Genomic DNA, 71,113 nt, shown 5'->3' with positions numbered 1-71,113 from the left:
CTGGAGAGAGTCAGCTCATATCAGAGAAATATTTGTCTTGAATCTGTTTCCTATTTTGAAATATTTGCTGATACAGTTGGATTAAAGGGGGATTTTATATCTGTCAAACTCGTTCATTGAAGAGAAATATTTAAAAACATGGAAAAGAAGTTAATAGGGAGGTAAAAACAAAATATCAGTTTCCATATACGTCACTAGACAACACTGAAAAATGAGAAACTGCAGCAAAATAAGAAAGAAATAATTGAAACAATGCAAAATTTATTGAAGCAATTAAATTTCTATTGTGTGATGTTCAGTGTTCTTCGCTTAGACATCAGATCACCTCCAGGACGAGACAAAGGAGCAGGAACTGAGAGGCAAGCATGTACTCTGAGCTGAGAGTTGTCCTGTCACCTGGGGGCCCCGGTGCAGGAATATCACCTTCCAATGAGGACCCTGCTGCCCACGTGGGCAAAGCCAACGGAGGAGGTGCCAGCCTGCCTGGCCAGGACCCTGCGCTCTCACGGACAGACCCACAGCGCCCCCTGCTGGACTCAGGCCTCCTCCTCCCCCACTTCACACCACAGCCTCCTGGAAGGGCTTTCTCACACTTGCAGCTGGGTCTCTCTGATGTCACTGCCCAGGGCAGAAGAACGAGTCCCCTCCGTGTAGTTTGTGGCTGGTCAGTGATCTCTCCAGGTCACTAATGACCTGCAGACTCAGGGAATGCTGATGTACTTTCGGATTCTCTGTTGTCTCAGTTTGCACTGCCTGGCTCCTGGGGCCACTACCAGAGCACAACCACCGTGAAACAAGTTCAAGGCTTCAAAGTCCCAGAGTGTCCATGGGTTATAGCTGATCGTGACCCTGTCATGTTCTCCCAGGATGAAACGTGGTTGATGTTGTGTCTGCAGGGTCTCCAGGAGTTGTTCCAGCCCTAATTGCACATCTCTCTTCTTATTTCTGTCTTTGCAGAGAGAATATGACATTCTGGGGGAAAACATGTCTTTTTCTTGATTACTTCCAAGATCCTGACAGTGTTTACTTTTTACTTCTGACTGCAATATATATAAGGTGTTTTCAGTTTGGTTTCATAACTTTTCAAGGCTTGATGTAAGAGACTATGGCTATCAATAGGAATCTCATCCTTTTTAGGGTTTCCTCCTCCATTGCTGGACTTAGAAACCCTTATGACCTGTTACCTGACCCTCAGTGGATACAGTGCAAGTTCACGTGTTAGACTCCGTAGATTTAATAGTAGTGGTTTTACATTTCTATGTTGAAAAGAGTGCTATTTATCCAATATCATCTCAAATAAAGAACCAGGGAGGGAAAGCGGGAGAGGCCATGAGGGAAAAGAGGAGAAAATGAGCAAGTGATGAATCTGAGAGCCACATCCTAATGGGGAGGGTCTTCCAGTACCTGGAGATGAGGGGCTTCTCAGGGAACAGTCCACAGAGAAAGGGAGGCACCCAGCTTCCCTAAGTGTCTTGGTTTAGGGCAGAGTACAAAGCCTGGAACAGGAGCGGGATGTGCACAGGGTGGAAGAGGGCCCCCCCCCCCCTCTCCCGCTCAGGTCTCCAGGCACAGATGTTGGGCTTCTGCTTCTTCATCATCCTCCCAAGTACCTGTGAGGGGCCCTGTATATCTGGGTGCAGTAGGATTCTGTTTGTATTTGGAGGCCAGAGAGAAAAGGAGTTATTATCAATGACCCCATAAAGATGGACCAGGATGAGGCTTAAGTTAGGTTCTGGTTGATCACACACGGATGATCATGGAGCATTTTAGCAGTATCAGGAAGTATTTTTGTTTAGTTTTGCTTTCCCTGAGACTTCATATAAACTGAATGGATAGTTGGGAGTAGATTCATCATGAAACAGAAGGTTTTCAAGTGTAGTAGGTACCTATGCAAGGTGTGTTGCCGGGGTCCAGCCCCAGCAGGATCCAAGGGTTCCCTCAGGATGACGGCATTGGCAAATAGGGAAAGTAAAGAGGGGAGAGACAGAGGCTTGATCTTCCTTGGTTTACACAGAAAGCCAATAAAGTTCCTGACACGGAACTTGCTCTGTTCACGGATGCGGCAGGTGCCCTCTCGGTGGGGTGAGGATGCGGGATGCCCTCTCCCCGACAAAGACGCAGGGCACCTTCCCAATGGGGTCTTAGAAACCCAGGCAAAAAAGAGAACAGAGAGCCCCTGTGCTTCAAGTAGTCATCCTGAAAGAGAACAGAGAGAGAAAAGGAGAGAAAATGAAAAAAAAGAATGACATGGGGAGACCAAGCTCTGATGAAGCCGGGTCTGCAGCTTTATTTTCAAAAGGAGCTTTTACACCCTGGGTTACACATTTCCAGAAGTGAAAGATACAGAGTCATGCAGAGTCAGCTCAACAATACATCGGTTTGACCTTCATTGGGACCAGGATGTTTTTTTGCATAGCTTTTCATTTACAAGGGTCTTTGTGTTATGCACATTATCTTCTGGCCTGGAGGCCTATTGACATTTTATGACCTTTTTCTGATCAAGGTTGGTCAACCAGAAAACTTGCTTTCCCTTAAACTGTTTCTTCTTTAGTTTTCCAATCTGTGTCTCCCTCAGAAAGTATTAAAGTTACATTCTTATGGAGCAAAGGTGCAGGGGGTTACAACAAAGAAGGAACTTACTAACTCAAGGGTCCTGTGTTGCCAAGGCCAAGGCTGCTGCTTGTTTTTCTTCTGTACCAACTGTTTTTGCTGATGCACTCCCAGGTGCACTTTGAGTAAAGGACAAGGAAACTCGGTAGCAAACATCGGCTCAACAATGCAGTATTATTCTCATACAGCTTTTTTATCGCTCGAAGGTTATGCTTGGGGTGTTGTGAACAATCATGTGCGTTAGTTGCAAGAGTGTGGATAAACCTGCCAAGCAAGCTAAAATAGTAACAGGGGGGTTAAAGTAAAAATGCTCCTTTCAAGCCCAGGAGGCTTATTAACTAGAGCCCTAAGTTGATTTTCTTCAGAGAAAGGTGGTCGGGGATAGCCCGCTGCAAATGTCAGAAGAGTTGGTGAAAGGCATAATGTAATAAACAGTAGACACACAGATTTTAGTTTCGGGGTAGATGCTCGAGCAGGTCCAGGGAATCCCTCGAGTCCTGTTCTGCCTTTGCCTGTCAGGTCCTCTCCGCCTGACCTTTGTCACGGGTGGGATCTCCCGTGGTGGCTCCTGGCAGTGTGTGAAACTTGAAAATTCTCCAAGAAGAAGACGGACAGGCTAAGTTTCTTGTCCCACTTTCCCAGTTGCCTGTTCCCTGACCTCCCTTCAGGACCGGGAAGGACGGAGCCCAGCACCACGGGTGCAGGTCTGCAGGCCCAGGAGCCCCAGAGTATGGGGTCCACAGCCCCATCTTCCTGCGTCCCCACCACAGTGAGGCCATGGGCCCTGATGGTCCAGGCCTCTGCAACAGGAGGACCATGAGTGACTGTCCCATTTGATTTCAGAAAAGATAAAGAAATGAGACGAGGGACGTGAAAAAAGTATTTCTGCCATTGATGTACCATCAGATAATTCATAGACAGAACCTGCGGCAGAAGAAAGCATGGCCTGTCTTGAGAGGCAGCCACGTCCTCCTCTGCTGACCCCTCAGGACTCACCTTGTGTGAGGGCTCAGTTCATTCTGAAGGAAGGAAAATTCCCATATCTTCTCCATCCAGTTACTAAGAGCCTGGAGGGCCATGAGTTTTAGAAAATGCCGACCTGTTAGCAGCACTGTGGAAATGAGGAGGGAGCAGGGAGCAGGAGGCAGGGCTCCTGTCAGCGTCTGAGCTGTGGACGGGCCCCTGCAGCCCAGGACCCACACTCTGTGGGGCGAGAGGATGGAGATGGGAGGAGCAGGGCTGCACTGGGGTGTTTCTGCTGAAGATGCAGCACCTGCTCTGGGGGATTTACTCCAGATGTTGAGGGAGGGGCAGGTGGGCTCTGTAGTCAGATATGTGGCTTCCTGGGATGCCTGTGCTGTCTTGTGTCTCAGCACGATCCTGTGTGTCTCCTCCCTCCCTTCACAGAGATCTCTGTGCAGAGAGGCCTTCCTTGGAAATCCCTCTATGGAAACTTCTCACTGAAACCAGGCTCAGAGCCAAAGTCCGAGGCCCAGGGGTTTTGTCTCACTTCCTTGTCATCTGAGCCACTGTGGGAACCTACAGCCTCGTCCTCCGTCTGCAGCCCAGAGATGAGCAGGAGCCCCGCGTTGGACGAGGTGGCTTTAGATCCAGAGAAGTGTCTGGGGACCCTGGAGCCCTGGAGCTTTTGGGAATCTGAGTTGTAGGACAGGAGGTACCGGGGAGGACTCCCTGGCTTCTGCTGGTACCAGGTTATAGACAAGCTGCCAATGTTATAGCCATTGCTCAGGGTGCAGGAGAGTCTGGCTGATGCTCCCAGAGATGCAGACAGGGAGTCTGACTGAGTCAGCACAGGCTGGGAGAGGGAACCTGCAGACACAGACACAGGGGAGATGGGGCAGGAGCTGAAGGAAAGAGTCCCAGAGTCTGCGCCCCAGGGGATGATGAGGCTGGGACTGAGCCCTGGTGCCGGGGCCCATCGCTACCTGTGCAGTGAGAGAGGAACACCAGCAGGAGAGGAGTCCAGGCCATGGTGCTCACAGAACCCTGGTCCCCCAGAGGGGTTGGGCTGCTCCAGGCCTCCTGTTCTCCCCCAGACTCTGCTAGAGGAGGGACTGCCATGAAAATGGGGGTCCACCCAGGGCCCGCCCAGCCCCTCCCTGAACCTTGATGCTGGAGCTCTGCTCACAGCCCAGACTGTAGGGGAGGGAGGGGCTTCCCACTTGGGAGCCCCTGGAGGAAGCCCCTGCCAAGACTACACTGGTCCCTGCTCAGGGGACTCTGCAGCCAGAGAGGACACACTGCTGAATGTCCCCAGGAGCACAGACCCCAACCCCAGCCCAGCTCCTACAGTGAGTTGTGCTCCTTGAGCAGCTGTGCAAGGACCCCAAGGCAGTCCCACAGCGCTCCCTGCTGGTAACATATGGAAAAGTTTTGCTGAAAAAAGGAATGAAATTCAAAGTTCTCTAAGAAGGTTCTAGTAGAGAAAATAAGTAAACAGATGAAGATGCTTAGAAGAAACAGAATATATTGTCGTGTAATTATTCCACAAAAGACATAATGTATCCTGATTTAGCGTAAATATCTAACAAACTTCAGGAGTTATATGCTTCCAATACATTGGATTTGTATTTTTTTAAGCATTGAAAAAGATGTAAAATTTGTGTTTCTCTGAGAAAGCAGTTAAAGTGTTTTACACACAACCCATAAATAAAGCACATACGAGGGGAATTTATAGGACTTCCCTTGTTTTCCTGTGTTTAAGGATCTGCCTGTCGATGGAGGGGACATGGTTGCAGTGCCAGATGCAGGAAGCTCCCACATTCTGCAGAGCAACTCAGCAGGAAAGCCGAGCTGCTGAAGCTCCATCCCCTGGAGCTGGTGCCCTGCAGCAAGAGAATCCACCCCAATGACAAGCCAGTGCACTGCAGTGAAGAGCTGCTGCGCCACCCACAACCAGAGCCCAGGAGCAGTGAATACCCCGCACAGCCATCCGTCAATCAACCAATAAAGTGTAAAAAACAACCTGACAACCAAGCCAGTAGAAGGGGACATTACAGACCACGGTCGTTAAACGTTGATCCAAGTCCTCTCGACAAAATGGAACATTAGAAAAGTAGAAAAATCCTAATATCAGGTTAAGACACTGACAGTGTTACCAAATGTTATCTTTTTGAATATATGTTATATTTTATATTAAGACTCTCAAACATAGATTTACAGAAAATCCAGTTCACATGTTCCCAGCCTCCCCCGACCCCTTCGGGCTCTTCTCGTGTCTCTGGGGCCTGGGCGTTTGCCAAGACCAACCTGGGGGCATCCTCCTCATCCAAGGTGACTGAGGCCGTCCCAGGGAGCAGCCTGGGGGGAACCTGGAGACCCTGGTGCTTGGCGGGCAGTGGGACCATGAAGCCAAGGGGAAGGTGCTGGGTCTGCTGGTGAGGACACCAGCACGCTGTGCCACCGCCAGGGAGGAAGTAATGCTGCCTGAACAGCTGCAGATTCTGTGGAGGGTGACTTTCGTCTTTTACCCAGTGGAATCATTACCCAGTGGAACAACTCAGGCTCCCAGTGGAGCCTGAATGTTACTGCATTCATTGGAATTGATGTGGTAATTCATCTAGCTGGATTGTGTGAGGAAGCAGAAAAATATGATCAAAAAGGGAAAGGTCTGGAAGGCTGGATAAGGCTTCTCATACCTGACAGACTGTGCTTGATTTTCATCAAACAGCTGATGGTATCCAGGAACAACAGAGAGGAGAACAAGCAGGAAAAAATTTGGGTACCACAAAAAGGGCATTTGCCCTGTTCATTCTTCCAAAGAGGACCACTGTGGACTTAGGATATGCCATCTTATTTCTGACTTTGATGGCTTTTCTGAGAGGTTCCAAGTTCTGGCTAACCACTACAAATCTATATACCCCACATCGGAAACAGACATTGAAGATGAATTCCAAAAACTCAAGGGTTAAATGGAAAGGGTGAAACCAACTGCTAGATATATGGAGTTTATATCCTATATCGAGCTTTCAAAGAAAGACCATCAAAGAAAATCTTGGTAGAAGCTGCAAATGCAGCACTGCTAGATACTGATTTTGAAAGTTATCCTTTCATAACCTCTTTGAACCGTACAGTTGGACGTGTTTGTACTGGCTTGGGTATGCTGCCTTAATATGTGGAGAAGTGTATGGAGTTATGAAAGCTTATACAACTAGAGTTGGGATTGGTCCTTTTCCTACAGAGCAAGACAATGCAATTGGAGAATTATTACAAACAAGGGATAGAGAGTTTGGTGTAACTACAGGAAGGGAAAGATGATGTGTCTGGTTGGACTTTGTTTTGATTAAATATGCTCATATGATTAATGGATTTACTGCATGGGTAGTCAAAAATTTTGATATTTTGGACATATTTATGGAAATCAGAGTTGGAGTTGCATACAAGTTAGATGGTGAGATTATAACTCATTTCCCAGTAAACCAAGAACTCTTAAATAAATGGATTTAAATGTAAGACAAGGATATTTAAGGAACATTTAAGGACTTTTAAGGAACTACCTATTAATGCCCAGAATTGTTTGATTTATTGAAGATGAAGTTCAAATTCCAGTTAAATAGATTTGCTTAGATAAATCCAGAGTCTATGATTCAACTCTTTTAAGGATTTCCAGTGATACAAGAAGCATTCCTGGAGCGGTGGGGAAAGGACTTTCTTAAATATTTCATTTATGATCTACGAATTCTGAGAATAAAGACACTGAAATGAGGTTTAGGCCTAACAGTCGCTTCCAGTCTTTCCAGAGGGATGGCTGGTGTGGAGATACATTTTGGCAATTTACAGTGTCAGCTGCCTTAGCTGGCATGATTGCCAAATCATTTGTTGTTCCTCCTGCTTATGGTGTCATATTTTCTTTTCATTTTAGTAATAATATAATCAATGTTGTTTGAAATCAGATAGAATGATCTCTGTTCATTTCCAAGGCACCATTCAATATCACAGTAATCCAAGTCTACGCCCTGACCAGTTATGCTGAAGAAGCTGAAGTTGAACGGTTCTATGAAGACCTAGAAGACATTCTAGAGCTAACACCCAGAAAACGTGTCCTTTTCAATATAGGGAACTGGAATGCAAAAGTAGGAAGTCAAGAAATACCTGAAGTAACAGGCAAATTTGGCCTTGGAGTACAGAATGAAGCAGGGCAAAGCCTAATAGAATTTTGCCAAGAGAATACACTGGTCATAGCAAACACCCTCTTTCAACAACACAAGAGAAACCTTTACAGATGGCCATCACCAGATGGTCAACACCAATATTCTTTGCAGCTAAAGATGGAGAAGCTCTATACAGTCAGCAAAAACAAGACCGGAAGCTGACTGTGGCTCAAATCATGAACTCCTTATTGCCAAATTCAGACTTAAATGGAGGAAAGTAGGGAAAACCACCAGACCATTCCGTTATGACCTAAATCAAATCCCTTATGATTATACAGTGGAAGTGAGAAATAGATTCAAGGGATTAGATCTGATAGAGGGCCTGAAGAGCTATGGATGGACATTTGTGACATTGTACAGGAGGCAGGGCTCAAGATCATCCCCAAGAAAAAGTAATGCAAAAAGGCAAATGGTTGTCTGAGGAGGCCTTACAAATAGCTGTGAAAAGAAAGAAGCAAGAGGCAAATCAGAAAAGGAAAGATATACCCATTTGAATGCAGAGTTCCAAAGAATAGCAAGGAGAGATAAGAAAGCCTTCTTTGGTGATCAATGTAAAGAAATAGAGGAAAACAATAGAATGGGAAAGACTAGAGATCTCTTCAAGAAAATGAGATGCCAAGGGAACATTTCATCCAAACACGGGCACAATAAAGGACAGAAATGGTATGGACCTAACAGAAGCAGAAGATATTAAGAAAGAACTAGCAAGAATACACATAACTGTACAAAAAAGATCTTCATGATCCAGATAATCACAATGGTATGATGATTCACCTTGAGCCAGATCCTGGAATGTGAAGTCAAGTGGGCCTTAGGAAACTAGGGATTACTGAGGTGAAATGTGACAAAAACTAGGGTGTTCAGAGGTAAAATCTGACAGAAACTAATGGGTTCTGAATTAAAATCTGACAGAAACTAGGGGGTTGTGTGGTAAAAATCTGACAGAAAAAAAGGGTGCTGTGGTAAAATGTGACAGAATCTAGGCAGTTCTGAGGTGAAATGTGACAGAAACTAAGGGACACTGAGGTAAAATTTAAAAGAAACTATAGTCTTCTGAGGGAAAATATGGTAGAAACTAGGGGATTCTGTGGTAAAATCTGACAGGAATTAGGTGATTCTGGCATAAAATCTGACATAAACTCGGGGCTTCTGGGGTAAAATCTGACAGAAACAAGGGGGTTCTGAGGGAAAATCTCACAGAAACTAGGGGGTTCTGAGGTAAAAACTTGACAGAAACTAGGGGGTTCTGAGAGAAAATTTGACAGAAATGAAGGGGCTCTGAGGTAACATCTAACAGAAACTTGGGATTTTGAGGTGAAATGTGGCAGAAAATAGGGGCTTCTGAGGTGAAATGTGGCAAAAAATAGGGGCTTCCAGAGGTAAAATCTGACAGAATTACATGCTCCAGAGGTAAAATCTGAAAGAAACTAGATGATACTGAGGTATAGTGTGAGAGAAACTAGGGACTGTTTTGGTAAAATGTGACAGAAACTAGGGGGTTCTTGGGTAAAATCTGACAGAAATCAGGGGGTATGAAGGTAACATGTTACAGAAATTGGAGGCTTCTGAGGTAAAAACTGACAGAAAGCAGGGGGTACTAAGGTAAAATCTAACAGAAATTAGAGGCTTCTGGTGGAAAATCTGACAGAAGCTAGGGGCTTCTAGGGTAAAATCTGACAGAAACTAGGTTGGTTCTGTGGTAAAATCTGACAGAAACTAGGGGCTCCTGAGGTAAAATCTGTGAGAAACTAGGGGGATTCTGGGGATAAACACTGACAGAAACTAAGGGGGTTCTGTGGTAAAATGTGAAAGAAACTAGGTTTTCCTTAGGTAAATCTGACATAGTATGGGGCTTCTGAGGAGGAGAAGGGGACGACAGAGGATCAGATGGTTGGATGGTATCATCAACTCAATAGGCATGAGTTTGAGCAAGCTTCAGGAGTTGGTGATGGACAGGGAAGCCTGGCATGATGCAGTCCATGGGATCACAAAATGTCAGACAGGACTGAGCGACTGAACTGAACTGAGGTTAAAATCTGACAGAAACTAAAGGGTTGTGTGGTAAAATCTGACAGAAATTCGATGGCTCCGTGGTAAAATCAGACAGAAACTAGGGGATTCTGAGCTAAAATCTAACAGAAACTAGGTGGTTCTGAGGTAAAATCTGACAGAATTACAGGCTCCAGAGGTAAGATCAGATAGAAACTAAGCAATACAGAGCTATAATCTGAGAGAAACTAGAGACACCTTTGGTACAATCTGACAGAAACTAAAGGGTTCTGACATTAAATCTGAGAGAAACTAGGGAGTCTCTGACGTAAAATCCGGCAGAAACTAAGGGATTCTGTAGTAAAATCTGACAGAAACTAGGTGGTTCCATGGTAAAATCAGACACAAATTAGGGGGTTCTGAGGTAAAGCCTGACAGAAACTAGGTGGTTCTGAAGTAAAACTTGACAGAATTATACAGAGTTAATTCTGATCCACGCTGGAGCTGTTTCTATGAATTTAACCCTTGTTTCTGTCACGTTTGTTATCATCGTCATACATAGCGGCCTGCTTCAGAGAACCCTACTCCCTCTGCCTGAGCCTTAAACCAAGTACCTTTGGGTAGCTCACAAGGAGATGGTCTGACCCTGCCCACCTGTGAATGACTGTAAGAAAGATGGAAATAACATATCCCCCTGCCTGAGGTTGCCATTCTAGGGAATCACTGCAAGAGTTCAATGGTCTTTTTCACTTTGTGTCCTCACTTGCCCCATCTCTCATCCCTAAAAGCAGCTAGCATCCAGGCCCCAAGAGCATGGTCATTTGGAGACGTTAGACTGCCAACTTCTCTGTCAGCTGACTTTCCGAATAAAGTCGTATTCCTTTCCTCTCGGATTCATTGGCCTGTCGTGAGGTGAGCAGAGTGAGCTTAGACTTGGTAACAGCCACAAATATGTAGATCAATCTGGCAGGACTGAGGTCACCTTCACAGTATGAGGTTGTCCCACCCGTGATCTCAGGGCTCCTTTCACTTATTTACAACTGTGTGAATTTCTCAACAATGTTTTCTTGTTTTCAGTTTATAAGCCTCTCACCTACTGGGTTAATCATATTCCTAAGCATTTTATTTTTTTGATACTATCATGAATTGAATTTTTGAAAGTATCCTTCTTGCTTCTTTGCTTTTAGTAACTCTAGAAACTCCTGGGAATGGGCAGATGCCCAGATGGAGATTAAAGGCTCCCGAGTCAGAGTTCAGGTCTGAGATGACCTCAGCCAGACCCCAACCTCAGCCCCCGAGCTTCAGGGCAAAGAGACACTGTGTCCCTAGTGACGGGGACATGAACTTCCTGTTTCCTTTGAGACCTTCTCCTGGGAATGGGCTGCTGGAGAGACTTTAAGGACAGAGGGGACAGGAGGAGGCTCCATGCCCAGGCAGAGCCCCCAGATGACCTGGAGTCAGGGTGATAGCAGCAGCAGGTCCAGCAAGACGCCGAGCAGGAAGCCACTGGGCGGCCCCATCTCCCCAGAGAGGAGTCCATACCATAACTGGTCTAGTTCCGCAAGCCTGGAGCTCTGGGTGAGCCTGAAAGGCTGTCACAGGAAGGCGGGAGCAGCAGCCTGAGCATCAGCTCAGCCCAGTGATGGCCAAGGAGCCCGAACTCCAGATTTGAGACCTGGAAAACGAGCAGAGACCCCGAGATCTGAGATGGAGCAGGGATCCCCAAGGGCCCACTACTAGCATCAGAGAGAACGAGAGCTGTTGGGACCAGGACACACGCTGGATGCTCGATGAGTCCAGAATCAGACAGACTCTACTGTGCTTCTCTGGTTCTGACCTGACCCATCATGGACTCTGACTCCAGGGCACCTGCCCTTGGCACCGGGGATTTCTGCTAAAGTTGAGAAAATCAGACAATGTGTTGCTGCCAAGGAAAGCTGGAGAACGGGTGAATTAAGACAGATGTGAACAGATTTTTCCGGACCAAGTTCCCTGGTGTGATTCTGGACCCAGTCTTAGGCCAAACAGACAAATGAAGTGGCTGCCTTTGCAGAGGATGTTTCTGCCCCCAGAGCCCTGACTCTGAGAGGACAGCAGGTTTTTGTCTCACTTCCCCCCTGGCCTGGAGCACTGTGGCACCACTGATACTGCTGTCCTAAGATACACAGTAATAATCAGCCTCGTCCTCAGCCTGGTGCGAGCTGATGGTCAGGGTGGCTGTGTTCCCAGACCTGGAGACGGAGAATCAGTCGGGGACCCCCGAGAGTCGACTGGTAGCACGGTCAATGAGGGTTCTGGGGGCCGATCCTGGGATCATTTGGTACCAGCCAACATAATTGCCAGTTCCAACGTTGCTGCTGCTTCCAGAGCAGGTGATGGAGACCCTCTGGCCCAGGGACCCGGACATGGAGGGCGGTTGAGTCAGCACAGCTTGGGCCCAGGATCTTGGAAGGGGGAGAGACAGAGATGGTGACTCAGGAGTCCAGACATGAGAGCAGGGAGCAGGGCCTGTGTGTCTTCCCAGGGCCCTTCCCCTGTCCCCCCATCCAGTCACCTGTGCAGAGAGCGACCAGCGTGAGGAGCAGAGGGGACCAGGCCACAGTGGACATGTCAGGGTGTCCTGCCGTCTGTGGCCCCACAGCAGAACAGAGCGTCCCCACACCGCTCCTTCCCCTCTTCATATACTGAGAGGGGGAGGGTCCTTTCATGCAAATGACTGTCCTCCCCTCCAACCCCCACAATGCTCTGATCACCTCTGGGACCTGGGTCAGCTTCCTGTGCCTGAGGGAGACCAGTGTGTGATCTGGGGAAGGGATGCGTGGGGCTTGGGGGTGGGATGTCACAGCTGGGAACCCTGAGCAGAAAGCATCAGGAAGTACCAGAGGGCTGGTCTCTGCTCTCACCCCTCCAGACACTCAGGAAAGGCCTTGGAATGCCCCCTGGTGTCCTGGCCAAACACACATCCTGACCTGGTGATAGAGCTCTTAACAGCCAACTTTCCCAAAACTGGTTTTGTAATTATACCTTCAGGATGTGTTTGATTGGAAAACAACAGCCAACTGTAGCTTACCCTGTAGTGCATGTGAGTGTTACACAGTGGATGTGTGATTTTGAGATTTTCAATGAACCAAAATGTGATCATGGAGTAGTAAAAATCTAAGGGCCTCACTTAAAATAGATGCCTAAATTTAACTGAAGAAAATGTTGTTGTTAAGTCACTAAGCTGTGTCCAACTCTGGCTCTGGTTTAATTCTGCATTCCCATGGTAGTATTTCTAAAACATAATTTTCCTTGTAGCCTCTGTTCTTTAAGTAAGATAATTTTAAAGACTTTCTGACATGTATGGCATCTCCACTGGGGGATTTTATGTCGTAGCAGGACGTTCTCTCTGTGAAACAGGGCAGGCTGAGTTATCAGAGCCATCGCTCGGTCTCAGATCTGAGATGAGACACAGGACATGACAAGGCAGATCAGCTGTTCTCAGGAACCTCAGACGGGACCATAGACATGGTCAGACAGAGCAGCAGTCACCGCCCCAGGGGCAGAGCCCCAGGACAGGGTCTGCTTTCCCAGCCCAGGGCCCCAGCAGCTTCTCCCGGGCTCACTGTGCATAAAATCAGTCCCACAGCAGCTGAGCACAGACACTCCTCAGCCAGGAATCATTTCCCAGGTCTCAGGACAGGGTTTCTCTCCCCTCCTGATTCCTCACTCAATGGGCACACAGGACGGAGTGTGAGGTCTCAGGGAATAAATCGGCTAGTAGAGGGGTTCATGGATCCCCTGGGAAACCAGGGGAACCTGGGGAGGAACAGGGAGGGGACGAGTAGGGGTCACATCTGAGAACCAGAGACCTGAGGCTTCTTGGAAAGGAAGGGTTAGAGAGGTTCAAGGGGGGGCCGAGGAAGTGAGTGTAAATTTCAGAAAGATTTGGAAACATGTCCACGATCTTCTGACAGAGTGAGCTGGGTCATGACCATGGAGATCAACAGTGTAGGTCTGTAGAAAGAGAAGGGCCCAGAATTGGCAGGAAAGTCATGAATGAGGGGAGCGGGAGGGGTGCATGGAGTGGGCTCTGGGGGCTCCTCCCCTCCTCTGTTTCTGGGAAGAGGGTGGGGACTGATGACCACCTGACCCCTTCACCCTCCAATTCCAGGTGCTCGGCCCCGTGTGCAGCTTCTCTCCCAGGAGGAGGCCTGGGGGCCGCGGGTCTGAGTCTGTCCTTTGAGAGGAAGCACCTGCTGTCACGTCCAACTCAGTCTGCTGAGCCCGGGAGCAGGGCAAGCTCAGGGGACCATGTTGGTCTGTTGCTATTGCTGCTGCTGCCAGGTTGCTTCAGTCATGTCCGACTCTGTATGACCCAAAGACGGCAGCCCCCAGGCTCCTCCATCCCTGGGACTCTCCAGGCAAGAACGATGGAGTGGGTTGCCATTTCCTTCTCCAGTGCATGCACGCACGCATGCTAAGTCACTTCAGTCGTGCCCGACTCTGTGTGACCCCATGGACAGGCTCCTCTGTCTACGCGATTCTCTAGGCAAGAATACTGGGGTGGGTTGCCATTTCCTTGTCCTAAGTCTTCCTCTCTTGCCCCAGTAATCCAGCCTTTCCACACCTGAGCCCGTCTTTAGAATACTCTCTGTCTTCTCAGGGAGCCCTGAGTCCGTCTGTGCGGTGCTGTCCGTCCTCCAGCCCTGAGCCGAGCAGGAAATCCCAGAGCCTGTGTCTGCTGTGAAGGGTGAGGGGTGGCCCTTGAAGCACTCTTTTAAGCTGTCTCTAGTCCCAGCGCTGGGGAGACCAGGATGGGAGGTGGGGAGTGGCATGCGGAGCCGCACGGGCAGGCTTAGGGTGACAGCGTCCTGTGCTGTAAACAGCCATGACCACGTGGAGTACCTTCAATAGAACTGCGGGTTTCACGGGTAAAGGTCACCATCTCGTCATGCAATTATGACAGCTGGCAAGTTCATTTCCAACAAAGTTGGGACACATGTTTCATCATCAGAAATAGAAAAACATGGTGTGTGGACAGGTAGGTGTGGTGAGCATCATGGACCTTGTAAAACTCCCTTCCCTGTGGTTCTGGGTGGAGCCGATGGACCCGGGACGGAGGAGGGGTGTGGGGGCAACGAGGAGGAGAAGGAGCTCAGACACCTCACGTTAACGTGTGTGGAAGAGACGGGAAAGTCTTGTTCATTCTTGTTTCTTTGATGTAAAAATGTAAATGCTCTTCTTATTTGTATTCATATTGGAATTGCTGCTAAAGTAGCTTTTTAATAAAATTCACATGATTTTTGTCAGAGGTGTTTGAGAACCTCAGCTCATAGAGGTGAAAAATATATATTCCTACTGAATTCTTTTCTTATTATATGAACATATTGATGACAGTTTGGCTGAACTTCTGATTTCATATATTTCACGTTACAAGTGTTAACATAAAGTATTAATAAAATGGGAAGGAACGAGTAAGGGAGCCACAAAAACTGACACAACATCACTTTCCGTTGTTCAATTCAAAATGTTGAAATTGCCAAATAACACAACAGGGAACATATTTAAATGACACCGATGGTGACAGAGGGTCCTTGCCTGCATCCCTCATCCACGGGGAACACCCGGGCGTTCGGTGGGCAATGGGGCAGCCTCTGCAGGGGTCTCTCATCCCCTGTCCAGGTATCCCCGGAGGTCGAGGTTCCTGAAGGAAGTTCATTTTTGTTGTATGACCGTCCCTCTGTCCTTGGTTGGATGTCAGGTCTGGGCACTGACCCCACGACAGAGCAGCAGGAACTGAGAGGCAAGCCTGTGGCTCTGAGCTGAGAGCTGCTGTGTCCCCTGGGAGCCCAGGTTCAGGACGTCACCCTCCAGTGAGGACCCTGCTGCCCACGTGGGCAAGAGCCAACACAGGAGGTGCCAGCCTGCCTGGCCAGGACCCTGGGTTCTCAGGACCAGGCCCACAGCGCCCCCTGCTGGACTCAGACCTCCTCCTCCCCCACTTCACACCACAGCCTCCTGGAAGGGCTTTCTCACACTTGCAGCTGGGTCTTCCTGATGTCACCGCCCAGGGCAGTAGAATGAGTCGCCTTCATCTAGTTTGGGCTTGGTCATTGATTTTTCCAGTACCTAATGAGAGATCCAACCAGTCCATCCTAAAGGAGACCAGTCCTGGGTGTGCATTGGAATGAATGATGCTGAAGCTGAAACTCCAATACTTTGGCCACCTCAGGCGAAGCATTGATTCATTGGAAAAGACCCTGATGCTGGGAGGGATTGGGGGCAGGAAGAGAAGGGGACGACAGAGGATGAGATGGCTGGATGGCATCACCTACTAGATGCACATGTGTTTGGGTGGACTCTGGGAGTTGGTGATGGACAGGGAGGCCTGGCGTGATGCGATCATGGGGTCGCAAAGAGTCGGACATGACTAAGTGACTGAACTGAACTGAACTGAACTGAATGACCTCAGACCCCTGAATGGTATGCTGATACACTTAAGAATTTCATGATTCCCTGATGTCTGAGTTTGCTCCGCCGAGCTCGTGGGTTCACTGCCATAACACAACCACCCGAACCTGAATTTCCAGGGTTCAAAAACCCAGCATTCCCGGGGGGTTGTGCCTGGTCATGATTCTGTCTGAGTTTCCTTCCCAGGTTGATAGGTAGTCAAGGTTGAATTTGCAAGGCCTCCCGGAGCCTTCCCAGCTGACTACATGGCTCTGTTCTTATTTCTCTCTTTGCAAAGAGAATAGGGAGGCTCTCAGGTACAACAAATCTCTTCTTGGTCACTTCCAGGGGTTCTCATTTACCCTTCATCATGGTTCTCATAGTACTTCTTTTTGACTCAGATATTTAAAGATGTTTTTAGTCTAATTTTATAATCTTTCTATAATAAATGTTTGATATAAAAGATTATGCTTATAAATGGGAATCTCATCCTTGTCTGGGCTCTTGTTTCATCTCTGGTTGAGAAACCCTTATGACCGTTACCTGATCTTCATTGGACATGGTGAGAGGCGGTCACAGGAAAGGCAGGAGCAGCAGCCTGGGCCTCAGCTCAGCCCAGGGCCGGCCAAGGAGCTAAACGTCCTGAATCAGACCCAGCTGGACACTGTCTCTCTGGTTCTGACATGACCGTCATGGACTCTGTCCGCCAGGACCTGCCTCTGGCATTCAGGTCCTTCTGCTCAACTTCAGATATTCATATAAAATACGGTTGCCGAAAGCAAAGCCTTGGTGAGGGGTCAGAATGAAGAAGAACTGAAAGGGTTTCCCAGACCAATTTCCTGGTGTGGGGCTCAGACCCCCGTTTTAAATCAAACAAGCAACAGAAGTGTCTGCATTGGCAGAAGATGCTTCAGCCCAGGGAGGCCCGTGACTTCAGGGAGGGCAGGTTTTTGTCTCACTTCCCCCCTGGCCTGGAGCACTGTGGCATTACTGCTACTATCCTCAGCAGATGCACAGAAATAATCTGCCTCGTCCTCAGCCTGGAGCGAGCTGATGGTCAGGGTGGCTGTGTTCCCAGACCTGGAGCCGGAGAATCGGTCGGGGACCCCCGAGGCTCGACTGGTGTCACCATAGATGAGGGTTCTGGGGGCCGATCCTGGGATCAGTTGGTACCAGCTCACATATCCATTTCCAACATTGCTGCTGCTTCCAGAGCAGGTGATGGAGACCCTCTGGCCCAGGGACCCGGACACGGATGATGGCTGAGTCAGCACAGCCTGGGCCCAGGATCCTGGAAGGGCGAGAGACAGAGATGGTGACTCGGGGGTCAACACATGAGAGCAGGGAGCAGGGCCCTTGTGTCTTCCCCGGGCCCTTCCCCTGTCCCCCCCATCCAGTCACCTGTGTAGACAGCAACCAGCGTGAGGAACAGAGGGGACCAGGCCATGGTGGACATGTCAGGGCGTCCTGCTGTCTGTGGCCCCACAGCAGAACAGAGCGTCCCCACACCGCTCCTTCCCCTCTTCATACCCTGAGAGGGGGCGGGGCCTTTCATGCAAATGACTGTCCTCCCATCCAAACCCCACAATGCTCTGATCACCTCTGGGACCTGGGTCAGCTTCCTGTGCCTGAGGGAGACCAGTGTGTGATCTGGGGAAGGGATGCGTGGGGCTTGGGGGTGGCATGTCACAGCTGGGACCCTGAGCAGAAAGCATCAGGAAGTACCAGGGGGCTGGTCTCTGCTCTCACCCCTCCAGACACTCAGGAAAGGCCTTGGAATGCCCCCTGGTGTCCTGGCCAAACATACATCCTGACCTGGTGATAGAGCTCTTAGAGTCAACATTCCCAAAACTGGTCTTGAAATTATACCTTCAGGATGTGTTTGGTTGGAAAACAGCAGCCAACTGTAGCTTACCCTGTAGTGCATGTGAGTGTTACACAGTGGATGTGTGATTTTGAGATTTTCAATGAACCAAAATGTGATCGTGGAGTAGTGAAAATCTAAGGGCCTCACTTAAAATAGATGCCTAAATTTAACTGAAGCAAATGTTGTGGTTCAGTCCGACAAAGTTGTGTCCGTCTCTGGCTCTATTTTAATTTTTATTGCCATGGTACTATTTCTAAAACATAATTTTCCTTTTAGATTCTGTTCTTTAAATAAGATCATTTTAAAGACTCTGTGACATATATGGCATCTGTGAAACAGGGCAGGCTGAGTTATCAGAGCCATGGGTCAGTCTCAGATCTGAGATGAGGGACAGGACATGACAACACAGATCAGTTGTTCTCAGGAATCTCAGACGTGATCATGGGGATCAAACCTGACTTAGGTGTGGTCCAGACAGAGCAGCAGTCACGGCCCCGGGGGCAGAGCCCCAGGACAGGGTCTGCTTTCCCAGCCCAGGGCCCCAGCAGCTTCTCCCGGGCTCACTGTGCATAAAATCAGTCCCACAGCAGCTGAGCACAGACACTCCTCAGCCAGGAATCATTTCCCTGGTCTCAGGACAGGGTTTCTCTCCCCTCCTGATTCCTCACTCGATGGGCACATGGGACAGAGTGTGAACGTTCACCGGATAAATCAGCTGCTGGGTGGGCATCACTGGGTCCCCTGGGAAATGAGGGGGAACCAGGGGTGGAACAGGGAGGGGTCGAGCTGGGGTCAAACCTGAGAGCCAGAAACGTGAGGCTTCACGGGAGGAAGGGTTAGAGATGTTCAAGGAGGGGGATGAGGAAGTGAGTGTTTCAGAAAGATCTGGAAACTCGTTCATGACTCTCTAAGAGCATGAGCTTGGTCATCACTGTGGAGGCCAACAGTGTATGATGTAGAAAGAGCGAGGCCCAGAATTGGGAGGAAAGTCACGAATGAGGAGAGCGGGAGGGCAGGCTCTGAGCAAAGAGATGAGGGGGAGCGGGCGCAGGCTGAGGAGAGCTGGAGGGGTTCACTGGGTGGGCTCTAGGGGCTCCTTCCCTCCTCTCTTTCTGGGAAGAGGGTGGGCACTGATGACCACCTGACCCCTTCACCCTCCAACTCTGGGTGTTTGGCCCCGGGTGCAGCTTCAGTCCCAGGAGGAGGCCTGGGGGCCGCGGCTCTGAGTCTGTCCCCTGAGAGGAACCACCTGCTCTCACATCCAACTCAGTCCGCTGAGCCCGGGTGCAGACCCAGCTCAGGGGACCATGGGGGTGCGTTGAGGGGCTGCCAGTTCTGAGCAGGTGCACAGCGCCCCCTGGTGACGCACCCGGGGAACGTTCTCGGCGGTGAGAGTGGGAGCAAGGTGCCGCTCAGTTACTTGGTTCTCAATCCTGTCTGACTCCTTTGCGACCCCGTGGACTCTAGCCCACCAGGCTCATCTGTCCATGGGATTCTCCAGGCAAGAACACTGGAGAGGGTTGCCGTTTCTTGCTCCAGAGGATCTTCCCACCCCAGGGACAGAACCCACTTCTCTTATGTCCCTTGCATTGGCACCGGGTTCTTTACCTCGAGCGACACCTGGGCAGCCTTATGAGAGGAAGCAGGGGCGCTCTTTTTTCCTGTCACCAAACACTCTGTCAATAAACAAATGAATGAATTGAATAGCAATAAGTATTACATATCTTTGATAGTGTGCAGATACTTCTTTTTTATTTCTCCTATTGTATTTTCAGGTGATTCTGACTACTTTTTCTCTTTTTCCTACATTTATCTCCTTTTCCTTAGGACCCAAGAGTGTTTGTACTTGCTCATCAAGTAGATTTGATGATTTGTCCCTAAAAACATCTGTCACCTGATTTCATCATCTCAGGCATCTCACCAGTGATGTCTATGCCTTCTCACTTCCCTTCAATATTTAGTATTCTGGTTCTTGATAGAAGTGACAATTCTACTGGATACTGGATTCTGTGGAAATTGCTTGTAGAAACTCTGGGTTCCATTTCCTTTTCCTTTAACAGAAAATGCTTCTGTGATGGAAGCTCAGGGATGTGCATTCACTGCCCAGTGACCCAGCAAGGGCGCACTGACTCCCCTGCTCCGTGCTGCCGACTCCGACCTGGGAGCCGGGGGCAATTGCTGTGAGCAGCTCCTTCATCCAGGGGCGTGTGACCACCCCTTGTGTGCTGCTGGCCTAGGGAGGGGAGTCAAGCTGAGTGGTCAGCTGTGCTGCAGTCAGGGGACACTCATTTCTGCTGGGTTCCGTGGTCTCAGGGACTCCAGGAAAGGAGGGGCAAACACCTTGCCCTGGGAGCCCCATTGCTGTGGGGGAAGCAGGTTTTTGTCTCCTTCTCTCTGGCCTGAAGCACTGTGCAAACTTTCAAGCCATCAGCCCATGAGGAACAGTAATAATCAGTATCGTTCAGCATGAACTGAGGTGGTCAGAGAGGCTGAGTTGCCAGGCTTGGAGCCAGAGAATCAATCTGGGACCCCTGAGGGTCGTTTGCTATTTTCATATGTCAGGAGTCTAGGGGCCTTTCCTGGGAGCTGTTGGTACCAGCTCACATAAAGACCCCCAGGGTTGCTGCTGCTTCCAGTGAAGGAGAGGGTAACCCTCTGACCCAAAGTCCCGAACATGGAGGGCGGCTGAGTCAGCATAGCCTGGGCCCAGGATCCTGGAAGGGGGAGAGACAGACATGGTGACTCTGGGGTCCTGACAGGAGAGCAGGGAGCAGGGCCTGTGAGTCTTCCCAGGGCCCTTCCCCTGTCCCCACATCCAGTCACCTGTGAAGAGAGCGACCAGGGTGAGGAGCAGAGGGGACCAGGCCATGGTGGACACAGTCAGGGCGTCCTGCCTTCTGTAGCCTCACAGCTGAGCAGAGTGTCCCCACACCGCTCCTTCCCCTCTTCATACCCTGAGAGGGGGAGGGTCCTCTCATGCAAAGGATCCCGTGCATCACACTGACCCTCCCAGGCCCTGGGCCAGGTCTCTATGCCTGACGGTGGCCAGAGAGTTGTCAGGTGTAGGGCTCTGTGGGTCTCAGGAGTGGGAGTCACAGCTGGGAGCCCTGAGCAGAGGCCACCAGGCCTTGTCAGGGAGCTCTGTCGGGGGGCCCAGCTCTGCTTCCCACCACCCAGCTTCAGAAATGGACCCCGAGCGCCCCCCACCCCTTGTCCAGGCCCAGACACACATCCTGTGACCTGGAGAGCAAAGCCCTCAAGGACAGATCCTGCCTCCTGCTCTGTGCACTGTCCCCTCTTTAGCACCAGGCCAGGTGCCCCTTCTGTGTCCCCCTGAGCTCAGGGCCATCATGGGCTCCCCTCAAATCCTCAGGATGAATCTGTCCAGGGCTTCCATGACTGCTTAGGGGTCAGGACCGAGGGGCATCTGAGACACAAATTCCTCTCAGATCAAGATCAGGTCAGGGCAGTGCCGGCCCCGGAGCGGGAAGGTGGGTCTCTTTCTGTGCAGGACAGCAGGGTCCCTCCTCTGTGGGCCTCCTCCCTGGTGGGCAGAGCCCTCCTTCCTCTGTGTGTCCCCTCAGCCCTGAGGAAGAGGGGGCAGTTCTCTGAGGAGGGGGTGAAGGTGTGGAGAGAGGCCTGAGGTGGGACTCAGCATTCCTAAATGCCTGGATCTTTACTGTGTGTTTGAACAAAAGAGCCTCTTGATGAAAGCGAAAGAGGAGAGTGAAAAATTTGAATTAAAACCCAACATTTAGAAAACTAAGGTCATGGCATCTGGTCCCATCACTTCACGGCAAATAGATGGGGAAACAGTGGAAACTGACAGACTTCACTTTTGGGCTCCAAATCACTGCAGATGGGGACTGCAGCCATGAAATTAAAAGACGCTTGCTCCTTGGAAGAAAAGCTATGACCAACCTAGACAGCATATTAAAAAGCAGATACATGACTTTGCCAACAAAGGTCTGTCTAGTCAAAGCTATGGTTTTTCCAGTAGTCATGGAAAAGTTGAGAGTTGGACTATAAAGACAGCTGAGCACCAAAGAAACAATGCTTTTGAACTCTGGTGTTGGAGGAGACTTTTGAGAGTCCATTGGACTGCAAGGAGATCCAACCAGTCCATCCTAAAGGAAATCAGTCCTGAATATTCATTGGACGGACTGATACTGAAGCTGAAGCTCCAATACTTTGGCCACCTGATGCAAAGAACTGACTCATTTGAAAAGACCCTGATGCTGGGAAAGATTGAGGAAAGGAGGAAAAGCAGATGACAGAGGATGAGATGGTTGGATGGCATCTCCAACTCAATGGACACGAGTTTGAGTAAACTCCAGGAGTTGGTGATGGACAGGGAAGCCTGGCGTGCTGCAGTCCATGGGGTCGCAAAGAGTCGGACATGACTGAGCTACTGAACTGAACAGAACTTACTGTGTGTGAAGGCTTCCACACGCTGGACCCTGTCCCATGGCCTGTCTTATGAAGAGGCCCCTCCTGGGCATCTGTCCTGCAGGCACAGGGCACCGGCTGCAGGGAGCAGGCCTAGTGATGCTCCTGGCAGTTTTTATTGAGACTCTGAAGGGCTCTGAGCAGCGTGTGTCCCCAGGGATCCTGATACATAATAGCTGTTAGGACCAACCATCCCAAATAGCAGGTTAGAGAAGGTAGAGTTCGAAGTGATTGGTTGGAAAAGAACGGTTGACTGTAGCTTGCCCTGCACTGGTGAGGTGTTACACTCTGGGTGTGTGAGATTTTAAACGAACCAAATGTGGTAATGGATTAGTGAAAATCTACAGCCATTCCTTAAAATCTGTGCATGAATTAAACTGACGGAAAATTGACGTTCTCTCTTAATCTTTCACTTACAAGGGTACAGTTCTGGAAAACTAATTATCATCGTAAGTTCTTTTTTATTAAAAAGTTCTTTTTAAATGACTTCATAGGTATCCTAGGAAATTTTAAATACTATCCAGTAAAAATATTTCTACAAAGACATTTGTATTCCTAACTTGTTTGGACTTTGACTGAGGCAGGGCTAGAACCAGCTCTTTCTGCCACATATTGCCTCTCCACTGGGGAGTGCTTATCTCTGAGCAGCCTGTGAAAACAGGGCAGGCTGAGGTATGGGAGCCATAGGTCAGCTCAGAGCTGACTTGAGGGAACGTGCGTGACAGGTCAGGTCTGCTGACCTCGGACACTCAGAAGTGACCATAGGAAGATAGGCTGAGTTAAAGGAGGTCCAGGTAAGGCAGCAGTGACAGCTCTGGCCAGGAGGGGATGAGCTGGGGTCATACCTGAAGTCTGGAGACTGAGGCTTCTCTGGTAGGGGGGCTAGAGAGGTTGCAAGGGAGGACAAGGAAGTGAGCGTCTGGTCAAGGAAGCCTGGAAACCGACCCGTAACCTGATAGAGTGACGTTGGTCTGGAGGAGGAGGTCGCTGGTGAAGGGTTGTATAGAGGAGCCCAGGATTGAGGAGGAAAGTCATGCATTAGAGGGGTGCTCTTAGGAAAGAGCAAGAGAGGAGCAGAAGAGGCTGCAGGGAGTAGGAGCGGTGCAAGGGGTTATTATGTATTCCTACTGAATTCTTTTCTTATTATATGAACATATTGATGACAGTTTGGCTGAACTTCTGATTTCATATATTTCATGTTACAAGTGTTAACGTAAAGTATTAATAAAACGGGAAGGAACGAGTAAGGGAGCCACAAAAACTGACACAATATCAGTTTCCATGGTTCACGACAAAATGTTGAAATTGCCAAATAACCCAACAGGGAACGTTTTTAAATGACACAGATGGTGACAGAGGGTCCTTGCCTGCATCCCTCTTCCACTGGGAACACCCGGGCGTTCTGTGGGCAATGGGGCAGCCTCTGCAGGGGTCTCTCATCCCCTGTCCAGGTATCCCTGGAGGCCGAGTTTCCTGAAGGAAGTTCATTCTTGTTGTATGACCGTCCCTCTGTCCTCAGTTGGATTACAGGTCTGGGCACTGACCCCACAACAGAGCAGGAAGAACTGAGAGGCAAGCCTGTGGCTCTGAGCTGAGAGCTGCCGTCTCCCCTGGGGGCCCAGGTGCAGGACATCACCCTCTAGTGAGGACCCTGCTGCCCACATGGGCAAGAGCCAAGGGAGGAGGTGCCAGCCTGCCTGGCCAGGACCCTGGGCTCTCAGGACCAGGCCCACAGCGCCCCCTGCTGGACTCAGAACTCCTCCTCCCCTACTTCACACCACAGCCTCCTGGAAGGGCTTTCTCACACTTGCAGGTGGGTCTTCCTGATGTCACCGCCCAGGGCAGAAGAATGAGTCGCCTTCGTCTAGTTTGGGCCTGGTCATTGATTTTTCCAGGTACCTAATGAGAGATCCAACCAGTCCATCCTAAAGGAGACCAGTCCTGGGTGTTCACTGGAAGGACTAATGCTGAAGCTGAAACTCCAATACTTTGCCCACGTCATGTGAAGAGTTGACTCACTGGAAAAGACCCTGATGCTGGGAGGGATTGGGGGAGGAGGAGAAGGGGACGACAGAGGATGAGATGGCTGGATGGCATCACAGACTCAATGCATGAGTTTGGGTGAACTCCAGGAGTTGGTGACGGACAGGGAGCCCTGGCATGATGCGATTCATGGGGTCACAAAGAGTCGGACACGACTGAGCGACTGAACTGAACTGAACTGAATGACCTCAGACCCCTCAATGGTATGCTAATACACTAACGAATTTCAGGATTCCCTGATGTCTGTGTTTGCTCCGCCTAGCTCGTGGGTTCACTGCCAGAACACAACCACCCGACCTGAGTTTCCAGGGTTCAAACTCCCAGTGTGCCTGTGGGTGGTACCTGGTCAGGATTCTGTCTGAACTTCCTTCCCAGGTTGATAAGGAGTCAAGGTTGAATTTGCAGGGCCTCCCGGCACCTTCCCAGCCCAGACTGCATGGCTCTGCTCTTATTTCTCTCTTTGCAAAGAGAATAGGAGGCTCTCAAGAACAACAAAGCCCTTCTTGGTCACTTCCGGGGGTTCTCATTTACCCTTGATCATGGTCCTCACAGTACTTCTTTTTGACTCAGATATTTAAAGATGTTTTTAGTCTAATTTTATAATCTTTCAATATTAAACGTTTGATATAAAAGATTATGCCGGTAAATGGGAAACTCATTCTCAGCCCAGACAAAGGTTTCATCTCTGTTTGAGAAACCCTTATGACCGTTACCTGATCTTCATTGGACATGGTGAAGTCTAATGTTCTAACCTTCAATTGTAGAATCCATAGATTTAATGGAGGTGAGTTTATAAGGTCTGTGTCCAAAATAGTGACATTTATCCAATATCATCTCAAACAAGGAAGCACGGAGGGAAAAGGGGGAGAGATCATGAGGCAAAAGAGGAGGAAATGAGCAAGTGAGGAGTCTGAGAGCCGCAACCTAACAGAAAGGGTCTCCCAGTTCCTGGAGAGGAGGGCTCTTCAGGCAGCAATCCCCGGAGAAAGGGAGGATCCAGCTTCCTTAAGTGTCAGGGTTCGGGGCAGAGCACAAAGGCTTGAGCAGGAGAGGGACGTGCGGGGGGGTAAGAGAGGCCCCCTGGGGCTCCAGAGCACAGATCCTGGATTTCTGCTTCCTCAACATCCTGCCCACTACCTGTGAGGGACCCTGTGTATCTGGGCACATGGGCATTCTGCTTGTATTTGAAGACCAGACAGAAAAAGAGACAGTTTCATGGACCCCATAATGATGGACCAGGATGAGAGGTGAGACGGCCTGGATTTAATAGCACAAGCGACAGCAAAGACCTGAACCAGCACTGGTGAGGTCACAGGCAGGGTCAGGGCAGTGATGGGTCCACAAGGGAGTAGAGGGCAAGCTTTCATCAGACATCCCCATCACACGGGGATTCCCTGTGGCTGTGGTTAGTGATGAGCTGTGTGACACTGATGACCAGCCTCCTCACCAGGCTGGGGTCCAGAGTGATCAAGGATGGGGTGTGGACCCACCAGGAGGCAGAGATCAGGGCTGAAACCCTGAGTGTCCCTCACCTCTGTCATCGGGCACAAAGGCAGGGACTTTGCCTGGAATCCCTTGTCATCACTGCCATGGTGATCCCCGCTTCCCCGCTGACCCTTCTACAGGACATGGGGCCCTTGGATCTGGGCTCATCGGGGGCATCACAAGCAGAGGGACATGGGCACATCTTGGGGAGCCCCTGCTCCTGACAGTCCACAGACCACCCCAACCCTGAAGTAGGAAATGCTCCAATGGGGTTAAGAGGAGAGGAGGGGAGGGCAGGACAGAGCCAGTACCTGTGGGTCAGGAGAACCACTCCCGGGCTTTCCTGCCTCCTGTGATGTATCAGCGGTGCCCCTCACTCCTCACGCTCTCTGCTCTGCCCCTTCAGGAGCAGGGTTCACACCCTGGGGGACGATCTGCCTGCTGGGATGGTCCAAGGACTCTGCTGAAGGCGCATCTGGGAAAGCCTCCTGCTCCTGATCTCAAGTGAGGGAGCTCAGCTCCACGGCTCCCTTGATCACACGGATGACCAGGGTGTACTTCAGTGGTATCAGAAATTGTTTTCATTTTCTGAGACTTCAGCAAAACTGACTGTACAATTGGGGGTAGACTTATTATGAACCAGAACATACCTCAGGAATTAATGGATTCTGGGGAATTATTTAACATTTGACGGTGCTCTAAGAATAAGCCCCTGACAGGCTGAGGCTCTCGTCCCAGTTTCCCGTCTACCTGTGTCGCTGTGAGAAGACCTGTTGCACCAGCCTGCACGGTCAGAGTCAGCCTCGTCCTCAGGCTGCAGCCCAGAGACGAGCAGGAGTCCCGCGTTGGCCGAGGCATCTTTGGATCCAGAAAACCCGTGGGGACCCCGGAGACTGGTTCTTACTGGAGTCTGACTGGTAGGACTGGAGGACCGAGGAGGGCTTGCTGGCTTCTGCTGGTTCCAGTAACAGCAGAGCGGCCGACACGGATGTCACTGCTTAGGGTGCAGGGAGCCACAGTGTCAGCTGTGGTCTGTGAGGGGACAGGGGTCTCCCCACAGACAGGGCATGAAACCAATGCCAGTCACAAGAGTCCATGGTTCAGGGCTGCTGATCCAATGCTGACACCCACAGCAGCACCAGGGGATCAGCTGTTCTGTGGTGAGAGAGTCATCAATACATGGGGGTGGACTCAATAGACTTACAACTTAGGTTAACAGTACAACTATGAAATTAAGATTCTCCAAAATACCAAATGAAAATAACAGAAAGACTCAGACTCCTGAGCGAATCTGAAAATGAGCACGTGTCTGACAAGATGGTGTGATTGTCATGGAGTATTCTAAACTCCCTTTCCCTAAATGACCTCACGGGGAGTGGAAGGACTGAGAAGAGCAGCTGAGGAGGTTTGAGGTGAAAACCTCAGCAGTAAGTTGTGAAGTACGGCCACAACATTCTTATTCTCACCGTGTGAAATAAAATTCAACTTTATGTCCATTTCTGAGCTGCTGCTACAGTGTCCGCTTCCCACAACTTGTGGTAATTCTGTTCCTTTCTCAGTCGCTGTGTCTGAGGCCTGATTCCACCAGCCAAAGATCCGCACTGCTGGATTTGGAGCCTATTAGCAAGGTTCCTCTGATACAGTGGAAAATATGTCATTTGGTGTGTATGAAAATTGAGGATAAGGCAAATTTAAGGCTTAAGGGAAAAGGGAGAATTAGAAGGAATAATCCCACTTATCCCAAAATATATCTCTGTTAACTGTGGCCCCACAGCCCAGGCGGCCAATGTGCAGACCCCACACGTGAGTGTGAAAGGGCAGTGACAGAGAGCAGGACACAGGCGTGTGACCTGTGCTCAGTGACCCCACGTGCGGGTGAGGCCGGGAGCTCAGGGTTGGGGTCACTTCCCCCTGGGTGAGACCTCCTGTGAGCAGGAGGGCTGAGTCCCAGCTGAGCAGGAGCAATCAGCCTCGTCCTCTGGCCGGGCCCAGAGATGGTCAGGCAGCCCCTCCCAATGCGGAGCCCTCCAGCCTCGCTGAGACCCTGCGGGCCAGTTGTGACTCCTGTGCTCAGAGCTTGGGACTCAGCACGACTGAGACGGCAGCCAAGTTGCCCCCTTGGTGCCAACAATGTTGCTGTTCCCAGGCAGATGAGTGTGGCTGAGTGTCCATGGAGTCACCAACCCTGGCTGAGTCCACCCTGCCTGAGCCCCGGACACCACGAGGGGACAGAGGAGGCTCAGAGCAGGACCTGCTCCCTGTGCAGGAGAGAGGGCTGAGGACTTGGGGGCCTCCCAGGGCTGAGAGCGCTGACGGACCCCCACCTCGGACACTGAGATAGAGAACTAAAGACCCTGTGTCCCCAGTGATGGGAGACAGATTTTCTGTGTCCTTTGAGACCCTCTCCTGGGAATGGGCTGCTGGGAGGGGGGGCCTTTCAGGACAGAGGGGAGAGGAGGAGCCTTCATGCACGGGCAGATCCCCTGATGACCTGGACCCAGGGTAGGGCAGCAGCAGCAGAAGGTCCAGCAGAGCCTGAGCAGGAAACCCCTGGGCTGCCCCACCTCCCCCAGTGATACAGGAGTCTTGGTCTAATTCCCACAGGCCTGAAGCTCTGGGGGAGCCTGAGAGGTGGTTACAGGAAAGGCAGGAGCAGCAGCCTGGGCCTCAGCTCAGCCCAGGGATGGCGGAGGAGATGAAGTGTCCTGAAGCAGACACAGCTGGACGCTGTCTCTCTGGTTCTGACCTGACCGTCATGGACTCTGTCTGCCAGGACCTGCCTGTGGCATTCAGGGCCTTCTGCTCAATTTCAGATAATCATATAAAATGTGGTTGCGAAAAGCAAAGCCTTGGTGAGGGCAAAGAATGAAGAAGAACTGAAAGGATTTCCCAGACCAATTTCTTGGTGTGGGGCTCAGATCCCTGTTTTAAATCAAGCAAACAACAGAAGTGGCTGTTCTGGCAGAAGATGCTTCAGCCTGGGGAGGCCCATGACTTGGGGGAGAGCAGGTTTTTGTCTCACTTACCCCCCTGGCCTGGAGCATGGTGCCATTATTGCTACTGCTGTCATAAGCTGCACAGAAATAATCCGCCTCGTCCTCAGCCTGGAGTGAGCTGATGGTCAGGGTGGCTGTGTTGCCAGATCTGGAGCCGGAGAATCGGTCGGGGACCCCCGAGGCTCGACTGGTCCCAGCATATATGAGGATTCTGGGGGCCGATCCTGGCATCTGTTGGTACCAGTTGACATAATTGCCACGCCCAACGTTGCTGCTGCTTCCAGAGCAGGTGATGGAGACCCTCTGGCCCAGGGAGCCGGACACGGAGGACGGCTGAGTCAGCACAGCCTGGGCACAGGATCCTGGAAGGGAGGGAGACAGAGATGGTGACTCGGGGGTCCAGACACGAGAGGAGGGAGCAGGGCCTGTGAGTCTTCCCAGGGCCCTTCCCCTGTCCCCCCATCCAGTCACCTGTGCAGAGAGCGACCAGGGTGAGGAATAGAGGGGACCAGGCCATGGTGGACACAGTCAGGGCGTTCTGCTTTCTGTGGCCCCACAGCTGAGCAGAGCGTCCCCACATGGCTTTTTCCCCTCTTCATACCCTGAGAGGAGGCGTGGCCTTTCATGCAAATAACTGTCCTCCCTGCCCCGCCCCCCACAATGCTCTGATCACCTCTGGGACCTGGGTCAGCTTCCTGTGCCTGAGGGAGACTGGTGGCTTATCAGGGGTGGAGTTGTTTGGGTGTTTGCGTTGGGATGTCACAGCTGGAAATCCTTAGCAAAAGGCGCCAGGAAGTACCAGGGGGCTGGTCTCTGCTCTCACCCCTCAAGACACTCAGGAAAGGCCTGGAGCGCCGCCTGGAGTCCAGGTCCAGACACACACCCTGTGACCTGGTCATCAGGCTACTTTCCCAAAACTGGTTTTGAAATTGCACAGTTCAGGAAGTGTTTGGCTGGAAAAGAACAGCCAACTGGAGTTCACCCTATAGTGCATGTGCGTGTTACACTGTGGATGTGCGACTTTGAGATTTTAAATGAATAAATATATATGTGCATAGATTAGTGAATATCTAAGGCTGTTACTTAAAATAGGTGCATAAATTTAACTGAAGGAAATACTGTTCTTTAGTCGCTTAGTTGTGTCCGGGTGTGTTTTAATTTACATTGCCAAGGTACTGGTTCTCAAACATAATTTTCATGTAGACTCTGTTCTTTATGTAACAGAATTAACTAAATCACCTGAGCGGTATCTTATGAAATTTTATTATCAAGGAAAAGAACATTTTTACAAAGATATTGGCATTCTTAATTATATTGGACTCTGAGCGAGGCAGCACCGGACCAGGCTTTCTGACATGTATGGCATCTCCACTGAGGGCTTTTTATGTCTTAGCAAGAAGTTCTATCTGTGAAAACAGGGCGGACTGAGTCATCAGAGCCGTGGGTCAGTCTCAGATCTGAGATGATGGAGACGACATGACAAGGCAGATCAGCTGTTCTTAGGAAACTCAGATGTGACCATGAGGATCAAACCTGACTTAGGCGTGGTCCAGACAGAGCAGCAGTCACGGCCCCGGGGACAGAGCCCCAGGACAGGGTCTGCTTTCCCAGCCCAGGGCCCCAGCAGCTTCTCCCAGGCTCACTGTGCATATAATCAATCCCACAGCAGCTGAGCACAGACACTCCTCAGCCAGGAATCTGAGACCTCAGCCAGGTCTCAGGAGCAGGGTTTCTCTCCCTTCCTGACTCCTCACTCGATGGGCACACGGGACAGAGTGTGAGCATTCAGGGGATAAATCAGCTGCTGGAAGGCTTCACTAGATCTCCTGGGAAATGAGGGAGAACCAGGGGTGGAACAGGGAGTGGTCGAGCTGGGGTCACACCTGAGAGCCAAAAACATGAGTCTTCTGCGGAAGGAAAGGTTAGAGAGGTTTAAGGAGGGGGACGAAGTGAGTGTCCAGTTCAGGAAGTTCTGGAAACATGTCCATGACCTTCTGTCAGAGTGACCCTGGTCATGATGGAGGAGGTTGGGGTGGAATGTTGTAGAAACAGGGAGTCCAGGATAGGGAAGAAATCATGAATCAGAGGGGGCTTGACAAGGGGAGAGGCTCTTAGGAAAGAGCTGAGGAGGAGCAGAAGGTGGCTGAGGGAGTTGGAGGGGTGCAGGGCGTGGACTCTGGGGTCTTCTCCCCTCCTCTGCTCCGGGGAAGATGGTGGGGCCCTGGTGACTATGAACAGGACATCCTTGGCCCATTTGCAGCTTCACTCCCAGAAAGAACTTGAGGGCTCGGGCTCTATGTCTTCCTCCTGTGAGAAAGCTCCTGCTGAGACCTCCAACTCAGTCCAGGGAGCCCAGGGACAGGCCAGGTCAGGGGAACAATTGGGTGCTTTCAGGTTCTGCCGTCTGAGCAGGTGCACAGCGCCCCCTGGTGTCGTGTGTGGGGAATGTTCGTGGTGGAGAATATGAAGGAAGGGCTGCCCTGTATCTTCCACCTGAAAGTCCATCGGTCATCGTTCTGTGTTCACTGCCCACCGACCCCCCTGCTCTCTGTCTGACTCCGCCCAGGACCCCTGGGCAACTCCTGTCAGCTGCTCCTTCCATCCACGGGGTGAGACCAGCCCCTACTGAGCTGCTGCCCTCAGGGAGGGGAGCCGGGCTGAGGGACCTGCTATGCTACACAGATCATGGACGCTCAGCTCCCCGGGCTCCGACGTCTCGGGGACACCAGGAGGGAGGGGGTGACCACAGTGCCAGCCACCTGCACCCGCCTCACATTCAGCACTGATGGCCCAGCTGGGGTCAAGGCTCAGGTCTTTCTGGCCCCACAGTCAACAGCAGAGGGGACGGGGTGCACACGAGCCTGCTTTTCCCCTCACTCGGTCTCCCCTTGTTTCTGCTCCATCTCCCAGCCCATTGCTGTTTCCAGGGGCGGGACCCTGGGGGTGTTCCACAGGTTGAGGAGCCCAGCCACAACCTGGCATCCAGGCACCCGGGAGTCAGTGGGGAATGCGGGGATTTTTTGAGCCAGTTCTGAATAAGGTGTCTTTCAGGAGCATGAATCCATGAGCCTCTAGGTGTGTCCTTAGAGAGCATACTTTTCTGCAAATTCCTTCCAATTTCCATCTTATTTTGAAATCAAGAAAGAAATTCGCCCATGGTTTCAGATGAGAAATGTGTTTGTGGGGTTTTGAATTTTGATCATGAATTGGGAATGAATGTGTCCTGGGAAGTTAACATGACTAGGCTGAATTTTAAGGCAATTCTCAGCGGGTAATTTCACAGAAATAGATGTCAATATACTTCTGGAAATTTCATGTTTCTAAGTAATTTGGGGTGGGAGGTGCCTTGTGTTAACCACGTATTCCTGCCACCAACAAAAGCTTGTGATTCAGGAGCTCTATTTGGGAAACTGGGATTTCTAGAAAATCCCAGTACTGGGGTGCCCCTTCAGGCAAATGAAATATTAATTTGTCTGCAAGATCAAGTTCATGATAGTGTATATCTCTTGGTGTGATTTGAGTAACAAGGGTCTTACTGGTAGTTGTCGGGGGATCTGAGCCTCACTGTGGAGCCAAGCCTCATTCCCAAAAACATGGGCAGAGAGGGGTCCCCTTGGAGAGATGGACACACCCTGGGAGAGATGGGAGGAGACACGCTGCCATGAGCCACCAGACAGGAGACGGGCCCAGAGCCTCCCTCCCATGTGGGTGCTGACCACTCCCGCCCGGGCTCTGCCTCTCCTGCCACTAAGCGCTGAGCCCTCTGAGCACAAGGGCAGGTGTTTGTAGTTCCTCACCGTGCGGTTACATCACTGTGGGATTTTAACTACTAGCTCCCAGAGCAGAGTGATAGTTGGCTTTGTCCTCGGACTGGTCTCCTGTGATGGTGAGGGCAGATCTGCTCCCAGAGGAGGAGCCAGAGAAGTTACCAGGGACCCCAGAGGGACGGGTGTTGGTGTTGTAGTTGACAGTTCCGGGAGGCTGCACTGGGGTCTGCTGGAACCAGCTGGGTGGTTACCTGTAGTGACCGACCCAGAGCTCAGTCCACAGGTGAGGGTGACCGTGCCTCCTGGACACACTGACCGTGACGGCTTCTGGGCCACTGCTGCCCTCACCAGGCCTGCTTCTCTGGGTCTTTAACAAAGGACCTCAGACCGGGTGGTTTATACAGAACAGACGCAGGCTCACAGTTCTGGAGGCTGGAGCGTCCAAAGTCAATTGGTGGCAGCTTGGGGGTCTCATTTGAATTCTGTTCCTGGTCCACACAGGGCCATTATCTGACCATGTCCTCCCATGGCCGAGGGAGAAGGACCTCTTTGGGGTCCCTTGTTTAAGGACATGAAACCCATTCAGCAGGGTTCCTCCTTTTGAGCAAAGGACCTCCCCATCCTCATGGCCAAATGCCAGCAAAGTGGGGGTGAGGTTCCATTTCCACTTGAGAATGTTGGAACAATTCCGACGAAGCATTGTCCCCTTGGCACACCGAATCCATGTACAAAGCACATCCGACCTGCCAAGTAGCTCCAAAGGGCTCCGATTCTGCTCGGCTCTGAGGGACAGAGGCTCAGTGGGAAACTTGAAGGAGACAAGCCCTGAGGGAGGCTGATCGAGGGAAGCTCTGAGGGAAAGCTGAGGAGGGAGGCTCTGAGGAAGCTCACAGTGAGGGGGAGTCTGAGGCAGCTCTGAGGAGAGCAGGTCGCAGGACCCGAGGGAGCTTGGCTTCAGGGTCTAAGTGATTTCTGAGTGAAGGCAGCTCTGAGGCTGGCTGGGGGAGCACACACTGACCCCTGATTCATGGAGGGGCACACAGATCTGGGAACTGAGGTGTCCAGATCAATATGTGTGTGTCTGTTGTTGACTGAAAAGATAAACATACAACCATACAGTTGAGAGGTACACTTGATTCAGTGGAAAGTTTTAGTATTTAGGACACGGAGCCAGCATCTCAAGTAACCCACTGAGGGTTGCTCTGAGGAGATTGGAGGAGGGACCAGGTTTTACAGAAGTTGTACAACAAAGGGCAGACAGTCTGAAAGTCAAAATGTTTTCTTCTAAATCAAAGAAAACCAGATATCCCAAATTACCATATTTAGCATTTTTCTACATGTGGGAAGATGCAAAAGTCTGGTCTCACTGATGTCATTCCTTTGACATGCACCTCAGCTATTTGGAGCCAATAGCCTGTGTTTTTCACATTCTGAACTTTTCTGGACTCACCTTAGGGAGTGGCTGCAGTCTGATACCTGTTGAAAGTGAAAGTCATTCAGTTGTGTCCGACTCTCTGTGATCCCATGGACTATACAGTCCCTGGAATCAATCATGGCCAGAATACTCAAGTAGGTAGCTGTTCCCTTCACTGGGGGATCTTCCCAACGCAGTGGTTGGACCCAGGTCTCCCATATTGCAGGCATATTCTTTACCGGCTGAGCCACAAGGGAAACCCTGAGCCACAAAGAAGCCTAAAAGCTTGAAAAGTGAAAGTGCCAGTGAAAGTCGTGCCTGACTGTTTGTGACCCCAAGGACTGTACAGTCCAAGGAACTCTCCAGGCCAGAATACTGGAGTGGGTAGCCTTTCCCTTCTCCAGGGGATCTGCCCAACCCAGGGATCGAACCCAGGTCTCCCACATTGCTGATGGATTCTTTGCCAGCTGAACCATCAGGGAACAGTTGCTAAATGGCAGGCAATCTTTTCCTCCTGAGTTCCTTCAGGGCTCACCAGGTCACAGTCCATGGTGGGTGCAATTGCTGATGACTCTAAGATCCTTTCTTTACTGATATGGGAGGAAACATTCCGTTTTGCTGTCACCCTGTTTGTTTAATCTATATGCTGAGCACATCATGAGAAATGCCAGGCTGGATGAGTTACAAGCCCAAATCAAGATAGGTGGGAAAAACATCAGCAACCTCAGATAGGCTGATGACATCACACTAATGGCAGAAAATGAAGAGGAACTAAGGAGCCCCTAGATGAGGGTGAAAGCATGAACGGTTGTTACTAGCAGCTCTGAACGATGCCAGGATTCTTGGCCTCCAGAGAGAGGAATTTGACCTGGAGCCAGGGACACGGCTTGATCACTCAGAACTTCTTGTGTAATAAAGTTTTATTAAAGTATAAAAGAGATAGAGAAAGTTCCTGAGATAATCATTAGAAGGGGGCAGAAGGAGTGCCCCCTTGCTAGTTTTTAGCAAGGAGTTATATAGCTATTAGCAAACTGCTCAGTAGAGAAAAGAAATGCTTCAAAACTGAGAGTTGCACCAGGCCACTCACCCACACATGCATTTCGAGATAGTGTGGGCATAAGATGAGTCATCCCAGGCCATGGAACAATTGACATGCATCGTGAAGATAGGTAGATCTCCAAGGAAATGTATAGTTCATTAACATAGCTTAAGAAAAATATTTCCACAAGAAGCACGCATTAGCTAGCTCAAGCCTTGAGAAAAGTTAAGTGCAGGTGGAACCAGGTGTCATCATGGCAACACAGAATTTTAACAGAAGCCTCCTTTAAGTTTGTATAGAGAAGGGAGACTTCTGACACTTGTAGTTGGTCTCTTCCTGCCAATTTAAAGAGGGAAAAAGAGTCTGACACTTGCCATCTATTTCCTCCACTTGTGGATCCCTAGCCTTTCTGTCTGTCATTCTCTCAGGAGGAGAGTGAAAGAGCCGGCTTAAGGCTAAATATTAAAGAAAAGAGAAAACAACTGTGATCATGGCATCCAGCCCCCTTACTTCATGGCAAATAGAAGGGGAAAGGTGGAAGCAGTTACTGATTTCCTCTTCTTGGGCTCCAAAATCACTGTGGATGGGGAGTGCAGCCATGAAATTAGACGACAATTGCTTCTTGTCAGGAAAGCGATGATAAACCTAAACAGTCTACTGAAAAGCAGAGACATAACCCTACCGAAAAAAGCGCGTATAGTGAAGGCTGTCTTCTTTCCAGTTGTCACGTATGGTTGTGAGAGCTGGATGCTAAAGAAGCCAGAACACCAAAGAACTGATGCCTTCGAACTGCGGTGCTGGATAAGAATCCTGAAAGTCTCTCGGACCGCAAAGGCATCAAACCAGTCAAGCTTAAGGGAGATCAACCCTGAATACTCACTGCAAGGACTGATCCTGAAGCTGAAGCTCCAGCATTTTGGACATCTGATGTGAACAGACGATTCATTGGAAAAGTCCCTTATGCTGGGAAATAATGACGGCAGAAGGAGAAGAGGGCATCAGAGGATGAGATGGCTGTGCAGCATCACCGATGCAATGGACTGGAACTTGGGCAAGCTCTGGGAGATGGTGAGGGACAGGAAGGCCTGGCATGCTGAAGTCCATGGGGTCGCAAAGAGTCAGACGTGACTGGGCGACTGAACAAAAACAACAACGATGTATATTTAAACATCTACCGATGTGGTCATCAAGGAAATTCATGGAAATCTAATATTGCATTTAAAGTATTAAAACTATGCCAGATCTGATTAAGTAATGACTGAAAACAAAAATGCCTAAAAGTCTGGGGAAAGGCATTCGCAGAGCAGGAACTGTCTAGGACAGTATCCAACTTGGAGGATTTTAAAGCTTCTTTTCCACAATTAGCTTCAGTGCGATGACTGGGAGCACATGGTGTATAATCAGATCAGCACGTGTTCTGTGGATCAGACGATTGCACACATGTAAAGAAGTGTTTAGGGATTACTTTATTCTGCATCATCAAGTTAACGAAATTGAGTATGTCTCTTAAAATTCTTAGAACAAGAAGGGTCGTGCTGGCTGTGCCAGGGTCTCTGAGTCTCAATGTTGTTTACAAAATGGGCACCTGAGCCACCCCATTATGGGCTGAGGGGTCCTCTTAGAGACCTGGACACACCCGGGGAGAGACTGCAGGAGGCACGGGGCCATGTACCACGGGACAGGAGATGGATCCAGAGCCTCCTTCCCCACAGGGGTGCTGACCACTTCCATCCTCTCCTGCCTCTCCTGCCTCTAAAGGCTGACCCTCCGAGCACATGGGCAGGTTTTAATACCACTTCCCCATGGGGTCCCATCACTGTGAAGCTGTAACTACCACTCCCCTGGTACAGCAAGCAGTGATAGTCAGCCTCGTCCTCGGGCTGGGCCCCCGTGATGGTGAGGGTGGCTTTGTTCCCAGAGATGGAGGCAGAGAAGCGATCAGGGACCCCGGAGGCGCGGGTGTTTGTGTTGTAGATAACATTTCTGGGAGCCTGGCCTGGGGTCTGCTGGTACCAGCTGGGTTCGTTGTAAGTAGTGACTGACCCAGAGCTCAGTCCACAGGTGAGGGTGACCGTCCCTCCTGGAGACACCGACAGTGACGGTTCCTGGATCACAGTCTGAGCTTCTACCCCTAAGAGAGACAGAAGAGAGAAAGCGGTTGTTATGGAGATGAAGTGCTCTGAGACTCTGCTTGGAGGTGCCCCAAGGCTGCAGAGTCCCGGCCCCTGACCTGAGCCATAAGCGAGCAGCCCGAGCAGAAGCAGCATCCAGGCCATGGTGGGGACCCTCGCAGGACGCAACCTCCTGAGCCTCCTGGGCTGGAGGTGGGGTTCTGGGCCTTTTGATGCCTCCACCCCGTCAGGAGGAGGAGGCGCCTCATGCAAATCACTTCCTCCTCTCCCTGCCCAGGTCACCTGAGGTCCCTGGGGTGGGGGGACTTGAAGGAGATAGATGCTGGACCTCACGCAGAGCAGGGACAGCATGGGGAGGAGCCACTGAGAGATGGGGTGACACCTTTCAGCAAAAGTGCCCCCGTGACCTGGTGACCTCGGTCCTCTATCTCCTCCCCGAAGTGTCTGAGGCTGAAGGAGGAGTTTGCAAGTCTGTCTCTCTTGCCGCAATAATCCAGCCTTTCCCACACCTGAGCCCGTCTTTAGAATACTCTCTGTCTTCTCAGGGAACCCTGTGTCCCGTCTGTGCGGTGCTGTCCGTCCTCCTCCTCCAGCCCTGAGCCGAGCAGGAAATCCCGGAGCCTGTGTCTGCTGTGAAGGGTGAGCGGTCACCCTGGAACACAGTCTTGTAAAGTGTCTCTAGTCCCGGCGGTGGGGGGACCAGGGCAGGGGTGGTGACATGCAGAGCCACATGGCCAGGCTTGGGGTGACAGCCTCCTGTGCTGTAAAAAGATATGACAGTGTGGACCAGCTTCAGGAGAACTGTAGATTTTAGGGGCAAAAACGTCACCATCTCGTCATGCAATGATGACAGCTGGCAAGTTCAGTTCCAACAAAGTTGGAATACATGTCTCATCATCAGAAATAGAAAAACCCCGTGTGTGAAGAGGTAGGTGTGGTGAGCATCGTGGACCTTGTAAAACTCCCTTCGCTGTAGTTCTGGGTGGAGCCGATGGACCCGGGACGGAGGAGGGGTGTGGGGGCAACGAGGAGGAGAAGGAGCTCAGACACCTCAAGTTAACGTGTGTGGAAGAGATGGGAAAGTCTTGTTCACCTCTTGTTTCTTTGACATAAAAATGTAAATGCTCTTCTTATTTTGTATTCATGTTAAATTTGCTGATAAAGTAGCTGTTTAATAAAATCCACATGATTTTTGTCAGAGGTGCTTGAGAACCTCAACTCATAGAGGTGAAAAATATGTGTTCCTACTGAATTCTTTTCTTATTATAGGAACATATTGATGACAGGTGGCGGAGCTTGTAATTCCATATATTTCATGTCACAAGTGTTAATATAAGTATTAATATAACGGGAAGGAACGAGTAAGGGAACCACAAAAACTGACACAATATCAGTTTCCATGGTTCAATTCAAAATGTTGAAATTGCCAAATAACCCAACAGGGAACGTTTTTAAATGACACAGATGGTGACAGAGGGTCCTTGCCTGCATCCCTCTTCCACTGGGAACACCCGGGCATTCTGTGGGCAATGGGGCAGCCTCTGCAGGGGTCTCTCATCCCCTGTCCAGGTATCCCCGGAGGTCGAGTTTCCTGAAGGAAGTTCATTTTTGTTGCATGACTGTCCTTCTGTCCTTGGTTGGATGTCGGGTCTGGGCACTGACCCCACGACAGAGCAGCAGGAACTGAGAGGCACGCCTGGGGCTCTGAGCTAGAGCTGCCGTGTCCCCTGGGAGCCCAGGTGCAGGACGTCACCCTCCAGTGAGGACCCTGCTGCCCACGTGGGCAAGAGGCAACAGAGGACGTGACAGCCGGCCTGGCCAGGACCCTGCGCTCTCCGGACAGACCCACAGCGCCCCCTGCTGGACTCAGACCTCCTCCTTCCGCGCTTCACACCACAGCCTCCTGGAAGGGCTTTCTCACACTTGCAGCTGGGTCTTCCTGATGTCACCGCCCAGGGCAGTAGAATGAGTCGCCTTCGTCTAGTTTGGGCCTGGTCATTGATTTTTCCAGGTACCTAATGAGAGATCCAACCAGTCCATCCTAAAGGAGACCAGTCCTGGGTGTTCACTGAAAGGACTGATGCTGAAGCTGAAACTCCAATACTTTGGCCACGTCATGTGAAGAGTTGACTCATTGGAAAAGACCCTGATCCTGGGAAGGATTGGGGAGAAGGAGAAGGGGATGACAGAGGATGAGATGGCTGGATGGCATCACCGACTAGATGCACATGAGTTTGGGTGAACTCCGGGAGTTGGTGATGGACAGGGAGGCCTGACGTGCTGCGATTCATGGGGTCACAAAGAGTCAGACATGACTGAGCGACTGAACTGAACTGAATGACCTCAGACTCCTGTATGGTATGCTGATACACTAATGAATTTCAGGATTCCCTGATGTCTGAGTGTGCATTGCCTAGCTCGTGCGTTCACTGCCAGAACACAACCACCCGAACCTGAGTTTCTAGGGTTCAAACTCCCAGCATGCCGTGGGTGGTGCCTGGTCAAGATTCTGTCTGAGTTTCCTTCCCAGCTTGATAGGTCGTCAAGGTTGAATTTGCAGGACCTCCTGGGACCTTCCCAGCCCAGACTGCATGGCTCTGTTCTTATTTCTCTCTTTGCAAAGCGTAGGAGGCTCTCAGGAACAACAATTCTCTTCTTGGTCACTTCCAGGGGTTCTCATTTACCCTTGATCATGGTTCTCACAGTACTTCTTTTTGACTCAGATATTTAAAGAAGTTTTTAGTCTAATTTTATAATCTTTCCATATTAAATGTTTGACATAAAAGATTATGCCTATAAATGGGAATCTCATCCTTATCTGGGCTCCTGTTTCATCTCTGGTTGAGAAACCCTTATGACTGTTACCTGATCTTCATTGGACATGGTGAAGTCTAATGTTCTAACCTTCAATTGTAGAATCCATAGATTTAATGGAGGTGAGTTTATAAGGTCTGTGTCCAAAATAGTGACATTTATCGAATATCATCTCAAACAAGGAACCAGGGAGGAAAAAGGGGGAGAGATCATGAGGCAAAAGAGGAGGAAATGAGCAAGTGAGGAGTCTGAGAGCTGCATCCTAACAGGGAGGGTCTCCCAGTACCTGGAGAGGAGGGCTCTTCAGGCAGCAATCCCCATGGAAAGGGAGGACCCAGCTTCCCTAAGGGTCAGGGTTCAGGGCAGAGCACAAAGCCTGGAGCAGGAGAGGAACGTGCGGCGGGTAAGACAGGCCCCCTGGGGCTCCAGGACACAGATGCTGGACTTCTGCTTCCTCGACATCCTGCTCAGTACCTGTGAGGGACCCTGTGTATCTGGACACATGGGCATTCTGCTTGTGTTTGGAGACCAGACAGAAAAAGAACAATTTCATGGACCCCATAATGATGGACCTGGATGAGGAGGTGAGACTGCCCAGATTTAATAGCACAAGCGACAGCAGAGACCTGAACCAGCACTGGTGAGGTCACAGGCAGGGTCAGGGCAGTGATGGGTCGACACGGGAGTAGAGGGCAAGCTTTCTTCAGACATCCCCATCACACGGGGATTCCCTGTGGCTGTGGTTAGTGATGAGCTGTGTGACACTGATGACCAGCCTCCTCACCAGGCTGGGGTCCAGAGTGATCAAGGACCGGGTGTGGACCCACCAGGAGGCAGAGAACAGGGCCTAACCCCTCAGTGTCCCTCACGTCTGTCATCGGTCACAAAGGCAGGGATTTTGCCTGGAATCCCGAGTCATCATTGCCATGGTGATCCCCCTTCCCCGCTGATTCTTCTACAGGCCATGGAGCTCTTGGATCTGGGCTCATCGGGGCATCACAAGCAGAGGGACACGGGCACATCCTGTGGAGCCCCTGCTCCTGACAGTCCACAGACCACCCCAACCTGGAAGTAGGAAATGCTCCAATGGGGTGGAGACGAGAGAAGCAGAGGGCAGGACACAGCCCGCACCTGTGGGTCAGGAGAACCTCTCCCGGGCTTCCCTGCCTCCTGCGATGTACCACCGGTGCCCCTCAATCCTCACGCTCTCTGCTCTGCCCCTTCAGGAGCAGGGTTCACACCCTGGGGGACGATCTGCCTGCTGGGATGGTCCACGGACTCTGCTGAAGGCGCATCTGGGCAAGACTCCTGCTCCTGATCTCAAGTGAGGGAGCTCAGCTCCACAGCTCCCTTGATCACACGGATGACCAAGGTGCACTTCAGCGGTATCAGAAATTGTTTACATTTTCTGAGACTTCAGCAAAACTGACTGTACAACTGAGAGTAGACATACTATGAACCAGAACATACCTCAGGAATGAATTGATTCTGGGGTATTATTTAACATTTGACGGTTGTCTAAGAATAAGCCCCTGACAGGCTGAGCCTCTCGTCCCAGTTTCCCATCTACCTGTGTCGCTGTGAGAAGCCCTGTTGCACCAGCCTGCACGGTCAGAGTCAGCTTCATGCTCAGGCTGCGGCCCAGAGACGAGCAGGAGGCCCACGTTGGCCGAGGCATCTTTGAATCCAGGAAACCTGCGGGGACCCTGGAGCCTGGTCCTTACTGGAGTCTGAGTGGTAGGACCGGAGGACCGAGGAGGGCTCGCTGGCTTCTGCAGGTTCCAGTAACAGTAGAGTGGCTGACACTGATGTCACTGCTCAGGGTGCAGGGAGCCATAGAGTCAGCTGTGGTCTGTGAGGGAACAGGGGTCTCCACACACACAGGCCCTGAAACCATTGCCAGTCACAGCAGTCCAGGGCCTCAGGGCTGCAGTGTGGTCACTCACAGCAGCACCAGGTCTAGGGGCTAAGCCTTGTCCTCGGGCTGGGCCCAGAGATGGTCAGGGAGCCCCACCTGACTCGGAGCCCTCCAGCCTCGCTGAGACCCTGCGGGCGGGTTGTGACTCCTGTGCTCAGGAGCCTGGGACTCAGCACAACTGGGACGGCAGCCAAGTCGCCCCCTTGGTGCCACCAGTCTTGCTGTTCCCAGGCAGGTGAGTGTGGCTGAGTGTCCATGGAGTCACCGACCCTGGCTGAGTCCCCCCTGCCTGAGCCCCGGACACCACGAGGGGACAGAGGAGGCTGAGAGCAGGACCTGCTCCCTGTGCAGGAGAGGGCCCATGGCGTGGGGGTCTGCCAGGGCTGAGAGACCTTGATGGACCCCCAATTCGGACACTGAGATAGAGACTAACAGACCCTGTGTCCCCAGTGATGGGAGACAGATTTTCTGTGTCCTTTGAGACCCTCTCCTGGGAATGGGCTGCTGTGGGGGCGGGTGGGGGCGGATTTGAGGACAGAGGGGAGAGAGGAGCCTCCATGCAAGGGCAGAGCCCTCGATGACCTGGATCCAGGGTGGGGCAGCAGCAGCAGAAGTTCCAGCAGAGCCTGAGCAGGGAACCCCTGGGCTGCCCCACTCCCACAGTTTGACAGGAATCCTGGTCTAGTCCCCCGCAGGCCTGGAGCCCTGAGGGAGCCTGAGAGGCGGTCACAGGAAAGGCAGGAGCAGCAGCCTGGGCCTCACCTCAGCCCAAGGACAGCTGAGGACCTGAAGTGTCCTGAATCAGACGCAGCTGGACGCTGTCTCTCTGGTTCTGACCTGACCGTCATGGACTCTGTCTGCCAGGACCTGCCTCTGGCATTCAGGGCCTTCTGCTCAACTTCAGATATTCATATAAAATGTGGTTGCCAAGAGCAAGGCCTTGGTGAGGGCAAAGAATGAAGAAGAACTGAAAGGATTTCCCAGACTAATTTCCTGGTGTGGGGCTCAGACCCCCGTTTTAAATCAAACAAACAACAGAATTGTCTGCATTGGCAGAAGATGCTTCAGCCCCGAGAGGCCCGTGACTTCGGGGAGAGCAGGTTTTTGTCTCACTTCCCCCCTGGCCTGGAGCACTGTGACAGTACTGCTACTACTGTCATAAGCTACACAGAAATAATCCGCCTCGTCCTCAGCCTGGAGCGAGCTGATGGTCAGGGTGGCTGTGTTGCCAGACTTGGAGCCGGAGAATCGGTCGGGGACCCCCGAGGGTCGACTGCTACTACCATAGATGATGGTTCTGAGGCCCGATCCTGGGACCTGTTGGTACCAGCCCACATTATAACTACCGATGTTGCTGCTGCTTCCAGAGCAGGTGATGGAGACCCTCTGGCCCAGGGAGCCGGACACGGAGGACGGCTGAGTCAGCACAGCCTGGGCCCAGGATCCTAGAAGGGAGAGAGACAGAGATGGTGAGTCTGGGGTCCAGACACGATAGCGGGGAGCACAGCATGTGTGTCTTTCCAAGACCTCTCCCCTGGCCCCGCATCCAGTCACCTGTGCACAGAGCGACCAGGGTGAGGAGCAGAGGGGACCAGGCCATGGTGGACATGGTCAGGGCGTCCTGCTGTCTGTGGCCCCACAGCTGAGCAGAGCATCCCCACAGCACTCCTTCCCCTCTTCATATGCTGAGAGGGGGAGTGGCCTTTCATGCAAATGACCGTCCTTCCCACACCACCCCCACAATGCTCTGATCACCTCTGGGACCTGGGTCAGCTTCCTGTGCCCTAAGGAGTCCAGTGGGTGATCAGAGGCAGGGTTTGTGGGGCTTGGGGATGGGAGGTCACAGCTGGGAACCCTGAGCAGAAAGCACCTGGAAGCACCAGGGGACTCATCTCAGATCTCAGCTGCAGACCCACAGGAATGGCTTTGGATGGCCCCCTGGTGTCCTGGCCCAGACATACATCCTGTGACCTAGTGATCAGAGCTCTTAGAGTCAACTTGCCCAAAACTGGCTTTGAAGTTACACAGTTCAGGAAGAGTTGTGTTGGAAAAAAAGATCCAGGTGTAATTTACCCTGTAGTGCATGTGAGTGTTACACAGTGGATGTGTGACTTTGAGATTTTAAATGAACCAAAATGTGATCATGGAGTAGTAAAAATCTAAGGTCATCACTTAAAATAGATGCCTAAACTTAACTGAAGAAAATGTTGTGGTTCAGTCACTAAGTTGTGTCCGACTCTGGCTCTGATTTAATTTTGCATTGCCATGGTACTATTTCTAAAACATAATGTTCCTTGTAGATTCTGTTCTTTAAATAAGATCATTTTAAAGCCTTTCTGACAAGCATCTCCACTGAAGGATTTTCATGTCTTAGCAGGATGTTCTCTCTGTGAAACAGGGCAGGCTGAGTTATCAGAGCCATGGGTCAGCCTCAGATCTGAGATGAGACACAGGACATGACAAGGCAGATCAGCTGTTCTCAGGAATCTCAGACGGGACCATGCACATGGTCAGACAGAGCAGCAGTCACGGCCCCAGGGGCAGAGCCCCAGGACAGGGTCTGCTTTCCCAGCCCAGGGCCCCAGCAGCTTCTCCCGGGCTCACTGTGCATAAAGTCAGTCCCACAGCAGCTGAGCACAGACACTCCTCAGCCAGGAATCATTTCCCAGGTGTCAGGACCAGGCTTTCTGTCCCCTCCTGAATCCTGACTCGATGGGCACATGGGACAGAGTGTGAACGTTCACAGGATAAATCAGCTGCTGGGTGGGCATCACTGGGTCCCCTGGGAAATGAGGGGGAACCAGGGGTGGAACAGGGAGGGGTCGAGCTGGGGTCACACCTGAGAGCCGGAAACCTGAGGCTTCTCGGGAAGCAAGGGTTAGAGAGGTTCAAGGAGGGGGATGAGGAAGTGAGTGTTTCAGGAAGATCTGGAAACTCGTTCATGACTCTCTAAGAGCATGAGCTTGGTCACCACTGTGGAGGTCAACAGTGTATGTTTGTAGAAAGAGCAAGGCCCAGAATTGGGAGGAAAGTCACGAATGAGGAGAGCGGGAGGGCAGGCTCTGAGCAAAGAGATGAGGAGGAGCGGGCGCAGGCTGAGGAGAGCTGGAGGGGTGCACTGGGTGGGCTCTAGGGGCTCCTTCCCTCCTCTCTTTCTGGGAAGAGGGTGGGCACTGATGACTACCTGACCCCTTCACCCTCCAACTCTGGGTGTTCGGCCCCGGGTTCAGCTTCAGTCCCAGGAGGAGGCCTGCGGGCCGAGGCTCTGAGTCTGTCCCCTGAGAGGAACCACCTGCTCTCACATCCAACTCAGTCTGCTGAGCCCGGGTGCAGGGCCAGCTCAGGGGACCATGGGGGTGCGTTGAGGGGCTGCCAGTTCTGAGCAGGTGCACAGCGCCCCCTGGTGACGCACCCGGGGAACGTTCACGGCGGTGAGAGTGGGAGCAAGGTGCCGCTCAGTTACTTGGTTCTCAATCCTGTCTGACTCCTTTGCGACCCCGTGGACTCTAGCCCACCAGGCTCATCTGTCCATGGGATTCTCCAGGCAAGAACACTGGAGAGGGTTGCCGTTTCTTGCTCCAGAGGATCTTCCCACCCCAGGGACAGAACCCACTTCTCTTATGGCCCTTGCATTGGCACCGGGTTCTTTACCTCTAGCGACACCTGGGAAGCCTTATGAAAGGAAGCAGGGGCGCTCTTTTTTCCTGTCACCAAACACTCTGTCAATAAACAAATGAATGAATCGAATAGCAATAAGTATTACACGTCTTTGATGTGTGCAGATACTTCTTTTTTATTTCTTCTATTGTATTTTCAGGTGATTCTGACTACTTTTTCTCCTTTTCCTACATTTATCTCCTTTTCCTTAGGACCCAAGAGTGTTTGTATTTGCTCATCAAATAGATTTGATGATTTGTCCCTAAAAACATCTGTCACCTGATTTCATCATCTCAGGCATCTCACCAGTGTTGTCTATGCCTTCTCACTTCCCTTCAATATTTAGTATTCTGGTTCTTGATAGAAGTGACAATTCTACTGGATACTGGATTCTGTGGAAATTGCTTGTAGAAACTCTGGGTTCCATTTCCTTTTCCTTTAACAGAAAATGCTTCTGTGGTGGAAGCTCAGGGATGTGCATTCACTGCCCAGTGACCCAGCAAGGGCGCACTGACTCCCCTGCTCCGTGCTGCCGACTCCGACCTGGGAGCCGGGGGCAATTGCTGTGAGCAGCTCCTTCATCCAGGGGCGTGTGACCACCCCTTGTGTGCCGCTGGCCTAGGGAGGGGAGTCGAGCTGAGGGGGCAACTGTGCTGCAGTCAGGGCACACTCAGTCTGCTGGGTTCCATGGTCTCAGGGACTCCAGGAAGGGAGGGGCAAACACCTTGCCCTCGGAGCCCCATTGCTGTGGGGGAAGCAGGTTTTTGTCTCCTTCTCTCTGGCCTGAAGCACTGTGCAAACTTTCAAGCCGTCAGCCCATGAGAAACAGTAATAATCAGTATCGTTCAGCATGAACTGAGGTGGTCAGAGAGGCTGAGTTGCCAGGCTTGGAGCCAGAGAGTCAATCTGGGAGTCCTGAGGGTTGTTTGCTATTTTCATATGTCAGGAGTCTAGGGGCCTTTCCTGGGAGCTGTTGGTACCAGCTGACATAAAGACCCCCAGGGTTGCTGCTCCTTCCAGTGAAGGAGAGGGTAACCCTCTGACCCAAAGTCCCGAACACGGAGGGCGGCTGAGTCAGCATAGCCTGGGCCCAGGATCCTGGAAGGGGGAGAGACAGACATGGTGACTCTGGGGTCCTGACAGGAGAGCAGGGAGCAGGGCCTGTGAGTCTTCCCAGGGCCCTTCCCCTGTCCCCACATCCAGTCACCTGTGAAGAGAGCGACCAGGGTGAGGAGCAGAGGGGACCAGGCCATGGTGGACACAGTCAGGGCGTCCTGCCTTCTGTAGCCTCACAGCTGAGCAGAGTGTCCCCACACCGCTCCTTCCCCTCTTCATACCCTGAGAGGGGGAGGGTCCTTTCATGCAAAGGATCCCGTGCATCACACAACCTCCCAGGCCCTGGGCCAGGTCTCTATGCCTGACGGTGGCCAGAGAGTTGTCAGGGGTAGGGCTCTGTGGGTCTCAGGAGTGGGAGTCACAGCTGGGAGCCCTGAGCAGAGGCCACCAGGCCTTGTCAGGGAGCTCTGTCGGGGGGCCCAGCTCTGCCTCCCACCACCCAGCTTCAGAAATGGACCCCGAGCGCCCCCCACCCCTTGTCCAGGCCCAGACACACATCCTGTGACCTGGAGAGCAGAGCCCTCAAGGACAGATCCTGCCTCCTGCTCTGTGCACTGTCCCCTCTTTAGCACCAGGCCAGGTGCCCCTTCTGTGTCCCCCTGAGCTCAGGGCCATCATGGGCTCCCCTCAAATCCTCAGGATGAATCTGTCCAGGGCTTCCATGACTGCTCAGGGGTCAGGACCGAGGGGCATCTGAGACACAAATTCCTCTCAGATCAGGATCAGGTCAGGGCAGTGCCGGCCCCGGAGCAGGAAAGTGGGTCTCCTTCTGTGCAGGACAGCAGGGTCCCTCCTCTGTGGGCCTCCTCCCTGGTGGGCAGAGCCCTCCTTCCTCTGTGCGTCCCCTCAGCCCTGAGGAAGAGGGGGCAGTTCTCTGAGGAGGGGGTGAAGGTGTGGAGAGAGGCCTGAGGTGGGATTCAGCATTCCTAAACGCCTGGATCTTTACCATGTGTTTGAACAAAAGAGCCTCTTGATGAAAGCGAAAGAGGAGAGTGAAAAAGTTGGATTAAAACCGAACATTTAGAAAACTAAGGTCATGGCATCTGGTCCCATCACTTCACGGCAAATAGATGGGGAAACAGTGGAAACTGACAGACTTCACTTTTGGGCTCCAAATCACTGCAGATGGGGACTGCAGCCATGAAATTAAAAGATGCTTGCTCCTTGGAAGAAAAGCTATGACCAACCTAGACAGCATATTAAAAAGCAGATACATGACTTTGCCAACAAAGGTCTGTCTAGTCAAAGCTATGGTTTTTCCAGTAGTCATGGAAAAGTTGAGAGTTGGACTATAAAGACAGCTGAGCACCAAAGAAACGATGCTTTTGAACTCTGGTGTTGCAGGAGACTTTTGAGAGTCCATTGGACTGCAAGGAGATCCAACCAGTCCATCCTAAAGGAAATCAGTTCTGAATGTTCATTGGATGGACTGATACTGAAGCTGAAGCTCCAATACTTTGGCTACCTGATGCAAAGAACTGACTCATTTGAAAAGACCCTGATGCTGGGAAAGATTGAGGAAAGGAGGAAAAGCAGATGACAGAGGATGAGATGGTTGGATGGCATCTCCAACTCAATGGACATGAGTTTGAGTAAACTCCAGGAGTTGGTGATGGACAGGGAAGCCTGGCGTGCTGCAGTCCATGGGGTCGCAAAGAGTCGGACATGACTGAGCTACTGAACTGAACAGAACTTACTGTGTGTGAAGGCTTCCACACGCTGGACCCTGTCCCATGGCCTGTCTTATGAAGTGGCCCCTCCCGGGCGTCTTTCCTGCAGGCACAGGGCACCGGCTGAAGGGTGCAGGCCTGGTGATGCTCCTGGCAGTTTTTATTGAGACTCTGAAGGGCTCTGAGCAGGGTGTGTCCCCAGGGATCCTGATACGTAATAGCTGTTAGGACCAACCATCCCAAATAGCAGGTTAGAGAAGGTAGAGGTCGAAGTGATTGGTTGGAAAAGAACGGTTGACTGTAGCTTGCCCTGCACTGGTGAGGTGTTACACTCTGGGTGTGTGAGATTTTAAACGAACCAAATGTGGTAATGGATTAGTGAAAATCTACAGTCATTCCTTAAAATCTGTGCATGAATTAAACTGACGGAAAATTGACGTTCTCTCTTAATTTTTCACTTACAAGGGTACAGTTCTGGAAAACTAATTATCATTGTACGTTCTTTTTAAATGACTTCATGGGTATCCTAGGAAATTTTAAATACTATCCAGTAAAAATATTTCTACAAAGACATTTGTATTCCTAACTTGTTTGGACTTTGACTGAGGCAGGGCTAGAACCAGCTCTTTCTGCCACATATTGCCTCTCCACTGGGGAGTGCTTATCTCTGAGCAGCCTGTGAAAACAGGGCAGGCTGAGGTATGGGAGCCATAGGTCAGCTCAGAGCTGACTTGAGGGAACGTGCGTGACAGGTCAGGTCTGCTGACCTCGGACACTCAGAAGTGACGATAGGAAGATAGGCTGAGTTAAAGGAGGTCCAGGTAAGGCAGCAGTGACCGCCCTGGCCGGGAGGGGATGAGCTGGGGTCACACCTGAAGTCTGGAGACCTGAGGCTTCTCTGGTAGGAGGGCTAGAGAGGTTGCAAGGGAGGACAAGGCTGGTCAAGGAAGCCTGGAAACTGACCCATGACCTGATAGAGTGACGTTGGTCTGGAGGAGGAGGTCGCTGGTGAAGGGTTGTAGAGAGGAGCCCAGATTGGGGAGGAAAGTCATGGATTAGAGGGGTGCTCTTAGGAAAGAGCAAGAGAGGAGCAGAAGAGGCTGCAGGGAGTGGGAGCGGTGCAAGGGGTTATTATGTATTCCTAGTGAATTCTTTTCTTATTATATGAACATATTGATGACAGTTTGGCTGAACTTCTGATTTCATATATTTCATGTTACAAGTGTTAACATAAAGTATTAATAAAACGGGAAGGAACGAGTAATGGAGCCACAAAAACTGACACAATATCAGTTTCCATAGTTCACTTCAAAATGTTGAAATTGCCACATAACCCAACAGGGAACATTTTTAAATGACACAGATGGTGACAGAGGGTCCTTGCCTGCATCCCTCTTCCACTGGGAACACCCGGGCGTTCTGTGGGCAATGGCGCAGCCTCTGCAGGGGTCTCTTATCCCCTGTCCAGGTATCCCTGGAGGCCGAGTTTCCTGAAGGAAGTTCATTCTTCTTGTATGACCGTCCCTCTGTCCTCAGTTGGATTTCAGGTCTGGGCACTGACCCAACAACAGAGCAGCGGGAACTGAGAGGCAAGCCTGTGGCTCTGAGCTGAGAGCTGCCGTGTCCCCTGGGGGCCCAGGTGCAGGACATCACCCTCCAGTGAGGACCCTGCTGCCCACGTGGGCAAGAGCCAAGGGAGGAGGTGCCAGCCTGCCTGGTCAGGACCCTGGGCTCTCAGAAACAGGCCCACAGCGCCCCCTGCTGGACTCAGACCTCCTCCTCCCCCACTTCACACCATGGCCTCCTGGAAGGGCTTTTCTCACACTTGCAGGTGGGTCTTCCTGATGTCACCGCCCAGGGCAGTAGAATGAGTCGCCTTCATCTAGTTTGGGCTTGGTCATTGATTTTTCCAGGTACCTAATGAGAGATCCAACCAGTCCATCCTAAAGGAGAACAGTCCTGGGTGTTCACTGGAAGGACTGATGCTGAAGCTGAAACTCCAATACTTTGGCCACGTCATGTGAAGAGTTGACTCATTGGAAAAGACCCTGATGCTGGGAGGGATTGGGGGAGGAGGAGAAGGGGACGACAGAGGATGAGATGGCTGGATGGCATCACAGACTCAATGCATGAGTTTGGGTGAACTCCGGGAGTTGGTGATGGACAGGGAGCCCTGGCGTGATGCGATTCATGGGGTCACAAAGAGTTGGACACGACTGAGCGACTGAACTGAACTGAACTGAATGACCTCAGACCCCTCAATGGTATGCTAATACACTAACGAATTTCAGGATTCCCTGATGTCTGTGTTTGCTCTGCCCAGCTCGTGGGTTCACTGCCAGAACACAACCACCCGACCTGAGTTTCCAGGGTTCAAACTCCCAGTGTGCCTGTGGGTGGTACCTGGTCAGGATTCTGTCTGAGCTTCCTTCCCAGGTTGATAAGGAGTCAAGGTTGAATTTGCAGGGCCTCCCGGGACCTTCCCAGCCCAGACTGCATGGCTCTGCTCTTATTTCTCTCTTTGCAAAGAGAATAGGAGTCTCTCAGGAACGACAAAGCTCTTCTTGGTCACTTCCAGGGGTTCTCATTTACCCTTGATCATGGTCCTCACAGTACTTCTTTTTGACTCAGATATTTAAAGATGTTTTTAGTCTAATTTTATAATCTTTCAATATTAAACGTTTGATATAAAAAATTATGCCTATAAATGGGAATCTCATCCTTGTCTGGGCTGAGAAACCCATCCCAGACAAGGGTTTCATCTCTGGTGAGAAACCGTTATGACCGTTACCTGATCTTCATTGGACATGGTGAAGTCTAACGTTCTAACCTTCAATTGTTAGAATCCATAGATTTAATGGAGGTGGGATTATAAGGTCTGTGTCCAAAATAGTGACATTTATCCAATATCACCTCAAACAAAGAAGCAGGGAGGGAAAAGGGGGAGAGATCATGAGGCAAAAGAGGAGGAAATGAGCAAGTGAGGAGTCTGAGAGCCACATCCTAACAGGGAGGGTCTCCCAGTACCTGGAGAAGAGGGCTCTTCAGGCAGCAATCCCCATGGAAAGGGAGGCACCCAGCTTCCCTAAGGGTCAGGGTTCAGGGCAGAGCACAAAGCCTGGAGCAGGAGAGGAACGTGCGGGGGGTAAGAGAGGCCCCCTGGGGCTCCAGGGCACAGATCCTGGGCTTCTGCTTCCTCGACATCCTGCTCAGTACCTGTGAGGGACCCTGTGTATCTGGGCACATGGGCATTCTGCTTGTATATGAAGACCAGAGTGAAAAAGGGACAGTTTCGTGGACCCCATAATGATGGACCTGGATGAGGAGGTGAGACTGCCTGGATTTAATAGCACAAGTGAGAGCAGAGACCTGAACCAGCACTGGTGAGGTCACAGGCAGGGTCAGGGCAGTGATGGGTCGACACGGGAGTAGAGGACAAGCTTTCATCAGACATCCCCATCACACGGGGATTCCCTGTGGCTGTGGTTAGTGATGAGCTGTGTGACACTGATGACCAGCCTCCTCACCAGGCTGGGGTCCAGAGTGATCAAGGAGTGTGGACTTGATCCTGGGCATGTGGACCCACAAGGAGCCAGAGAACAGGGCTGAACCCCTGACTGTCCCTCACCTCTGTCCTGAATCACAAAGACAGGGACTTTGCCTGGAATCCCTTGTCATCATGCCATGGTGATCCCCGCTTCCCCGCTGTTCCTTCTACAGGCCGTGGGGCCCTTGGCTCTGGGCTCATCGGGGGCATCACAAGCAGAGGTACACAGGCACATCCTGGGGAGCCCCTGCTCCTGACAGTCCACAGACCACCCCAACCCTGAAGTAGGAAATACTCCAATGGGGTGGAGATGAGAGGAGGGGAGGGCAGGACAGAGCCAGCACCTGTGGGTCAGGAGAACCACTCCTGGGCTTTCCTGCCTCCTGTGATGTATCAGCGGTGCCCCTCACTCCTCATGCTCTCTGCTCTGCCCCTTCAGGAGTAGGGTTCGCACCCTGGGGGACGATCTGCCTGCTGGGATGGTCCACGGGCTCTGCTGAAGGCGCATCTGGAAAAGCCTTCTGCTCCTGATCTCCAGTGAGGGAGCTCAGCTCCACGGCTCCCTTGATCACATGGATGACCAGGGTGCACTTCAGTGGTATCAGAAGCTTTACATTTTCTGAGACTTCAGCAAAACTGACTGTACAACTGGGAGTAGACTTATTATGAACCAGAACATACCTCAAGAATTAATGGATTCTGGGGTATTCTTTAACATTTGACGGTGCTCTAAGAACAAGCCCCTGACAGGCTGAGCCTCTCGTCCCAGTTTCCCGTCTACCTGTGTCGCTGTGAGAAGCCCTGTTGCACCAGCCTGCACGGTCAGAGTCAGCCTCATCCTCAGGCTGCAGCCCGGAGACGAGCAGGAGCCCTGCATTGGCCGAGGCATCTTTGGATCCAGAAAACCTGCGAGGACCCCGGAGCCTGGTTCTTACTGGAGTCTGAGTGGTAGGATCGGAGGGCGGAGGAGGGCTCACTGGCTTCTGCTGGTTCCAGTAACAGCAGAGCGGCCAACACTGATTGCGGGGAGCGAGCTCCGCCCATGGCAAAGGTCATGAGGAAGGAGGCTTGGCATACGCAAAGGCGGGATCAAGCCTCAGGAGTCTCCCTGGAAATTCTCGAGCATCTACCCCCAAAACCAGAGTCTGCCTACTTTCTGCTTTGTGCTTTCACCTACACCTCTGACTTTACAGGGGGCTGTCCCCCACTACCTCTCTCTGAAAAAAGTGTTAGCTTACAGCTCCAGTTAATAATTCCTGGGTGTGACAGTGTTTCAACCTACAAACTCCTTTGGAAATCCTCTAGCCTGCGTGAATAGGTTTTTTCAGCCACATGTGATTGTTCAGAGCCTCCCAGCTGTGAGAGGGAGGAGATGTTCTAAACTGTCTAAACACAGATTCTTTTGAGTAGTTAAAAGATTGATTAGAAATTGTATTGGTGAAGGGTTTTTCACTTATTGGGCCAATGTTTGCTGCTAAGTCTCCATACCCCTTACCTACTGTGTCCTTGGCAGTGTATTGATTGATATAATGGGTGTATAGAAATGTAAGTAGTAGCCTCAGTGTTTGTAACCTTGGACCCTTGAGTTAATTCTTTTCTTGACTGAGCCCACCTCACCTTTGCCCTATAGGAATGCAGCTTTGTCCAATGCTTTTTTGGAGGCTGGTGCCTGACTTTGGAATAATCACCTTTAGAGAAAGATAAGTTTCTTAAAATGTTAACAGGCCTCCTGGCCAGAAGATGATGTAATTCACCTGAACTTTTGCATATGATAAGTTTGAAAGCCTGGCTTCGATTAGGACCAGGAACTGCTGTCCTTGCATGACTCCACCCCTTCCCCCATTATCCTCTATGCACAACTTAAGGTATAAAAACTACTTTGGAAAATAAAGTGCGGGCCTTGTTCACCGAAACTTGGTCTCCCCATGTCGTTCTTTCTCTCACCTTCTGGCTGAATTATTCAGCCTCTTTTCTTCACTGAATTTTCCTACTGAGCTATCCTCATCCTATTACTCTTTATATCTTTGATAAAATATTTAAATAAATAGGTCGCCGACGCCGTCCCCGCTTCGAATACCCTGGATCAGCCGGGGCTGGTCCCCGGCAACTGATGTCACCGCTCAGGGTGCAGGGAGCCACAGAGTCAGCTGCGGTCTGTGAGGGGACAGGGGTCTCTCCACACACAGGCCCTGATTGCCGGTCACAAGAGTCCTCAGTTCAGGGCTGCTGATCCAATGTTGATACCCACAGCAGCACCAGCTCTAGGGGCTCAGCAATCCTGTGCTGAGAGAAACCAACAAAAAACAGGAGTAGAATTCATATACCTGCAACCTTATAGAAGAAAGTTAACAATGCAGCCATTAAGTTGAGATTCTTCTAAAATATCAGTCGAAAATAATAAGAAAACACACTACTCAAGATCAGAAATTAAAATGATAGTGTTTGAAAAAGTTGGTTTGAACATGGTGGAGTATTCCAAATTCCCTTTCCCCTAAATGGTCTTACATGGAGCAGAAGGACTGGGAAGAGCAGCTGAGGACATTTTGAGTGAAAATGTGCAGGAAGTTGTGAAGTACGGCCACACACTCTTGTTCTCACCGTGTGAAATGAATATGATTTTATGTCCATTTCAGAGCTGCTGCTACAGTGCCTGCTTTGACAGAGATGTTTCAGTCCCAGGAGGCCCATGTCTGGAGGAGAGCAGGTTTTTGTCTCACTTCTCCCCTGACCTGGAGCACTGTGCCATGATAACTACTACTTTCGTAAGTTGCACAGTAGTAATCCGCCTCGTCTTCGGCCTGGAGCGAGCTGATGGTCAAGGTGGCTGTGTTGCCAGACCTGGAGCCGGAGAATCGGTCTGGGACCCCCGAGGGTCGACTGGTACTCCTATAGATGAGGGTTTTGGGGGCCGATCCTGGGATCTGTTGGTACCAGCCCACACAATTACCACCACCGATGTTGCTGCTGCTTCCAGTGCAGGAGATGGTCACCCTCTGGCCCAGGGACCCGGACACGGAGGGCGGCTGGGTCAGCACAGCCTGGGCCCAGGATCCTGGAAGGGGGAGAGACAGAGATGGTGACTCTGGGGTCCAGACACGAGAGCAGGGAGTAGGGCCTGTGAGTCTTTCCAGGGCCCTTCCCCTGTCCCCCCACCTGTGCAGAGAGTGACCAGGGTGAGGAGCAGAGGGGACCAGGCCATGGTGGACACGGTCAGGGCGTTCTGCCTTCTGTGGCCCCACAGCTGAGCAGAGCGTCCCCACACCGCTCCTTCCCCTCTTCATACCCTGAGAGGGGGCGGGGCCTTTCATGCAAATGACCCCCCAGCTCTCTGACCCCACCCAGCTCTCTGTCCCCACACCTTAGGTCTCTGATCCCCCAGCTCTCTGACCCTCCCTGGGCCCTGGGTCAGGCCCCTGTGCCTTGGGGTAGCCAGATCAGGGGCGGGGCTGTGTGGGGCTTGGGAGTGGGAGGTCACGGCTGGGAGCCTTTCATGCAAATGACCACTCCCCCACTGTGGGTGCATAACTCTTCAGAACTGCCTGGGAATGTCCCCTGTGTCCCATCCAGACACACTCCCTGTGACCTGGTGATAAGAGCTCTTAGAGTCAACCCTCCCAAACTGGTTTTGAAATTACACAGCTCAGGAAGTGTTTGGTTGGAAAGGAACAGCCAAGGCAGTTACCCTGTAGTGCACGTGCGTGTTGCACTGTGGGTGTGTGACTTTGAGATTGTAAATGAACCACAATGTGTTCACGGATTAGTGGAAATCTAAGTCGTCACTTTAAACAGGTGCATAAATATATCTGAAGGAAGTGTTGAGTCGCTAAGTTGTGTCGGACCCTGGTTCTGTTTTAATTTTGCATTGCCTCGGTACTGTTTTTAAAACATCATTTTCTTTGTAGGTTCAGTTCATTAAATACAATTTTAACTAAATCACATGAGAGGTATCTTATGAAATTTTATTATTAAGTAAAAGAACATATTTAGAAAGATATTGGCATTCTTAATTCTACTGGCCTCTGAGCGAGGCAGGGCCAGAACCAGTCTTTCTAATACTTATGGATCTCCACTGAGGGATTTTCATGTCTTAGCAGGACGTTCTACCTGTGAAACAGGGCAGGCTGAGTTATCAGAGCCATGGGTCAGCCTCAGATCTGAGATGAGACACAGGACATGACAAGGCAGATCAGCTGTTCTCAGGAATCTCAGACGTGACCATAGACATGGTCAGACAGACCAGCAGTAATGCCTCCTGGGTCAGAGCCCCGGGAGAGCGTCTGCTTTTCCAGTGAGGGCCCCAGCAGCTTCTCTGCTCACTGTGCATAAAATCAATCCCACAGCAGCTGAGCACAGACACTCCTCAGCCAGAAATCGTCTCCCTCATCTCAGGACCAGGGTTTCTCTTCCCACCCGATTCTTCACTTGATGTGCACACAGATCGGAGTGTGAGCACTCGGGATAAATCAGCTACTAGAGGGGTTCATGGATCCCCTGGGAAACAAAGGGAACCTGGAGAGGAGCAGAGGGATAACGAACTTGGGTCACACATAGACCCAGAGACCTGAGGCTTCTTGGGAAGGAAGGGGTTAGAGAGGTTCAAGGAGGGGCCGAGGAAGTGAGTGTCCAGTTCAGGAAGATCGGAAACACGTCCATGACCTTCTGACATGGTCATGACCATGCAGGGCAACAGTGCAGGTTTGTAGAGAGAGAGGCTCATGATTGGGGGAGTCATGAATGAGGTGAGCTGGAGCGGAGACTCTGAGCAAAGAGATGAGGAGCAGCGGGAGCAGGCTGAGGAGAGCTGGAGGGGTGCACGGGGTGGGCTCTGGGGGCTCCTCCCCTCCTCTCTTTGTGGGAAGAGGGTGGGGACTGACGACCACCTGACCCCTTCACCCTCCACTTCTGGGTGCTCGGCCCCGGGTGCAGCTTCACTCCCAGCAGGAGGCCTGGGGGCCGCGGCTCTGAGTCTGTCCCCTGAGAAGAAGCACCTGCCGCCACGTCCAACTCAGGCCGCTGAGCCCGGGAGCAGGACCAGCTCAGGGGACCATGTGGGTGTGGTGAGGCTTTGCCAGTTCTGAGCAGGTGCACAGCGCCCCCTGGTGGCGGATGTGGGGAACGTTCACGGCCGTGAGAGTGGGAGCAAGGTGCTGCTCAGCGGCTTGGTTCTCAATCCTGTCTGACTCTTGTGACCCCGTGGACTGTAGCCCACCAGGCTCCTCTGTCCATGGATTCTCAGGCGTGAACACTGGAGTGGGTAGCCGTTTCTTGCTCCAGAAGGTCTTCCCAACCTGGGGACAGAGCCCACATCTCTTATGTCCCTTGCATGGGCAGGCGGATTCTTTACCACTAATGACACCTGGGAGCCTTATGAAGAAGCAGGGGCTGCCTTTTTTCCTGTCACCAAACACTCTGTCAGTGAACAAATAAATGAATTAAATAATAAGTTTTACATGTCTTTGATAACATACAGAGGATTCTCTTTTATTTCCATGTATTTTATTTTCAAATGATTCTGACTACTTTTTCTCATGATTCTTTTTTTTCCGTTCATTTATCTCCTTTTCCTTAGGACCCAAGAGTGTTTGTATTTGCTCATCAAATAGATTTGAAGACTTATCCCTAAAAATATCTGTCACCTGATTTCCTCATCTGAGGCATCTCAGCATTAATGTCTATGCAATCTCACTTCCCTTCAATAATTAATTTCCTGGTTCTTGATAGAAGTGACGATTTTTACTGGATCCTGGACTGTGTGGAAATTACTTGAAGAAAGACTGAGTTCCATTTCCTTTTCCTTTAACAGGAGATGCTTCTGTGACGGAAGATCAGAGATGTGCGTTCACTGCCCAGTGACCCAGCAAGGGCAGCACTGACCCCCCTGCTCTGTGCTGCCGACTCCGACCTGGGAACCGGGGGCAACTGCTGTGAGCAGCTCCTTCATCCAGGGGCATGTGACCACCCCTTGTGTGCCGCTGACCTAGGGAGGGGAGTCGAGCTGAGGGGGCAGCTGTGCTGCAGTCAGGGCACACTCAGTCTGCTGGGTTCCGTGGTCTCAGGGACTCCAGGAACAGAGGGGCAAACACCTTGCCCTGGAGCCCCATTGCTGTGGGGGAAGCAGGTTTTTGTCTCCTTCTCTCTGGCCTGAAGCACTGTGCAAACTTTCAAGCCATCAGCCCATGAGAAACAGTAATAATCAGTGTCGTCCTCAGCATGAACTGAGCTGGTCAGAGAGGCTGAGTTGCCAGACTTGGAGCCAGAGAATCGATCTGGGACCCCTGGGGGTCGTTTGCTAATTTCATAGGTCAGGAGTCTGGGGGCCTTTCCTGGGAGCTGTTGGTACCAGCTCACATAATAACCCCCAATGTTGTTGCTGCTTCCAGTCCAAGAGATGGTGACCCTCTGACCCAAAGTTCTGAACACAGAGGCCGGCTGAGTTAGCCCAGCCTGGGCCCAGGATCCTGGAACGGGGACAGACAGAGATGGTGACTCTGGGGTCCAGACACGAGAGCAGGGAGCAAGGCCTGTGAGTCTTCCCCAGGCCCTTCCCCTGTCCCTGCATCCAGTCACCTGTGCAGAGAGTGACCAGGGTGAGAAGCAGAGGGGACCAGGCCATGGTGGACACGGTCAGGGCGTCCTGCCGTCTGTGGCCCCACAGCTGAGCAGAGCGTCCCCACACCGCTCCTTCCCCTCTTCATACCCTGAAAGGGGGAGGGCCATTCATTCAAATGACTCCTACCCACTCGTCCCTGGGCCCTGGGTCAGGCCCCTGTGCCTGAGGGTGGCCAGTGGGTCCCCTGGGGCGGGGCAATGTGTGGCCCTGGGGTGGGAGGTCACAGCTGGGAGCCGTGAGCAGAGGCCACCAGGCAGAGCCAGGGTCCCAGCTCCCATCCCCCTAACCACCCTCGGAACGGCCCCCGAGCGCCCCCTGCTGTCCAGGCCCAGACACACATCCTGTGACCCGGTGACCAGAGCCCTCGGGGAAGCCCCTGACCCGCTCTGTGCTCTGTCTCCTTCTTGCCTTCAGGCCAGGAGCCCGTTCTGTGTCCCCTGTGACCTCAGGGCCGTCTGTGGGCTCCCCTCCGACCCTCAGGGTCAGTCTGTACACAGCGCGCTTGGCAGCTCAGGGGTCAGGACTGAGGAGGCGTCTGGGACACATATTCCTTTAATTCAAGCTCAGGTCAGGACAGTGACGATCCCGTGGAAGCAGCCTCCTGACCGTGCAGGACGGGGGTGCTTTCTCCTTCCTTAGAAATGAAGCAGTGCCTTACACACGCGCGCACACACACACACACACACACAGATTGCTTCGAGGTCCTTTCCTAGTGGATAATAAGCATTTCGTTTTTATACTCCGTGACCCCACTGTACTAGTTCCTGGTCTCCTCTTTCCCAAGTTAAATAAAACATCTGCCACGTGTTCACTCCCTATAGGCTTGGGAAGCAGAAGCCACCTTTCTGAGGGAGGCTAACTCTGCTCCCAACTCCCAGGACACGGAATGAAGGTGACTGTGGTGGCACCACCTGTGTCCAGGTGCCCGGATCAGCATCACCCCTGTCCTCCTCTCTTTCATCCAAGGATAGGAGCCCCCAGTCGTCAAGGAAGCTGAGTGACCGCGTCTGGAGCCAAAGGACCAATCGCGGCTCCTGAGGGCTGGGGACCTGCAGGAATCGTGGTTTGGGGTCTCTGGCTGGGACCTGTTGGTTCCCGGACACCTCACACCGCCAGCTCTGCCACTCTTTCCAGGACTAGAGGACCTGAGCACTGAGCTGGACAATGGGCCCGGCTGAGACACCGCAGACTGCGCTCAGGACTCTGTGCTCAGCGGGGAGGGGGCAGGTGGCACGTCACTGCTGCAGAGCCTGAACCTGAGCAGGCAGAGTGACCCTTGTGTGGTGTCAGGAACCACCGTCCTTCCTTCTGACCTCTAAGGGCTCCGCCTCGTCCCCGCTGCTCACACCCCTCCAACTTCTCAAGAGAAACAGGTATAAGGAAGCAACACTGTAAATAATGCAGGGACTGCACAGCCCGGCTACTCACTGTTTTCCTGGAAGAAAATATTTCACTCTTGCTCAAATTTTCTTTTATCTTTCTTGCTGAATGTTTATTATCATACAAATACGGTCAAATTTTACGATTTTTTAAATTACTGGGACCAGAGTAATACACATTTTTGAACTACTTTTAAATGTATAGAATTTTAAAGTTATATACTATTTTTAATAATTGTGGACTTGAACATTTCCCTATTCATTCTCATTAATTTTCAGCATAATTTCATATTTATGACTCATTGGAAAACTCCTTTTGCTAGGAAAGATTGAGGGCAGGAGGACAAGGCGATGACAAAGGTTGAGATGGCTGGGTGGCATCACGGATCCAGTGGACGTGAACTTAGGCAAACTCCAGGATAGTGAGGTACAGGGAAGCCTGGTGTGCTGCAGTCCATGGAGTCAGACTAGGCCTAGCGACTGAACAACCAGTAGCTTTACAATGTTACGTTGTGCTACTTTTAATGACTTATCTCAGTGACACTCAGGGTTTTGAACGACAGATGAGGAGTAACTGTTCACTGTGCCTTTAATTTCTCTTGCATGTTTGTCCTTTCAGCGCACAGCCTTCTGATCTTCCTCAGATTTATCTTTAAGTGTTTTCTGTTGATTGTATCATACATGTTAGTGGTTTTATTTTGAGAAACTGGAGGGTCATTACTCAACTACAAAATACAATTCATTTCTGCATGTTGACTTTTATATCACAAAATCCCAAGTGAAACAGTCACAGAAGCCTGTCTTATTGAGCCCTTGACCCTGAGCTGGGCCTGGCCTGAAACCACCTCTTCTGGGCTCAGCCAATGTCTTCATCGAAAGGTTTTTATCTCTGAACAAGCAATGTTTGCCCAAGAAAACCTGCATTGGATAAGAGTATCTTAGCAATCTAAAAGCTAAATTGAAGCAAAAGATACAATATTATCAAATCTGCTGCTACTGCTGCTGCTGCTAAGTCGCTTCAGTCGTGTCCAACTCTGTGCGACCCCATAGACGGCAGGCCACCAGGCTCCCCCGTCCCTGGGATTCTCCAGGCAAGAACACTGGAGTGGGTTGCCCTCCTCTGTGTGTCCCCTCCCTGGTGGCCAGAGCCCTGCTTCCTCTGTGTGTCCCCTCAGCCGTGAGGAGGAGGGGGCTCTTCTCTGTTGAGGTGGGAAGGTGTAGGGGGAGAGGCCGGGGATGTGACTCTGGATTTCTAAACACCTGGATCTTTACTGTGTGTGAAGCTTTCCACACAGTGGACCCCCATCGCTGTGTCCTCTCTTATGAAGTGACCCCTCCTGGGCATCTCTCCTGCAGGCACAGGGCACAGGCTGCAGGGAGCAGGGCTGTAATACTCATAGCACTTTTTATTGAGAGTATGAAAAGCCCTGAGCAGCGTCTGTTCCCAGGGAGCCTGATATGTGGTGGGTGGTAGGACCACCCATCCCAATCAGTGGGTCCGAGAAGACACAGTTCAGGGAAAGTTTGGCTGGATAAGAATGGCCCGACTGTAGTCTGTCCTGCGCTGCACGAGTGTGTTACACTGTAGGTGTGCCTTTGAGACTTTTGTAAATATTTATTTATCTGTTTGTCTGGGAGCTGTCTTAGTTGTGGCTTGTGGGATCTAGTTCCCCGACCAGGGATGAAACCAGGCTGACTGCACTGGGAACACGGAGTCTTAGCCACTGGTCCACCTGGGAATTCCCTGAGACAGTAAATGTAGGAAAATATGTCAATGGATTAGTGAGAATTCTAAGGCCATTACTTTAAATACGTGCATGAGTTTAATTGAAGGACAATCTATGCTTATTTCAATTTTTCATTGACAAGAGTTCCATATGTGAAATATGATGATCTTTGTAAGTTTATTTTCTTATTAAGAAAATATTAAATAAATGACACAAGGTGAATCTTCTGAAAATTTTTATTAAATGAAGTAAAACTTAATTTTTACACGGATATTTGCATTATTAATTTTGGGGGGTCTGAGTGAAGCAGAGCAGGAACCAGCCTCTTTCTGCCACTTACAGCATCTGCACTGCAGGAGTTTTATTCTGATGAGGAAGGTGTGTGTCAGAACACGGCAGTCTGAGCGGTCAGAGCCGTGGGTGAGTCTCAGATCTGAGATGAGGGGCAGTACATGCAGGTCAGATCTGCTGTTCTCTGGAAGCTCAGCAGTGACCACAGGAGGTTAACCGGCGTTAGACACAGTCCAGGCAGAGCAGCAGTGGCAGCTGCGTGAGGGAGGGCACAGGGCCGCCCTGGGCCTGCAGCACCGGGTGAATGCAGTGTTTTGGGGACAGTAGCAGTTATAATCAGCCTCAGCCTCAGGCTGCAGCCCAGAGATGAACGGGGGCCCTGCATTGGCTGAGGCAGCCTTGGATCCAGAGAAGTGACTGGGGACCCCGGAGCCCTGGGGCTTATCAGAGTCTGACTTGAACATCAGGAGGTCGTGGGGAGGGCACCCTGGCTTCTGCTGGAAACAGGACATTTGCTAGCCACCAACATGGACCCACTGTTCAGGGTGCAGTCTGGGAGTCTGGCTGATGCTCCCGGAGACGCAGAGGGAGAGGCTGGCTGACACGCTGGGAGAGGGAACCTGCAGACACAGACACAGGGGAGATGGGGCAGGAGCTGCAGGAAAACCATCGAAAAAGCCAGGATATCGTACTTTCCCTGGGGGCTCAGCTGGCAAACAACCTGCCTGCAACACGGGAGACCTGGGTTCAATCCCTGGGTCGGGAAGATCCCCTGGAGAAGGGAAAGGCTACCCACTCCAGTATTCTGGCCTGGAGAATTCCATGGACTGTATAGTCCATGGTTTCACAAAGAGTCGGCCATGACTGGGCGACTTTCACTTTCACATCATACTTTTCTAGGAAGGTACTACTTTGGTCTCATAGAAAATATAAGTAAAGAGATTACTTTTTTCCAGGAAAACCTGGAAATTTTATCATTGAATTACTTCACAAAAGACATAATATATACTTATTTACTGGAAATATCTAACAAAATATCTAGCAAACTCCAGCAACTATACTTTGTTCCCGTAGATTTGCTTGGTATGTTTATTTTATAAAACATTGCAAAAGATGTAAAATTTCCTAGTTCTTTGAGAAAGCAGTTTAAGTGGTGGACATTCACCTGAAAATAAAACCCGTAAGTGGGAAGATTATAAATCACTCTGGTTAAATAGTGATCCAAATACTCTAAAGAAAAAGTTAATACAGTAATTCCATTATCAGATCAAGTGTTAGTGTTTCCATATACACTTCTGTATAAATTGGAAGACATTTAAAAAATAGATCGAACACCAATAATAGCACAAACCACAGCAACACAGGAACAAAAAAACACATTTGCAATATCCTAATACACACTGATCACACACACCTAACTCCACACAGGTCACCCCCGGGGCCTCTGCCCACAGCTGTGTCTCGTCCTCTGCACAGACTCTCCCAGGAGCTGCTTCTACTTGGAGACACATTCTGACTCCTCACGTTTCCACGTCTTCTCCCTGACCCAGACTTGCCAAAGACTCCACATGGATGAGAAGGAGGGACCAGAATCTGAACTGGCTGGTTAGGTTACCAGGACCAGAAGCTCCCAGGGGACAGACCTCAAAGGGAATAGGGACCCCAATCAGGGAGGACAGTTTGCACAGTCTCTGGATCTCTGAGTGGTTTCCCGGTTTTCTGGCCTGGCACCCCCTCTGGGACTCTGCATGGCACCCCCTCCTGGCCATGGGCACCTCCTCTGGCCCCTGGGATGTCCCAGCCTCCATGCAGAGTGCTTGACCTAGAGAACGTGGTGGAAGCATAGAAGCTGGTCACTTGGGTGATCTGTTAATACGGGGCAGACACACATCATAGCGGACAGGGATGGAGGTTTTCTTTCATACACATTTGTCACTGGGTAAAAAATTCTGTTGAAATTACAAAAGTCCTTGAAGAGCAGACTCATGAATCCCCTATATTCTCACCCAATATCGACCCTCTTCAGTGTGATTTCCCTCTTTCAATCTTCCACTCCTCTTAGCCCTCATCTTACGTCATCACTGAAAGGCAGTAATCACCTCAACATCGTCACTTTCCCTGGGACACTCTTTAGTACATATCGCATGTGCACCCAAGCAATCAATTCCAACTACTGTCACAAGGATTCATTTGGTTCTTATTTTCCCCAGTGGTGAGCTAAGTGAATGTTGTGTGTGCTAAGTCACTTCAGTCCTTTGCGACTCTTTGCAACCTCACGCACTGTAGTTCACTAGGCTCCTCCGTCCATGAATTCTCCAGGCAAGAATACTGGAGTGGGTTGCCATGCCCTTCTCCAGGGGATATTCCCTACCCAGAGATCGAACGCACGTCTCTTACATCTCCTGCACTGGCAGGCAAGTTCTTTGCCACTAGCTTTCCCACCTGGGAAGCTCCAAGTGAATGTTGTACAGATTGACAAAGTGAAGGATAAGGGATCTGTTCTGCAGCTTTGAAGTTCACGACATCATATGTGTCACTGAAATTTGCTCTAGATTGGCTTACGTTTTACAGGCCTAGGGAACATTTGCTGTGGACCAAGACCAGGAAGGTTGTTCAAAGACAGACCTTCCTCCCAGATAGGTGCTGAGTTATGAAAATACTTGATGAGGTGGAAACTCTCAAGGCAGGTCAGGAGGCACCCTCTAAACTGTGGGTCTGCTGATGGGAGGAGAGTGGGGAGGGGCCATCACTGGGGTTTTTGTCTCACTTCTCTGCTCGTGTCACTGTGGGTTACATGAAGCTGCTCCCACTGCCACGGTCTGCTCCACAGATGTAGTCAGCCTCATCCGCCTCCTGGACCTTCTGGAAGGTCAGGTGCCTCCAGGCCAGAGCCCGAGCCTGAGAAGCGGTCAGAGATCCCATCCCCCTGGATCCAGCAACACCACTGGTGCCCACTCGCATCAGGAAACGGGGACCCCTCCCTGGGACCTTCTGGTGCCAGTCCACATAGTAGCTGCTGTAGCCACTGCTCAGGGTGCAGGTGAGCTTGGCTGAGGCTCCCAGGGAGGCAGATGCAGAGGGCGGCTGTGTCAGCGCAGGCTGGGAGAGGAACCCTGAAAGCACAGACACCCTTTATGTCCTGAGGAAGGACTGGGAGGTACGTTTCCTGCATGTGGTGGGGGTGGTTAGGGAGGGGGAGTCAGGGTCCTGAGGGCTGTCCTGACCTGTGCAGTGAAGGAGGGGCGTCAGAAGGGAGAGGGGAGTCCAGGCCATGGTGCAGCCGCCCCGGAGCTCTGCTGAGGCTGCTACTGCCCATCTCTTATGCCTCCACCCCCAGGAGAAAGGACCCCTCATACAAATGTGCCCCTGTCCTCTGACCAACCAAACATTTCCCTGAGTTCTGTGCCTTGCCCAGGGTTCAGTATCACATCTGGGAGGGTGGCCTGAGCTGGTTCTGTCCTGAGGTTCCCCAGGGACACAGAGAGGACCCGCACCTGAGAGTCTGAGACCTGAGGCTTCTGAAGAAGGGAGATGTCGGAGAGGTTCAAGGGGAGGATGAGGAAGTGAGTGTCCCACTCAGGAAGATCTGAAAACATGTCCATGACCTTTTGACAAGGTGAACTTGATCATGCTGGAGGAGGTCACGGGGTGGAGGGTTGTAGAAAGAATGGAGCCCAGGACTGGGGAGGAAAGCCATGAATCAGAGGGGGAGGGGGAGGGAAGGAAGGCTCTTAGGAAAGAGCTGAGGAGGGGCAGGAGGAGACTGAGGGGAGCTGATGGGACTGGGATCTGGGAGCTCCACCTCTCCTCTGATCCTGGGGAAGAGGGTGGGGCCTGATAAACACCTGAGCCCCAAACCCTCCAGTTCTCACTCATGGGCCCCCTTTGCAGCTTCACTCCCAGCAGGAGGCCCGGGGGTTCAGGGCTCTGAATTTGTCCCCTGAGAGGAAGCACCTGCTGTCACGTCCAACTCAGGCCAGTGAGCCTGGGGACTCATCCAGTCAGGGGACCATCTGGTGTGTTCAGGCTTTGCCAGTTCGGAGCAACTGCACAGCGCCCCCTGGTGACGTGCTCGGGGAATGATCATGGTGGGGAAATTGCAAGGAACGAGGGGCAACTGCCTTTTCTCAGGTCATCAGATACTCCAACAATGAACAGATTCATTAAATGACAATAAGTATTACGTCTTTGAGTTCAACAGGTGAACGTCTTTTTACTTTCACCTGTTGTATTTCTGTGTTTCTGCCTGCTTTGTTCTCATGGTGGTGGTGGTCTAGTTGCTAAGCCGCATGTCCCACTCTTGGGACCGCCGTGGTCTGTAGCCCGCCAGGTTCCTCTGTCCACGGGATTCTCCAGGCAAGAACACTAGAGTGGGGTGCCATTTCCTTCTCCAGGAGATCTTCCAGACCCAGGAATCGAACCTGGGTCTCTTGCATTGCAGGCAGATTCCTGCGTTGTAGGCGGATTCTTCACCGATTGAGCTATAAGGGAAGCCCACTTTGTTCTTGTAACTGTATTTTTTGCATTTATTTCCTTTTCCCTTTTCCTCAAAAGTGCTTATACTTCCTCATCAAATAGATTTGATGATTGTTCACTACAAATATCTGTCACCTGATTTTATCATCTGAGTCATCTCAGCATTGATGTCTATGTACATCTCTTTTCCCATCGTTACTTATTTTCCTAGTTCTTGATATCAGTGATATTTTTTTACTAGATCCTGGACTTTGGGGATGACCGAGTCATTTCCTAGGTAGGATGATAAGAAGTCTAGGGGTCCTCAAGGAGAGAGGGTTCTGGATTTCTCAAGGAGAAAGAAAGGACAAACTTTTTTTCCCCCTCTACATTCTTTAGGATTATATAACAATAATGTATCCTGCCTGAGGACAGTCTCTGGATTAAACCTTCTGGCTAATCCTGTTATCTTAAAATGTAAATTACGGGAGTAGGTCTGGTGAGGTCTTTACAACCTCCAGACATTCTTTGGATTCATTCAGTTCAGTTCAGTGGCTCAGTGCAACCCCATGAACTGCAGCACACCAGGCCTCCCTGTCCATCACCAACTCCCGGAGTTCACTCAAATTCACGTCCATTGAGTTGGTGATGCCATCCAGCCATCTCATCCTGTGCCATCCCCTTCTCCTCCTGCCCTCAATTCCCTCCAGGCATCAGAGTCTTTTCCAACGAGTCAACTCTTTGCATGAGGTGGCCAAAGTGCTGGAGTTTCAGCTGTAGCATCATTCCTTCCAAAGAACACTCAGGGCTGATCTCCTTTAGAATGTACTGGTTGGTGGATTCATTTTGATATTTGGCAAAACTAATACAATTATGTAAAGTTTAAAAAAAAAAAAAATAGAATGGACTGGTTGGATGTCCTTGCAGTCCAAGGGACCCTCAAGAGTCTTCTCCAACACTACAGTTCAAAAGCATCAATTCTTCGGCACTCAGCTTTCTTCACAGTCCAACTCTCACATCCATACATGACCACTGGAAAAACCATAGCCTTGACTAGATGGACCTTTGTTGGCAAAGTAATGTCTCTGCTTTTGAATATGCTACCTAGGTTGCTCATAACTTTCCTTCCAAGGAGTAAGCGTCTTTTAATTTCAGGGCTGCACTCATCATCTGCAGTGATTTTGGAGACCAAAAAAAACACAACCCAATTCTGACACTGTTTCCACTGTTTCCCCATCTATTTCCCATGAAGTGATGGGACCAGATGCCATGATCTTCGTTTTCTGAATGTTGACCTTTAAGCCAACTTTTTCACTCTCCTTTTTCACTTTCATCAAGAGGCTCTTCAGTTCCTCTTCACTTTCTGCCATAAGGGTGGTGTCATCTGCATATCTGAGGTTATTGATATTTCTCCCAGCAATCTTGATTCCAGCTTCTACTTCTTCCAGCCCAGTGTTTCTCATGATGTACTCTGCATATAACTTAAATAAGCAGGGTGACAATATACAGCCTTGACGTACTCCTTTTCCTACTTGGCACCAATCTGTTGTTCCATGTCCACTTCTAACTGTTGCTTCCTGACCTGCATATAGGTTTCTCAAGAGGCAGGTCTGGTATTCCCATCTCCTTCAGAATTTTCCACAGTTTATTGTGATCCAGACAGTCAAAGGCTTTGGCATAGTCAAGAAAGCAGAAATAGCTGTTTTTCTGGAACTCTCTTGCTTTTTTGATGATCCAGTGGATGCTGGTAATTTGATCTCTGGTTCCTCTGCCTTTTCTAAAACCGCCTTGAACATCAGGAAGTTCACGGTTCACATATTGCTGAAGCCTGGCTTGGAGAATTTTGAGCATTACTTTACTAGCATGTGAGGTGAATGCAATTGTGCGGTAGTTTGAGCATTCTTTGGCGTTGCCTTTCTTTGGGATTGGAATGAAAACTGACCTTTTCCAGTCCTTGGCCACTGCTGAGTTTTCCAAATTTGCTGGCATATTGAGTGCAGCACTTTCAACAGCATCATCTTTCAGGATTTGCAATAGCTCAACTGGAATTCCATCACCGTGGATTCGTTGGAGAGTATATAACTCCATTGCTAAGACTAGCTAGGGGCTACTCTTTGTACCCCCTTCTGATGCCTATGTCAGAAGCGTTCTCTATCTCTTTTATACTTTAATAGAAGTTTATTACACAAAAGCTCGTCTCTGGCCCAGGATTGAATTCTTCTCCTCCTGAGGCCAAGAATCCCGGCGTCCTTGCATGGTTGAGCAACAACCTTTCAGGGAGATTACATGAAGCAACTTGTTGGGAGCAGCCCAAGCACGAACCAACCTGGGGGAGTGGCGCCACAGAAGAATAAGGAAAAATAAGACTCAGAAATAAAGTGGGGCTCAGGGGGCTGATGCCATTTTAGGCAAAAGCCCAGATCCTGATCCTTGCAGGCCTTTTATTGTTGACTTCTACTTCCTTAACGTGCTCCAGAGATATCTGTCCTTTACAATCTCAGATTGGGGATAAAGACATACAATGCACAATCCTTCAGGCCTTTCATGACTCTGTTTAGCCCTTCTGCTAGTGACGCCCTTTCTCAGCAACTCCCTCAAGGCTCTGGAGCAGGCACTAAGGGTTTTCCATCAGTCACATCAGTACTTCAACACCTTGTTTTCAAGATCTCTTTCCAAGATGTACTTGTAACTACTCCCAGCCCTTCACCTGGGGTTGATGAGAAAGTCATTCTTATTTTTCAAGGAGGCCCTGTTAATTACACTACAGGCCTGTGCATAGCATATTCCCTACATATCCCCCTTTTTTATTTTTTGAAGCTTATTTTTGGTGATTATTGGCAATCATAGAAGCCAAAGTGATAGTGGCTAATTGCTGTTGTTGTCTGAAAGCGGCCCTGTTCATTATAGTACAGGCCTGTGTATAGCATATTCGCTACAGAAACTGTGATTCCTATTTCCTGTTCCTTTTATCTGGAGAGCCCCCTGCAGCAGAAGGTCAGGGGTGTGTGTTCACTACCACTGACCCAGCAAGAGGGGCACTGACCCCAGTTCTCTGACCTGCCGACTGACCTGGGAACACAGGGCAACGACTGTCAGCAGCTCCTTGCATCCGGATGGGTGTGAAATCCTCCTCTGCTGGGCTGCTGCCCTCAGGGAGGGGTGTCAGGCTGAGGGGGCTGCTGTGCTGCAGTGGGTGGACGCTCAGCCCCCTGGGCTCCCTGGCCTCAGTCGCCAGAGATGGAGCTGGTGACTACAGGGCCAACCGCCTGTGCCCACCTGGTATTCAGCACTGTTGACCCGGGGGAGCCCCACCTCCCCTGGGGTCAGGCTCATGTCCTTGCTGGCCCCACAGTCACAAACAGGGGACAGGAGCGCAGACATGCCTGCCTTGTCCCCGGGGTTCTGCTCAGTCACCTGCAAATGGGGACTCGGACTTGGTGACTGAACAGATCTGCGTGCTAAGCAGATCCACTCATTATCCGCAGTAGTAATGGGAACAAGGCTTTGAGGAGCTGTGATTTCAAAACACAAGCTCACCAGGAATCAATGACACAGTGGCTATAAAAGTGGCATAAAGCAGAAGATGACCTTGGGATCTTTTACTGTTTTTGGACTGAGGGAAATGTTAAATTATAAACATACATAGAAATAGCTTAGTATTAATATAAAGTATCTTAACAGACCCAAGACCAGGATTGATAAGAACTAATAACTTTCAAAATTTGCTTTATTATTTTTGTCTGTAATTATTGTTTCTATGTTTAGGACCCCATTGTACTTGACCCAGAGTTGCCTACCTGAACCCCATCTGACCAGTCCAAGGTTACCGGACATAAACCCTTCTCTCAGGACATCCCTGGGGCTTATAGAATGCTTCCCAGGACCAAAATCAAAGGTCAGCCTCATGTCCAGTGATGTGAATGATTAATTAAGGGAGGGAACTCAGCTCCACGGCTCCCTTGATCACATGGATGACCAGGGTGCACTTCAGTCGTATCAGAAATTGTTTAAATTTTCTGAGATTTCAGCAAAACTGACTGTACAATTGGGAATAGACTTATTATGAACCAGAACATACCTCAGGAATTAATGGATTCTGGGGTATTTTTTAACATTTGAAGGTTCTCTAAGAGCAAGCCCCTGACAGGCTGAGGCTCTCGTCCCAGTTTCCCATCTACCTGTGTCGCTGTGAGAAGCCCTGTTGCACCAGCCTGCACGGTCAGAGTCAGCCTCGTCCTCGGGCTGCAGCCCAGAGAAGAGCAGGACCCTACATTGGCCGAGGCATCTTTGGATCCAGAAAACCCACAGGGGACCCCGGAGCCTGATTCTTACTGGAGTCTCAGTGGTAGGACCAGAGGACCGAGGAGGGCTTGCTGGCTTCTGCTGGTTCCAGTAACAGCAGCGTGGCCGACACTGATGTCACTGGGCAGGGTGCAGGGAGCCACAGAGTCAGCTGTGGTCTGTGAGGGGACAGGGGTCTCCCCACACACAGGCCCTGATTGCTGGTCACAGGAGTCCAGGGCCTCAGGGCTGCG

General features: G+C 50.9%; 1 pseudogene and 3 gene segments (V, D, J or C); 1 reads left to right on the top strand and 3 right to left on the bottom strand.

Annotated features, from left to right (window-relative positions):
* Positions 1 to 4,054: 4,054 nt before the first annotated feature.
* On the bottom strand, positions 4,055 to 4,602 carry LOC139176666 (probable non-functional immunoglobulin lambda variable 5-48). The segment is given in 2 exon segments: positions 4,055 to 4,440; positions 4,557 to 4,602. Coding segments are annotated over 2 exon segments (432 nt in total).
* A 276-nt stretch (positions 4,603 to 4,878) lies between these two features.
* Positions 4,879 to 7,077, top strand: LOC109570960 (adenylosuccinate synthetase isozyme 2-like; annotated as a pseudogene).
* Positions 7,078 to 43,134: 36,057 nt separating this feature from the next.
* Positions 43,135 to 43,814, bottom strand: LOC109571161 (immunoglobulin lambda variable 1-40-like). The segment is given in 2 exon segments: positions 43,135 to 43,571; positions 43,681 to 43,814. Coding segments are annotated over 2 exon segments (477 nt in total).
* Positions 43,815 to 54,532: 10,718 nt separating this feature from the next.
* Positions 54,533 to 55,362, bottom strand: LOC109571158 (immunoglobulin lambda variable 1-40-like). The segment is given in 2 exon segments: positions 54,533 to 55,168; positions 55,270 to 55,362. Coding segments are annotated over 2 exon segments (429 nt in total).
* Positions 55,363 to 71,113: the final 15,751 nt, after the last annotated feature.

Source organism: Bos indicus, chromosome 17 (genome assembly GCF_029378745.1).
Source record: "Bos indicus isolate NIAB-ARS_2022 breed Sahiwal x Tharparkar chromosome 17, NIAB-ARS_B.indTharparkar_mat_pri_1.0, whole genome shotgun sequence".
In the NCBI taxonomy this organism is placed as follows: Eukaryota; Metazoa; Chordata; class Mammalia; order Artiodactyla; family Bovidae; genus Bos; species Bos indicus.
The sequence above is the reverse complement of the archived record's forward strand: the minus strand, read 5'-3'. Positions and strand labels throughout refer to the sequence as shown.